The sequence below is a fragment of the Thalia democratica genome, chromosome 9 (genome assembly GCF_965202585.1).
Source record: "Thalia democratica chromosome 9, ktThaDemo2.hap1.1, whole genome shotgun sequence".
Classification (NCBI taxonomy): Eukaryota; Metazoa; Chordata; class Thaliacea; order Salpida; family Salpidae; genus Thalia; species Thalia democratica.
The window spans coordinates 27,074,916-27,147,004 of record NC_139173.1 but is presented as its reverse complement, the minus strand read 5'-3'; the positions used below and the strand labels follow the sequence as shown (position 1 = coordinate 27,147,004).

Below are 72,089 nucleotides of genomic sequence, written 5' to 3'. Positions count from 1 at the left end.
TTTACGTGATTGTACATTTTAGTTTCCACATCTCTATTCAGTTTTATCTGATTTAACTTCAAAACTACAACTAGTTTGTTGACTTCATCAGGGAAATTACCTAGAAAAAAAAGTTTTTTTTAAAGTTATTGGTTGTACTTTATAAACTACTCAAAATACTAAACACATTACACTAAAAGATGATGTATAAAACATTATTGAAGAATTGAAAATAAGGATGCATTTGAGTGTTAAATCAAAAAAACTTAAGTAAAAACTGTAAAAGTAGTGTTTTATACTTTCAGTTTATCATCAAATAATAAATATTAAGTTTAACATTAAAGCTTGAAAAATAATTTAAAAGCTTAGTAATAAATTTAATAGAATTACTTGCAAAATGTATACGTTGATGAAAAATAGCATCAATTTATGTATTAAATTGATTTTATGTTTCTTAGCGCCACCTAAAAACCTTTAAAAACAAATCATTTGCATTTGTTTTGTCCTTCATAGACAAAGTAGCTTACAGTAATAAAAAAAATCAATGCTTAATATTTCATAAAAGTATTAAGTTTAAAGTAAAAAACTGTGCATGGGCACAATGTAGGTTAATTAGTATTGTGTGAAGTTTTTTTTTTATATAATATTTATTGATATATATACCATTTATTGATATATATACCATTTTACTCTGAAAACAGTAAACTGACGATTCCTTAAAAAAAATATTTTTGTAAAAATCGTACATAAAGAATTAGCAGAATGTTATTTTGTACCTGTAAAAAAATACCAAGTAAAAACTATTTGTTTATCGTCAGATTTTTCAAAAAAAAAAACTGAAGAAATAGCCATAATGCACCACTTTTTCTATGGGCTGTAGCATCATTCATACTAACCCAATATAAAAAAAAATGATAGTATGGAAACTAAATACTCTAAGCTGAATGATTATGTATAAAGGGTTTTTGTAAAAAATAAAATAAAGATGAGAGTTAGCGTGAAAATTAAAGAACTTTGGTAGAAATCGTAAAAGTTAGACCGTAAATAGAGTTACGCTCGTCTAAAAAATATCATTTCTATTTGTTTGAAACGTTTAAATTTATCTAAAACGAAACAGTAGATTGTACAGTATTTTAATCTTTATACACGAGAAATCTGAAAAAGAAAACGGAGTTTTTGAGGTTGTGATATAGGTAAACGAGCGTGAAAACTAAAAACAAGATCAAACTTTGACAAACCAAAATCAAACAAACCAATTTTGCTTCAAAGATTATTTTATAAAAGTTGTTTTGAAAAATTTAAATGTTTTGTTTGTAGTATTTTGAAATTAGCACGTAATTAGAATTTCAAATTTTTTAAGTTTCAACTTATAGTAATTCTACAGCTAGCACTAAAGCGCGAGGTCTGCGATCTTGCTTTTAGCTACTTAATATTCATTTAACAAATAAAACAACAACTAAGAAAGCTCTTTATTGTAATTCATTTTCCTTTTCATTAATTAGGTAATTTTGTTTTATGCTTAATTTAAAAGCAGTTTTCAAGAAAAAAATATAGTAATTGGAATTTAGCACTAAGTATAGAATTTGAAAGTTTCTAAATTTTTTAATGTTTTCATTTAAACATTATTCATTTGCTTTCTTCATCTGATACTGCAGCACGTTTTTCGCGCGGTGTGATCTTGCTTTTAGTTATCTAACACAAACGAAGGCAGCGTAACTAAACAAAGGTAACATAAATGAAAATAAAACAAATGGAAAACTAATAAAAAGTAAAATTGAAATAACTGTTTGGTGATCATAACTGCGCAGTAGAAAAAAAACTAAAAATAATAACTTAAATGTTAGCTAGTATATACCAAGTTTTGCTTTTAAATAATATCAAAAGGTAAAAATGTATAACTTTTATTTATTATAAGCTTTGTGCACTTTGGCTCAGAATAGATTTTGTTTTATTGTTTAATTATTCTGGTTTAATAAAAGAATATTCAAAGTTTATTCTAACAAAGCTTTACTTAAATCTACTTTTAATTGAGTAACATGTTAAGTTTTCTAAAAGTATAAACAAAGCAAAACTTTTAAAAATGAAACAAGAGTAGAAATATAAACAATTTGATCAAACCAACATGTTAGTATTGAAACATGTTTATTATTGTTTAATGTTTTACATTATTTATTTGCTTTCTCCATATAGCACTAGAGCGCGCATTGCGAGCAATGTACGACTATTCTCTTAGCTTTTTAACATAATTAATTTTCAAATTAATATTGTATTAATTTGTTCTATAGTTTATTGAACAGATATACTTAACTTAAGGTTGTATAAACACCTACAAGAATTAACTATAAAGATATAAAATACCTTAACTTATTGGTTAATGTATTTATTAGAATCGTATGAATTGACTTATTTCTCAAAAAATAAACTGAAATTTGCTGCATGTCACAAATTTAAAGTTATTGGTTGTACTTTGTATACTATTTAAAAAAAATTTAGCTTTTTACTATGTGTTTAAAACAGACTAATTTCATTAGAAAAAAAGTGTTTTAAACAGAAAGTATTAAAAACAACAACGAATAAAAAAATACACTAAAAAATATACAGATTTGCTGCAGTAACGAATTTAAAAACTTTTTTTTATATAGTCATGCGAAACGAGTGAAAACTAAAAAAATTTACCATGTTGCGCAACTTGATTGAAAGTTTTCAAATCATCATCTTGAAGGTTTTTAGAAGCATCATTTTGACAAAAATCCAAGATAGTCTTTTTAATAGTGCAAGCCACATGCAAAGTGTTTAGTTTAACTGGAAACTTTTCATTTTTTCTCCCACTTTTGCTTTCATAGAACTTATGCATTGCAGTTTTTTTGAATGTTTTTTTACTTGTTAAATTAAAACCTAAAGTCAGTAATCAGAAATTTAGATTGTATAAAAAAACACATGAGCTTGTTATTTTTTTTTTTAATTTATTTTAAAGTGTACTTGTTTTGAATCATCTTAAAAATATAGAATCCTTTATTTTCTTTTAAAAAGATTCTTTATTATGACTTTTTAAATTGAGAACTTCAATCTAGTTAATGTTTTTTAAACATAGTAGAATATATCATTTAAACTAAAGTAATAAATGAATGTCATATGTTAGTTACAAACTGTAAAAAAAGCGGTTCAACATCAAAGTTGGTTTAAAGAGTAAAATAGAAACGTTTTTAAACTGTTTTGATTAAATAAACATTATTAAAGTAGTTAGTTAGTTATTGCTAATATTACTTAAGAAAACAACGCAACTAGAATTTTTTTTCATATTGTCATTGTATCTGGATAAGTTTAATGAAAAAAAAAGTTATTAAATTTAACCTATACAGTTAGTAATAGATGGATCTCAAAAACATAAACCTAGTCTAAGAGAAATCAAAAAGTCAATACCTTCCAATAATTTACACAATAAACCAGTAATTAAAATCTGCCTTAATTACAAAAAAAATTGTATGCTTTAGTACAGGGCTTTCCGAACTTTTTTTTAAAAAGCTCTTAAAAAGAGAATAAAAAAGCTATGGACTATCTAACAAGATTTCTCATTACAACAGTTTAAGACCTTTTCTTTTGCTCTTCATCTACAACTCAAAAATATTTTTTAAAGTTAAAATTTATGAGTTCATACTCCCTAAATTTCTTTAATGGCCTCCAAGGGGACCCTTTGACCCAGTTTGGGAAACCCTGATCTAGCAAGTCATGGTTTACTACAGAGCACAACATTTTGTTAGTTAGTGGCAATTAATAGAAGAATCGATAGTAAAGCAGTAAAAAAGAAAAAAAAAAGAATAGTAAAAGTAGTAAGGGTAACACAAGTCCTTTTGGGCGACAACTAGTAGATGACAGCATCTAATTCACACTAATTATTTTATAAACTACTTGTTTAAAATTTAAGCCATAATTTCTTGTTATTTCAGCCTTATAAGTATAAAAAACTAGACGTAATAAAAATCATCTAAGCCATATCAGTGATAAAAAAGCTAATTTTGTTTTTTGAAAGTTAACGTTTATTTTTGTTTACATGATTACCACTTTACATGGAAACCTGGAATTTGACAATTTAAGCAAAAAAAACTTGGAAAAACCTGGAACTTTGAACAATTTTAACATTTTAAGTCGTAAAGTTTCGATTTGGCACAGAAAATCTATCATATTTATAAAAAAAACTGTCATCATAAATTTTCTATTTATTAAAAAACACATTCTACGTAGCTGAATAATATCTTTTTGTTGTTTTTATACTGTTTATCACAGTTTCTTACCTTAAAACAGGGGCGTGTTTTGACTGGTTTTCTGTTTCTTGTGAACCGCCTTAAAAAAGAAATTAAAAAAAAAAGATTCTTAGAACATTACTAAAAACATTGTTTATTGACTTTGTTTTTGTTATTTGATAAACTTTGAATAGTGAAAGTTGAACTTATAACACTGAAAAATTACAAGTTTCCGTTACAAAAAATGCTTGTTTTTGCCCAGCTGAAATAGAATTCAAATAAAACTTTGATTGAGACGTGACGTGTAATAGGTAAAAGTTTTAAAGTAGCATTTTTTTCTAGGAAACTTTTTACTAAGATACTCTTACTTCCCATAATAAACTGTTACTTAGTGTAAATAACTTTTGATTAAGTATTGTTTTTCAACTAGTAAGTACAATTTTACTTGAAAATTTTCAAATATAATCACTAAAGTTTTATTTTACTTATTTGATTGTATATAATAATGTTGTGTGAAGCTTTTAAACCTTGAAAAGTTCAATTCAGCGAGCTTATAAAATCATCTTTAGACCACTACACCACCGGGAAATTTATTTTTTATCATTTAATGATATTTTAACATTTTTATTTAGGATATAATTTTTGTATAATTGTTGTCCAAAATGTTAAATTTTAATTCTTTTAAATTTTCAACTCAGAGAGATTTCAAAACCATCATTTGAATCCCTGCAATATCAGGCTAACATCTAATTATAACTTAAAGATATTTTAATTTAATTGTATAAGTATGAACGTCTTTTAAGTTAAATTTTAATTTTCATTTAAGTTGTTTATTTTTGTATATGTGTTGGCTACAATAATTCTTTATTTTTTGAATTTTTTAACTCAGAGAGATTTCAAAACCATCATTAGAATCCCTACACCATTAGGCAAACATTTAATTATAGTTTAAAGATTTTTTAATTTAATTGTATAAGTATAAACATTTTTTTAGTGAAATTTCAATTTATATAGATTAAATTACTTGAAAATTTTCTTTAATTATAAATAAACATAAATATTTTAAAATTTAAAAGAAAAAATTGTAAGAACTCCATCTATACTAAAATTTAAATCACAATTTGTAAGTTAATAACTTTTTTCAGGTTCTTTTTGTTTTAGTTTATCTAAATTCAATACAGTATAATATATAAAAAATTAGTATTTTTCTATTACTACTTATATGTTTTTTTATACTTTTAAGCAGAAAAAGCATTTTAAACAAAGAGTTTTTCGGCTAAATATTGTGTACTTAACTAGCAGTGCATACCTAAGAAATTCGTAATTAAGCGGCAAATTAAGAACAAAAAAAAAGTTGTGAACCCCTTTTGAAAAAAGTCTACACACGCTCCTGCCTTAAACTTAATATTAATCTAAAAATATCCCCGAAAATTTCTACTTTTAAAAACCTGGAGGAAATTTGAAAAACCTGGAAAAATTTTTGAAAAAACGAGTGGCAACTCTGTGTTTAACAAATGTTTGAAACGCTACTAGAGGTTTTGGACTATTTTTTTACAGGATTTTCAAATTTTTTCTATTTTTTAAAAGTAAGTTTTTAGTCTATTTTAGTATAAGATAAAATTTATAATATAGAAAAGTATTAAAAAAGTGTTTCTTTAAATTTATTCTATAAAATGATAATACTTTAATAAAAAAAATTTTGTATAATAATTTATTTTTTATCTAGAATATGTTTTATTATTTTACATGTTAAAATTAATTAAATAAAAGGTTTTTTAAAGTTTTTAAGTGGATTATGTTGAAAATTCAAAGTTTTTAATGTTTTTTTTCAAAATTTCTAAAGTTCTAGATTAATTTTGCCTAAACTGGAAAATTCCTAAATTTAAATTTTTTTCTAGGTTTCCAGGTGTTTTTGCAACCCAGTTACTAGAGCAAAATTTATATTGAACTGTAAGTAAATTTACACATTCATAAAAGTATAACTAATAAAAAAAACTATCTGAATAGTAAAGCTAACTAAAACATTTAACATAAAAGGAAAACAAAAATTGAGCACATATTTAAAAAATTTGAAGAAAAATCAATCCAAGTACAAATATGTTAATGTACTTAAGGTCTAAATAACTAATATGATGATTATAAACTTTATTTAATTAAACCAATATATATAATAAACAATAAATAATAATGTTTCTATACATAAATAACTATTATTGTACCTTTTTAAAAACAATAAAAAAACAACACAAATATAAACTAAATTTATTGAGCAAAAGTTTACAACATTTATGTAGTTAAAATAAAGAAACATGACTAGTTTAATAATCAAAATGCTGACTAAGTTACTTGCAAATAAAATTCTTATAATCTTCAATTTGGAATTTTATGAATCAAACATATGTGTTCTAATTTTTTGGACATTTTCTGAACTATTGATTTCACTGGAGCTTTTCACTTAAAATTTTATAGACATTCAGTATTAAAAAATATTTTGCTAAAATTAACAGAACTAGTGTTAAAAGTTGTTTATATCATCAAACTAGTTTTTTATTAGTTTTTAGTTTATTATTTTTTTAAACGAAAAAAAACGCTCAAAATATTTGGTCCTAGGACCTGATGCACGAAAAAGCCTTTCAGTTATCGAGTCGCACACTATGGGTAGCTTTTAACGTCTTGTCCAGAACATTTTAAATACTCTCTGTTTACACATTAAAAAATTTTAACATTAATTGCCTACATTAAATAAAAAATTTAAAATTAGTTAAAGTCTGAATATTTTAAAATAAATCGTATATTTAATATACTTTATAAAAATATTCGTATACTGGCTTAAATACAATATTTAAAGCAGATGAGTTTATTATTAGAATAATAGAAAATATTTTAAAATTCTAAAGTTAAATGATATTGTTTTATTAAGTATGTTGTACTACTTTTTTATGAAGTCTGAGTTATATGCTGTATGAAAAAAATTCTTTTTAATTTATTAAATGACATGGTTGCCAGATTTCTGTCAGCAAGTAGCCACATAATCACTCACGCGTTATAACTTAAATGAAATCAAATAGCAATCAAAGTCATTTAGTTGTTGAATTTTGATAACTATGATGAAGGGTTCAAATTTTTATACACCGTACTTTTTATTGATTCAATTAGGTTATACTCATGTTATAAGCTTTAAAACAAATGTTTATAAGTGAAATACTATACAACATTTTGATCGATTTAAAACTAAACAGCTGTCTTTATAGAATTGATTGATTTACTCTCTTCTTTGTACAATTTTCACTTCTTAAAAATTGTACCTAACCTTACTTAATGAGATTGTTTTTACTTAAAGAAAAGTTGTTATAGTTTGTTTAAAGTTTGTGATGGATTTTTTTAATAACTGAATTATTAAAACACAAACAAGAAAACAAAGTTTAAGATTAATTTTTATGAAGAATTTTTTTCTTTTTTGTTTAACATTCAAATATACATTTCTTTGACTATTTCAGTACATTATAATATTGATATAAACTCATCAACTACTCAATACACACTGAGCACTCTTGAATAAATGTAGTTTATATGTATAAAAATGAGTTTCTTGGAAACAAGATTATTTTACAACAAAATTTGAAGGAACATTTTAAGATTATTTTCTGTCATTCCTTATTTTCGGGAAAGATATTAACACTACTACTTAGTTTTGATATTATAACTATAGTGAAAAAATATTTTTGGTAGTTGATTGGATGCATTAAATAATAGAAAGTAATTAATTTAAATCAAATGTCAAAGGCATTTAAAAAAAATAATATTTAGAACAAAGTAGTACAATTAATACAAAATTAAACTTAAAGGTACTATGAAAAATATATGTTAAAAATACTTTTTAGTACAATGTAATTCAACAGAACAGACGTTTTTATTTAGTACTTGCTTTTTTGAAGACTAACAATATATTAGCCTTTCAGCTGAAAAGAACCAAGAAAAAATAATATTGAATTTGATCCAAAGTTTTATTTTATATTGCAAAAAAGATTATAAATTAAAAGTGTTTATATATCAGCCTAAATCGTTCTCTTACTAAAAATGTATTAAAATTGAAACTTAATTTTACCATGCAAACCATATGATTTAGCGGATATTTTAGGACAAAAAAGTTGTATTAGTGTTTGGTTTAATACGTTTATTACAACAAACAAAAATAAAAAACTTTAAAGTTAGTCAAGTGTTTATTGTTTTTAACAGTAGACGTCTCAGTAACTAAAATTTGTGCACACCAAACTAGAAACAGGAAGCTTTGTGCACTCAAAACTTCCAAAAAGAAAGCCTTTTTATTTTTGTTTCCTTGTTTTATATCATAAAATCGAGAAAGTCTGTACAACTTTAAAATGAATTTCGTCAGATAAAAACTTTCGTGTACTCCAAATAAATTTTGTATACACCAGTGTGCAGTGCAATCATATTAGTGTGCATATTAGTGTGCATGGATGTGTACGCTATTAATTCCCACTCAACTTTTTCAATTTATTTAAAGTTCTAAAATTATTTTATTGCCATTTTTTACTAAAATCGTATCTATTGTTCTAAAATGTTTTTCTAAATGATATAAGTTCGTCTTTTTCGGTTTTTCTGAGTCAGCACAGACTCAAGGTAGCTAGTCTAGAACTGATCATAGTTTATAGTACCTTACCTAGTATTTTAACTTTCACAATAGTACAGACAACGATGATCCGATATTAATTATTTTTTATGTGTAATAAACAACCTTCTTGTGTAAGTAATATTATTTCAGTGACTTTGTTATTTTATACAGGCAGTTCGAAATAGCTTAATAATGATAACAAACTCTTTAAGGAGCAAGTCAGTTTTTTTGAGTAATTCAAACTAATTTCAAAATAAAAATGGTCAGCAACAAGCAATATGATCTTTCAAAAGAATTTCTAAGTGTTTATTTATTAGGACCAGATATAGAAATAACGTTCTTTGCACATTTTTGCATGGAAATCACCATAGAACTAATTTTGAGAAAGAACCCAGTCGTAAAGGTTTGCAATAAAATCATTCTTCAATTTTAAGTAAAGTTTTCTCAGATGGTTTGAAAAAGTTTTCTGTAATTTGTTGTAGTTTCTAAGAAAACAATCAAAACTATTCTTTTTAGTTTTTTTCATGTAACTTTTTTCCAATCTTTTAGTAAAGTTGAGTTTGAAAAACTAAAAGTTGCTTATTGCTTCCATTTTTAATAATTTAATATTTCTTAACAATTAAATTCATTAGTTGAAATTTTTGAAACTAGCTTCGACTAATAACAGAGTTCTTGCTAATTACAGTGTAAACAATTGGTTTTGTACAATTCATTTCTTAGTTTACTATAAATATGACATTGAAATTTGGTTATAATGAATTCAAACGACAAAAGTAGCATAAAAATTTAAAATTATACGCACGACATCAGTTTATTATCTAACTTATTTTATTGTTTCTAAATGTTACAGTCTGTACTATAAAATATAACTGAAAAATACGATTGTGAAGTTGGCTTGGTAACGTTTTTCAAAACAAATTTCTAAATGTCTGATGTATTTTGCTGACTCGGCAAATATTACGGGAAACACCTTAACGTTTTAAAAAGACTTCATACTGTTAAGGTAAGCACGATCTCTTTTTAATTAACTATACTACATAAAAACTTTATTAAGTAATTTATTTTTACATATTTAATTAAAACAGAGCTAACAGACACCATTTAAAAGCAGGTTTGATAGCACATAGTTTGTTAATACAAATATTCTTTTTTTTTGTTTGATTTAAAAAGGATTGGTTAAATATTTAGTATATCTGTTTAAACTTAATATATACATACATGCATTTGCTAAAACTTAGATACAAACAAAATAATTTTTTGCATTCTATGTTAAGAAAAAACTGTAAATATTGGGAATTAGTGTAAAATATCATGAGAAAAAGCTACATTAGGCAATAAAATTAATGTGTTTTTATAGATAAAACAATTTCATATACAATTATTTATTAATTTCTTTAATCAACCAATATAATTCAAGGAGGAATACTAACTTGGCTTTTACTTTTGGAAGTCATCTGTTATAAAGATCTTAGTTCTGTTACTTATTGTTAATATTTTTCTGAGCTTTAATTTTGTTATTTATAAAAGAATTAGACTATTCTGTTCCTGACGATGTTAACACCTTTAACACTTTTCTATTTTAAGAAACACCAAACTTTTAGTGGAAATAAAAATATCTCTGGTTTTAAATCTTTCCTATTTTTGTACCATATTCGTTAAATTCTCAAATCTGTTTACAGCAAGTAAAAGTATACACAGTAATATTATGATGCAAAATCAAATAAAATAAACTAACAGGGATCTAAAACTAGAGTCTTACGATATCTCAAATTACATAAATTTTTTGAAATGTCCTGAATACATGTCACGTTTGCTTTTATGTTCTCTAAATTGTAGATTATGGAAGCTCATTAATATTTTATATTATAAAATTGGATTTTTCATTGGTATGTTGAAATTCTTCAAAATTATTTAAATGAAAATTTAAAAAAATATTATATCTATAAATTTAGTAATTTAAAATTTTTTAAGTTTTATAAATATGAGTCCTTTTAAATGGTATTTTTTGACAAAAAATAGTTAAAAATTGTTTTTTCTACTAAAATAGTTGTCTCCTTGTCCTGGACATGACATTAAAAGGTATCCATGGTGTGCGACTCAATAACCAAAAGGTTCTTTGTGCACCAGGACCTAGGACCAAATATTTTGAGGGTCAACAATAGATTCCTTATGGAAGGTGCAAACTAAAACGGATAATAGCTAGAAATCACTAAAAATCTATCTTCTTCTACGTTTTTGAGATAACTACCTCAAATTTTCAGGAAATGTTCCTTGCAGTGTAGAAAATTCTGTTAGAACAAAATTAAAAAAATAAATATTTTATAACAAAAAAACAAAATAAAAAGTTTTTTTTATGTTTATTTAATATATAAAATTTTTGTTTTTTATTTTTTTTTAAATTTTTCCTACAGAATTTTCTAAATAGATCAAGGAACACTTCCTAAAATTTTGGGGGATCTATCTTGAAAAATGTAGAAGGTAGATTTTTAGTGAAATAGTCTATTTTTGTTGTTTTAGTTTGTGCCTCTCATAAGGAACCTATTGTTGCCTCTGACTTTGACAGGCTATATCTCAAAAATAATTTTGAATTTTAAAAATCTGTAAAAATCATCTTGTAACTTAGTAAAGACTTTATAAAATAAGATCAAATTGAAAAAAAAGTGTTTTAACCCCCCTATCCTCTTAATCAAGTAAGTTGCATCATGTGCAGATCTAAAAGCTACAATAAAAACAAAACAGACTGATAATTGTTTTAAAGCATCACAGTATCATTTCAGTAGTTTTAAACTACTTAAACTTAATTTTCTTGTAAAAGGTACAAAAAAAACATTTAATAAAAAAAGAAAAAATTAGAAGAAATTACTAGAAACCAGTGGCCATCCTGTATGTATCAGGTCTGGGTTATTATCTTACAACCTACAACTTTTCAGTTTTTGTGTCATTAGGACATGGCTGTCTTCTTTTGCAAATTTCAGAAGTAAACTACAGAATAACTTTCAAAATTATGACATCTTAGTGTACACTTCTTATAGGAAAACAGTTAGAGTACATAGCTGAATAAGAACCTTGTTTTTTTCATAGTTATTGCACATATAGTTAAAAAATTAATAATAGACTCTTGAAGACCTGCACTTATATTCAACTGTTTTACATTTCATGTTGATCCATCCAGTAATTGTGATGTCTTATCAATTTTTTTAGTTAAGAAGCTTATTGTTTTCAAAGTTACTGCATATACAGTTGTAAAAGCTTGTATATATTTTATAAAAACTCATATTTCTACTATTTTAGTTTTAAAGTTAATATATAAAAAATGCAAATGTAAAATCTTAATTGTTTTTTATGGTGGTACATTTACTGAATGAATTACCTGATTAAAAGTAGCACAACAGTCTTCAATAGTACATACATGTACTAGTTTTTATTGTTTTTGTACAGCAGCTTTGAAATAAAAAGGTTTTTCAACATAACTAGCCTCCAGTAAGAAATGTATATTATTTAAAACGAAAACCTGTGTTTTAATTACAGTCCAACAATTTTCTTTCAATTACAAGTAATAGCTTTACATAGCAACTAAAAGTTATATTTTTTAGATTCTTTTAAAATTTTCAGTTAAACATAAATAAAGAAGTAACTTATAAGTATTTATATAATTTTGATATTATAACTAAAACAACATAATAAAACTTTAAAAAGGTGACTTTTTAGAATTATAATTAAAAAAAAAGTTTTTACATTTAGCAGTATAACATATGTACTTTAGAGTATGACTACAAAAGAGCTGCATTTGAAAACTATATATTAGATTTTACAGTTATCTCTCACAAATCTCTCTTGTTTGGTTACCAATTTTAGAATTTTCAAAAAATACAAAAAACAAGCAATTTAAAAAGTCTTTAATATTGTATGTTTTACTAATTGTTATATTGAAATAACAATTTTTTTTTAAAACTTGTTATATATATATATATATATATATTAATCAACTGTCACATGCAAAAGTTTATTTTATGTGTTGCTAAACTTAAATATATATAATTTTAAACTTTTTGCTACCTCTTAATTAATTACGTTTGCTTTTTTAATTACTAAATTCAATCAAACTAAGTTTTACTGTGCTTTTTTTTGGATAATCAGACTAACTAGGCTAGTTTAAACATTTTCATGTTTTTAAGGGCATAGGGGTGTAAACACCTTTTTTTGAAATTTGATCTTTTTTTTTGACAGTTTTTTTTTTGTGTTTTTTGTTACAAAACTTTTATTTTTTAATTTTTTTAAAAATTCATTCTTACAGAATCTTCTAAATAAATCATGAAACATTTCCTGAAAGTTTGAGGTAGTTATCTCAAAAAACGTAGGAGGAGATAGATTTTTAAAGAAAAAGTCTATTTTTGCTGTTTTAGTTTGTGCCTCTTATAAAAATCTTATTGTTGGCTCCAAATTTGACCGGCTATATCTCAAAATTTATTTTGAATTTTTATAATCTGTAAAAAGAATTTTGTAGCTTGGTAAAAAATATATAAAATAATATCAAATTTCAAAAAAGGTGTTAACCCATTCTATGCCCTTAAATAACTCGTCTGACTCATGGCTGTATTTTTTGCCAAACCTTAGCTTATTTGCATAAGCAAACTGCTGACAAAATTTTGAAATTTGTATTGTCTACAACTCTACAGACCCACTTTTTAAAAATTTAAAATTTACAACTTTTATAGCAAGGTATATAAATTAAGAACAAAATAAGCAAAAGGTTTCCTAGTAAGTGCTCATTAGTAGTTAAATATTTTAAACTATTTTTATAAACTTGTAAAAGTATTATTTTTTAGTTACAAGAAAACTAGATAAAAGGTGATCTAGTAAAGCACTAACAAGCAATTATATTTATTAAAATATTAATTTTTTTTTTTTACTTTTGAACTTTTTGTAATTACAAATTAAAAAATATAGTTTTTAAGATCTTTTATTAACTTCTAATTTGCACAAAATTAGCAGTATGTTGTAAATTGATTTGTTTTAGTAAATTGTTTTGATGTAAAAAAAACGCAGTAAGTACAGTAAGCAGGTAGCTATAAGTTCTTTGTTTTAGGTAAAACTTATTAAAAACAAGATCAATGTCTACATAAACAGAAAAAATAGTAAATCAGTAAATTAAAAGCTCTTTATATCCAACTTGTACAAAGCTTATGTTTTAGTATTTATACTCAAAACATCTAAAATGTCATCTAGCTGCTCTTAAAATGGTTTTTAAAAATTATCTTGTGTATGATTTATAGTTTCACATACTCATCTAATTATGTAAAATCTTATAAAAAGTTTATCATAGTTTTTTCAGCATTACTAATTTATTTTTGCTAACGAGTTATAATCAAAGTTACGCAATTATAAAAAAATAAAAGTTTTAAAACTAGTTATATTGAAAAAAAAAAATTTGTTATAATTTATCTAGTTTTACGTTTTAATTTTTATTTATTCCTGTATTAACCTTAATATAATCTTATATTGATATTTTAGTTTCTTGGTTGTACTAAATTTTGTTTAAAATTTTATACAAATTTAGTTTGTGATTGAGTTTCTAATCTTGGTTTAGTTTTAAGTTAGTATTGTTTTACTCATGTAATTTTTTTACTTAGTTGCATTTAGTTTAATTTCTTGAGTAACTTTTTTTTGTGCATTTTCGTTTTGTGTTCAGTAAACTTTTTTTTTTTTCATAATTTAAGTTTATTATTAATTTTTTTTAATTTTAACAATTATTTATATTTTTCCTGTTAGGTTTTAACATACACTTCATATTTTAATAATACTTGTCTTGTCTTTAATCTTTTTACTAAAGTCTTTACCTGTAAAAAGGAAACTTTTATATGTTTTTCTATATTTTTCCAATAAAATTTTGCACAGTGATGAATTTTGATTGATTGTTGCATTTTTTTTTACAAAGTTCAGCAGAGTTATTTTTGTAAAATAATTAAACAGTATACATCTTAATTATATTTTACTTTTAAAAATAATTTACTATCAGCTGGGTATAATGTTTTTTAATAATAAATAAGTGTCTCCAAAATACAAAGTAAATTTTATTTAAAACCTTTTAAATTAAAAAAATAGTAAATAAAATAGTTTACATAAGTTATATATATGAATATATTAAGAAACATAACATTTTAAGTTTAAATAACTTTTAGTAAATACCATAAGGTAAATAATTTAATAATATTTTTAACTTGTTTACAAAAATTTGAAAGCTTAAGTCTAAACTAAATAAATAAAATGTTAGTAGTATAAGTTTCAACACATGTTGCTTTGTAAATTACTCTTCGATTAATGTAGTATAAGTTTAGTTAACCTGTGCATGTAAAAGATCTAATTTAAAGCAGAACATTTGTTTTATTTCAAAGTTTGAAAACTAGGAGAAAAGACAAGTAGTAACAATTAATAAAAACCATTTAAGGCCATAGGGGGGGTAGGCCATGTTTTTTACAAGTTGATCTTATTTTATAGAGTTTTTACTAAGCTTCAAGTTGCTTTTTACCGTTTTTAAAAATTCGAGTTAGTTTTTGAGATATGACCGGCCAAAGTCGGGCCACATAACAGGTTCCTTATGGGGAAGGAAAAACTAAAACGGCAAAAAAAGACTAATGCATTCAAAATCTATCTCCTCCTTCATTTTTTAAGCAATCTTCTTCAAACTTTCACAGTCTATTCTTTATACAATAACAAAAAAACGTTATTTGTGACTTCGAAAATTTTAAGTAAAAATATCTTTTTTTTGAAATAAAAAAATTTTTTTTGATAAAAAATCCCTTTTTTTTTTTTTTTGTCATAAAATTTTTATTTTTTAAAATTATTAAAATTCACAAATAACGTTTTTTTCTCATAATGTAAGGAACATTTCCTGAAAATTTGAAGAAGATTGCTTAAAAAATGAAGGAGAAGATAGATTTTAAAGCCCGTTTTTAAAAACTCGAGAAAAACGGCTTTAAAATTACCCTTTATATACCCTTTATAAAGACAACCCTTTATATAACCGGTCATAAAAAAAAAGTTACTTAATATTTTTAATATCTAAAAAAAGCATCTGAAAGATTATGAAATTTACTATAATATAAGTCTATATGTTATTTTTGGTCAAAAAATGGCTTCTACCCCCCCCTATGGCCTTAAGTTTATATACAGTAGTTGGATATTTCTAAGAGCATTTATTTTAATACAAATTAAATAAGTTTACCCAGAACCTTATGTTTTACAGTTGTTGTAACTTTCTAATTTAAAATATTCATTTTGTAGAAATCGCTCTGTAAATAAACAAACTAACATTAGTAGAAAAGCACTTGTAAGCAAATATTCAGAATGACTGTTCTACATGAGAACATGAGGGTATGTTGAAATTATTCTTAATAAATTAAAAGAACTGAAGTTGTAGTAATTATTTTGTTATGTTTTTTTTTGAATCTTAAAAAGATTCATTTTAATAAGAATAACAAGGTTTATAAAATTGTGGTTGATAAAATGTTTAAAACATGTTATACTTTTTTAATGATTTTGTTTTAAATTTTAAAATATACTTCAAGTAAAACTATATTTATAACTTAAACTAATATTTTTGTATATAATTCATGTTTAATCTTTTTTATAAAGTAAAATTTTTCTAAAAAATGATAATTTTTAATCTTAAGTGTAGAAGAATGTACTAATGTATTTATAATTTTACTTTGAGTATTTTTAAAAGTTTTTTTTTTAAGTTGTCTAAATTAAATTGATTTTAAAGGAGCAAGCTTGGAACTTTGTGCACGACAAGTTGTACGCGGATGCATTTTTCATTGCTGAAATACTGCATAAGGAGGGTAAGTCAACTAGAATGTTCACTTATACTATAACATCTTAGTAGGTTTTTTGAGTACTTGAAATAATTTATAAATGTTTAAATTAATATCCTTTGACCAGCAGTTTCAGTAAAAATAAATTTTTGATGAATCATCCTTTACAGTATTTTAGTTTTGGTTGCAAAACACAGTAAAATAGTCAATTTTATTAGTTTAAAATTTTATATTATATTATAACTCAAAATTAGTTAAAAAAATAACTTCTTTTAACTGCAAAACACAGTGTGAGATGTTTTTACCAAACACTACAAGCGTTTTAAAATAACTTTAATTTAAAACCTTTAACTTCAGATCCTTCAGAGGAAACGCACTTTCTGATACTGTCAGTGTACTTCCATCAAAACAAATTCAAGGCAGTGAAAGACTTATACGAAAAAGAAGATAAGTTTCGTTCTTCAAAAACCAGCTTGTTGTACGCAAGATCCTGCATCAAACTTAACAAGTGAGTTTGGAAAATAAAGCTATATAGTCAAGTTTATATAATGCTTAATTATATTCTAGTATATTAAGAGTTTACAAAAATATCTGGGTTAGAAGTTTAATAAACTAATCAGATTTGTTTTTGATAGTATGAGCAATGTAACTTACGAGAATTGAATATCTTAATGCATAAAAATGTACATAGTTAATTAAAACATTTCAGACTACATTTAATGTCAGTCTACTAACATTAGCATTCATACAACTATTATAAATTTGTTGCTCACCACAGATACTCCGAAGCGGAAAAAACTTTGACGAAAACCGGGTCGAAGAGCAGCAGCATGACGTGCATAATCGCCCACGTCAAGAAGAACTTCAAGGAGCAGTCGTGGCTGGCATTCTCCGAGCTGTCCAAGTGCTACGTGAAGAGCGACCACGTGTCCAAGGCCGAGAAGTGCCTGACCGAGGCGCTCCACTTGAACCCGCTGCTGCTCTCGGCGTACAACACCCTCTGCCAGATATGTGAGTTTTGTTTTAAGTTTTGCTTGTTGTCTTAAAAAATATTTTAAAGTTTTATTTTTATTACTTTATATAAACTCAACATCGGAGTTTAAACTTAGATACTACTTTGTTTAATGTGAGTAAAAATTGTTTTTTTTACTCTAGTCTCTATCAGATATGTGAGTTTTAATTGTAATACTTTAAAAAAAATTCAAAGCTGTGTTTAGTATCATACAGTTTTTTTTAGTAAACTTAATAATTTTTTTTTAAATTGGGTACCTTTACAATTTTATTGCTTTATTTAAAATTTCTGTGTATTTACACAAAAAAAAGTTCCAAGTATGTTAGTCAAAATTATGTAATTATACATCTTAAATAAATTTAAAAGCAGTTTCTGAAAACATTTTTTTGTAAACTCAAGTTAAATTTTCAGTTAAAGCTGTATTTGCTTTGAAAGTGTTTATTTTAAAAATTTTATAAAACACGTATATGAGCTAAAATAGTTTTGTGTTTATAATTAAAAAATATAATTAGGACATTAAATTTTTGTTTTACACTATTGTTTGTTATGTATCAACATAGTTACTATGGTTTTAAAAACCAAAAAAAAAAAAAATCCAACATTTTGGGCACATTTAAAAAAACACTAATTTAAAAATTTGACTGAAATTTTATTTATAAATTGTTGAAAATGTAGTGTCGATTGAAACAAATGTACTCTATTTTGTTACAATTTATAAGAATATAGTTCTGTTTTTTCTTAATGAGAAATAGAGAAAATCGAATCAATAGTAAAAACATGATATATATATATATATATATATTGTTAATTACCTAAATAATTTTCTTTTTTATTTTTTAAATGTTAAAAGGTTTAAAATTTAAACATCCTTAAATTTTTTTTTAATTGGTTTAGTTTGTTTCTGTTTAAAACCTAAGTTCATAAATACTGTAATAAATAGAGTTATAATTAGCATTAAAGCATGCAAACTATTTATTGTAGAAGCTTTTGTTTTAATCAAGTAGTGCTGATAAGTGTTTACATAATTGCAAGGTTTTCACAGTTCTTAAATTGTTTACATTGTTACATATATCCATAAGTAAAGAACAAGTTACGATACGAATTAAGTTTTAAAACCTAAAATGAACTCGTTATATTATTTTGTATTTCAGTTTTCAGTATAAAATTAAAAGAAGCTCTGTTTTAGTTTACTGTTTTCATTAAAGTTTTGAATTTTTTTATTTTTAAGATAAACTTTGTGATAGTCCAATTAAATTTTTATCAGTTTATCAGTTTTGTAAATTTTATAAATTGCTGCTTTGTTAAGTATTGCAATACTGCGTAAATTATTAATTAAATAAACGTTCATATTTTATTTTTTAATAAAAGTATTTCTAGATTATTTTTTATTTAGATAAAGTGTTGTTATAATTATAATATTTGTAATCGTTGTGTTTCTCACAGTAAACCAGTCTATTGTAGTAAACTTACCTAGTAAATACTTTAAAACTTAACAAAATTGTTTTTTTTATTAAAGTGTTTGCTTGAAATGATAATTTGTATAGTTTTTATTTATCGAATTTGCACAGGTTTACATGAACTGAAACATATTTAAAAAATAAAATTTACTCGTACGACATATAGTAAAGGTCATATACATATCGCACATATAGTATATATAGCAAAAATGTATGGATGAGTTATTTGCAGCGTTTTAATATTTTAAGCTATTTAATCGATAGGAATAGTGTGGACTTGTATTTTTAACAAGTAATAAATTATCAAAATTGATTTTTAAGTTATTATTTTTTATATATTAATACTTATTTTGTTACTTATCTCAAATAGAGTAAAAAAAAAACAAGACTTGTTTGCCTATTTGTATTTTGACATTTAAATGTTTGTGAGTTAACCTCAAAAAAAGATAACTTATGGGGTGTAACTTTTTCTAGTATTAGACTATTTATTTAGATAAGTTTATTACTTGAATTTAATTGTAATTTGCAAAACAAAGTATTTGTATTGAAAGCTTGTGACGAAAAATTTAAAATAGACATTAAACGTTTTTGTCTTTAAATTAATTTTAACAAAAGATGGAATATTATAAATTTAAACAACAATTATTAATCATATTTCAGCTCCGCGTAATCACAAACCCAACCCTGAAGACTTTTACAACAACACTTCCTTTTACAATTTAGAAAACGAAAATATCCAAAGTAAGTGTTGAATATTATTTTTTAATATTTTGAATATTTTTTTAAAGATGTGTTTTAACTTTGTTGACAATGTTATGTTACCATGTATTTTATGAACACATTGAATTGATAAATCAAAAAACAAATAAACATATTTTTAGTTTAAGAACTTTCATGTTTAGAGGTCTAAATTTAAATATTCTTTGATTGTCTATAACTAGTGATAACCTAAAAATTAATAATTTTTAAATTCTATAAAAGAACTATAATTATCAGTATTTAAACTTTTACGAATTTTTTAAAGGCCAACTGCCGATGGCACAGGGTTTTTTAGTTTCACTTAAAAATATTTCATCATATTATTCAAATTTACAAAAGAAACATAAATATCAACATTTAAACTTATATATTCATTAAAGCATTCTGCCAACTGATGATATTATCTTAATACATTTTAAGCGCGTCCATTGGCACTAAATCTTCGCTTTTCTATTAATTTCATAAAGTTTTAGTTTGATTCAATAAGATTCACATAAGCAACAATTGAATTCAATCTTTATTTATTTTTATATTTACCATATAAATGTTCCACAGTGAAACCGTCCACGCAGCAGGTGCACAACACGAGCAAGGACCACAAGCTGAAGGTGTTGAGCCAAGTGGAGCTGAACAACGACTCACTGGACGTCACCAACCACAGTTTGGATTACATCAATGTCGGTTTCAAAAATTTAGTTTTGCTTTAAAATATTGTTTTAATATATAGATTATAATTGTAACCACAGTTTGGATTATATTAATGTTAGCCTCGCAAAAATCTTGTTTTAGATTTTTTTAAAATTGTTATTGCGATTTATGTAAAGTTTTTGTTTAATATATTTAAGCACTTTATTTTGCTTACTTAAACTAACTTGGATTTCATTAATGCCGGTATCATAAATTTGTTTTGGTCTATAATAAGTTTTCAACATTGTTAAGTGTATATATTTTTTATTTTAATCACTAATAAAGTTATTTTGCACACAACAATCTATAGTACTTTAGTTTGTGTCTGTAGTTGTACCATACTTAAATCACGTATTTAATATATTATAGTTGTTTGTATTTTAATTTTAAACTTAATACAAATATATTTTACTTTAATTTTTTGTTTTAAATTGTTATTTCTATGTATTTTATCTTTGTTTGATGGTTTTAAGCACTTTTTTCGCTTACTTTTTTAGTATTTGTAACTGATTTGTAATACAGCTGAGTTAGGTACCCAATCTATAATGTTTGTTTTTTTTTTCTTTTTTGATTTATACTCTGCAAAAGTGCAGTTTTATTTTTGATTTAAAAAAATTTAGTTTAGCACAACAACAAAGCCCTCTTAACATTTTAGCTACAGTTTAAACCGTTTTATACAACTATAACTTTATGTTGAACTTTTTTAATTTTTTACTTGTGTGTTCAATTAAAAGTAAAAATTGATAATTTCAATAAAAAAAAATTGAAAAAAATCTTGAGCTTCAATAATTTTTTTTTTATAATTGTGATTTATGTTCAAATTTTATTAGGGTTTATATAATTAAAATTAAATAAAAATAATAATTTTAGTCTTCAAGAACGCGAGAAAGCTACGGTCATCACACACCTTCACTTTCTTTCTCAAAACTCGGTTTGTTTTTTGTATTTATCAATTATTTGTTATTTATTAATTTGAAAATAAAACTAATGCTCGTTTATACATGACTTAAGTTGATGCCCATAGAATGTTTTTTAATTTAAAGTCTTCAAATGTCTTCTAATTCAAAAACATGCTTCAAGTAGGTGTTTTGAAAATTAAGGCTGCTGTTTATTTTTAGCTTTTGTACAGATAAGGCCGTATAAATTGTAAGGTTAATCTGATTTAGTGAATTTTAAATCTTACTGTTGAAAAAGGGAGGAAAAAGTTCTTTATGTGGTGATATCTAAAATTAAATTATTTAGTATTAGTTTTATGATTTTTTTTTGATCCTTAATACATGCATTGTATTAGCAGGAAATGAAAACCTAGGTTTTTATCAATTAAAATAAATTTCACAAAAAAAAAACTTACTGTCAACGTAAGGTCGTAAATTTGTGCCACAGTAGATGCAGTACTTTATTGATTTACGGTTAAATACTGATAAAAGGTTAAAAAAAAAACAGTTTATAAAAGTTTGTGGAGACTCAGGGCTTCAAAGAGTATCTACCGAGCATGATTAAATTAGACATTATTGAATAAATTACATTACAAAGAAAAAAAAAAGAATTATAAGTGAAATATATAAAATAAAGTAGGTTCAATGATTAAGTACTCTGGTTTACCATTTGATGGCTTATTATAGATTTTTAACTATAATTTTTTTAACTAATAAGGTGCTTCATAGAAAATAAAATAAATTATTTTTTATAACAAATTTAAGATATTTTGTTGTCGAACAACTTATAATTTTTTAAGTTAATGTGCTTGTTTTTGTTAAAAGCTAATCAGCGTTTTATTTTGCAGATACGAGCAGTTTGATGTCGGAAAGCAAATTTAAAATATTCAAGGTAAGTTCAACAACTCGCCATATATAAATCAATTATTTATGCGTCTCGTGCCTTTAGTGACAGTAATTTCTGGAATATCCACGCGGTTGATTTGTTAAACACTTTTTGAAAACAAAGTGATATAACACGTACAATGAGAAGTCCTAATTGCTATAAAATATAAACTTTTTTACTTATCTGTAAACTTCATTTTTTGTGTAGTCAACTTGATAATAATGTTGCTGCAAATTATTTAATTAGAATAAAATTAAATGTTTTATTCACTGCCAGGTTTTGGTGCAAAAAAGTTACGACATTGTCAAGTGTAAACAGGTAGTAAGCTGGTAGTGAATAAAACATTTATTTTGCACTATTATTATTATTAAAATAAGCTCGTTACATTACAGTAAATTGAGTACTTTATTTTATTCAAGACAAATGACTGTAGTATAATGATTGGAAATAAATATATTTTGACCATTGTAGAAACTATCAAGTTAATCATATTAATGTTTGAATGACTTTATCAATCTTTTAAGCAAACCTATCAAAGTTTTAAGTTGAAAATAAATATATTAAGTGAAACTTATAACTTCATTATAACTATGAATCAACAGTCAAAAATCAATATCAATATTTATAGTTTGTCCACTGCTAAAAATTAAGTTATTATTAAAAATAACCGTTTTCATTTACACGCAAATTATATATGACAGAATTGATAAATTATTCAGTAGAATGACAAATTGCTTGTTTTGCACGTGATTTACATTCAAGCCGGTAGAAAATTTTCTTTTGCTAATTGTTCATTATTAATTAATTAACTTATTAATGTTTACTAAAGCGTTTTTATAAATAACAAACAAAATAATCAATAGCTGACTTAGTTTTTTTGGTACTATAGTTTTTTTTACATTTATGTCATAATTTTTTGTGAAGCTAAACGAGAAGAAAAAGTTTTGAAATTTTAAGGAAAATTTCACTCTCTAAATTATATTAGTTAATTAGAGCATGACCAAGTTAAACAGTTCAAAATTCAAAGTGTGCTTTTGCTAACGGACGCATGCGTTGGAACAGGGTTTCCAAGTAATAATTTAAAAAAACTTTGATCAGTTTAAACAACTTACCACTGTCAAGTAAAAGTTGATACGATTATCAGTTTAAAATTTTTGAAGCGTTGTGCCGACGGACACTCTTTTCTTTTAAAACATGTCAAAATGAACGCGTCCTACGGCACTGGGTTAAAAAACAAAGGAAACATTTAACGACTCCGAGTAAACACAAAACAAACATTATTATCAACGTTTAAAGTTTAATAAACATTCAACAACCTTCTCAAAAGCCACCGTCTTTTAATTGTAACTAACTTGTAAAGAGCAACACTAGATATCTGTAATTTTATTTCTGCAATCATTGCATCGCGTGAAACTATTTTTAAGTGATTTTTCAAAAGTGATTTCTAATTGATTCAAAAGTGCATTTTCATAAATTTTAATACAACAAACAGAAGCCACCGTCCTCTCAGTGGGAGACGACGGTTGAGGAGGATTCCTCGTTCGCGTTCGAATCCACCCGATCCCACGTGAAGAAGAGGACGAAGACGCAGAGCAAGATCAGCAGCAGCTTGCTATCCTCATCAGAAGCTCCCTTCATTGCCAAGTTTGTTTTTTAAAATATATAAATTATCTTAGATTGATTCTTTTGGTGTTTGGTATTTAGGATACAATTTATAAAAAGTTGTCTAAGAATGGAAACCTTAATAATGTAGCTTTGTAAGATGCTTATTTTAAGATACAATAATTTTTCATCAAAAATGTTGTCACCATCAGAGTCTTCCTTCATCGCCAAGTTTGTACAGTTGATATAATATAGATTTTCTTGTTGTTTAAGGTAAAGTTTTATGTAAAATATTCTGGAAAATGTTTCATGCCAGTTTGGGTTTTAAAAAGTCATTATTATTGTCGTTTTTTTTTGTTTTATGTTTTAGTTTATTTGCTGTCCTCCTCCGAAGCTTCCTTCATTGCTAAGTTGTTTTCTTTAATATAAGGTTTTTTTTACTAAATAACTTAACTTTATTTCTGTTTCATTTATTTTTTATTATTAGTAAAATAAAAATGCTTATGTCGATTAGACATGTTTACGAATATTATAAATAATAATAAATTAGCTTTGTGTCCTCATCCAAAGCTCTCTTCGCCAAGTTTGTTTTTTATACTTATTTTTCAATATGAGATAAATTTGTTTCTGCTTTTGTTCTTTGGAGTTTTGTATCAAATGATTCCGGAAAATGTTTTATTACTCTTCTGGTTTTTTGTTAGTCATTATGTAGTAGTGTTATTGTTTTTTTATTTAAGCTCCTTTCATCCCCAAGTTTGTTTTGTAAATTTTTATTATATACTGTTTTTTTTTTTAGTCTTGGCATTTTAGGTTTAGTTTGGAATTGTTTCGAACTATATCTCATTGATTAGCTGGTTAAAAAAACAATTGTTAAAATCATTGATTTTAGTTTTTTATTTAATTAGCTTAATTGCACTCACGTTGTTTAGTTTAGGTGTAACACTTAAATAAATAGTCACGTTTGTTAGTAAAATTTGTTTCACAATTTTTTTTTTTGGATATTGCAAGGTGAGTTAATAACTGTTGCGTTTGTAAAAAAAAAAACAAAAAAAATCCATCACTAACTTATATTTTTTTTACTTTAGTTTTCAAAAAAAAAAAAAAAAAACTTAAAAGGTCAAAAGTTGTGTTTGGGTTAACAATTGCTTTGTCGATACATTTAACTGAATGGCTTTCCTTATTTTTGATGAATAGCTAGAAAATAATGATACATTTTTTCGTTTAGTAAAACTAATTAGCAATTTTTTTTCCATAACTTGAGTAAAAACTACAGGGAAAGTATATATAAATAAGTGTTTAAAGTTTTCACTTCTTTTATAGTAATCTATAAGCTCGAAGTCATAACTAAACAATATTATTATGTTTATAATCAGAAGTACTTAAAATTAAGTACTAAACAAAATGACCTAAACATTGAAATTAACCAGTGTAAGGCATAAAAAAACAAAAAAAAAAACAAACACCGTTAAAAAAAGTTGTAAAACTTTTATAATTTAAAAGCAGTGAACTCTTAAGACACTTTAAGTAGAGTTTAAGAACGTGGGTAAATGTTATTGTTTGAAAGAAAAATATGAAAAGTTATTGTTAGGGAAAAGTTCAGCGTTTATAGTTTATCAAGCATTTGTATTTTCATAATAACAAATAAAAATTATTTATTTTACTTGATTGTAACAGAAAAAGTTCTGGTGTATTAAGGTAGCCATAAACTAATAGCATGAACCAGAAATTTTGAAGACCTTATTGAAAAGCTGCTAATTAAAGTATTTAAAGGTCCTTATTCAAGTGCTAAAATGAATTAAATTTGATATTTTATGAGTTTTGTTTAAAAAAAATTTAAATAAGTTTTTAGACATTATGCTATCATTTTTTTAATTTCTGAAAACAATTTAGTAATAAAAAATTAAAACACAGTAAACAGTGAAAACAAAAGTGTTATTAAAACATATAATGTATTTAAGTATTTTGTGATTGATTTATTAAAGAGTTTTTGGCTACCAAGTCATGTTTTAAGTTTTACTTTTATAAACACTAAAAAAGTAAAAGTAATGACTGCTCCTTTTTCTACACCATACCAAAAAACCACCATGTCATTATAATATTGTTAAGTTTTGAATAGTTTCTCATAATCAATATTTTTCCTAAATTTTTCAAAACTTACAAACTCTTCAGTTCTAATTTTTTTTTGTAATATAAACCTTTGATAAAAAAAAACTAGTGCTATAATATTTTAATATTTTTATATATTTTAGAATCTAGTTTTAATTTTTTCGATTTAAAACCGTTTATGTCAATACTCTAGACTTATACCGGTATAACGTATTATTGTTTATAAAATGATTGTACTAAATAAATGAAGTTAAGTTTCGAAAAAACTTGAAGTGATTCTTGAAAGTTTTTTAGCCCTGGCTAAAAAATCTTTGACATTATTAATTCTTCTGTTTAGGTACGAAAAACTTTATTCACTTTTTTTTTTAAATCATAGTTTTTCAATAAAAAGTATAATAGATATATTAATAATAATATAATAGTTACTAAAAAACTAATCAATTTAATTTTCAACTTACCTCAGTTTACATCATGTAATTGCCTTAGACTACTTTAAAACATAAAAAAAAGCTTTAGTGAATTGACTTAAGTACGAAACTTAATTTTTCAAATTGTGTAAGTTGATAATTAGATAAAGTATAAACGTGTGCTTAATTGTTAAACACTTTGATTTATGAATGAGTGTGAAAGAAATTGGTGAAGTTAACTAATTTCAATAACATAGTTTTTTTTTTCTACCAGAAGAACACTTCAAATTAAAAACCTTGCAGAACCTACATATTTAATATTTAAATGTGATTTAAAGTATATTTGTTTTTCACTTTCATATTTGACGTTTAAGTCTTATTAAATGTAATAATATTACATACTAACTTTTTAGATTTGCTACATAAATTTTAATTTTATGAAAATATTAAGTTTAAATTTTTACAGAATTCTAACGTAATTTTAATTTTATTAGGAATACCAATAGTATAAAATATTTTTTTAATAAGTTAAGTTATATTGCTGAGCTTAGCTGTTGTTGTGCTAGAATTTTATGTACTATATTTGAATACATTTTAAATAATTTCACTAATAATTAGTCTTTTGCTAATATGGATAAAAGTTGTTGATATCAAAATTATGCTAGCTTTTTGTTTTTTACTGATTCAATTTATCCTTTTATGTACTATGAAGACATTATAAAGTATTATTATAAAGTTTAAAAATTTTTCTGTAATATTTAATTTCAACACTTTCATTTTTGTATAAAAAGTAATAATTTAAAAACTTTAAAAATTATATTTTTTTATAGTTGTATTTTGTTTAAATTAGAAAATTTAATGTTTTACATAGTGAAAACAGTTAGTATATTTTTATCATATTTACTATCATATTTACCAAAAGTTTCAGAATTATCTAATAGCAAATAAGCTTTTCAATTTTTGATAGTAAAATTTTCAAAACATGAACAATTCTCATAGTAGGGGAATATTTTAAAACATGATGACAATACTTCAGCATGACAAACAATAACAAACTGTTCTTTATAAGCTCAATGGCGCTATATAGCGGAAATAATAAATAAACAGTTGCGATTTTGAAATAAGTTTGAATTTGCATAAGGAACAACCTCAAGGACAAAGTAGAAATCTTTACAACTGAGAATAAAAAAGAGAATTTGTTAACTTTTATTTGTATTTGAGTCATTAAAAAATTAATAACCTACAAATTAATTGTAGAATAGTACAAATTTAAAAATCGAAATCTGTTTTTGTATGAATAATTGATTGTGCAAGCAAATTTAGTATCTATTTAAAGTTGAAAACCAAGTTGCAGTGTTTTATAAACTTAAAGTTATATATTTTAATTTTCTTTTACAACAATTAGTTTATAGAAGGCATAAATTTACTATGATTAACTTAGTTTACTATTCTGCTGAAATGTTTTAACAAGTTGATTTTTAGTATCTCTTGGAATGTGATAAGAAATATTAAAAGTTGTTTTAGTTTGTGCAATTACAAATAAAAGTAAACAGTGCAGCAAATTTTACAAAAAATTTCCAATAGTCAAACATATAGTAGTAACGATAGCTTTATAGATAAAAATAAAAAGTTAAACAAAACTGTTGCAAGCATAAAGCAGGGTGCCTAAAAAATCTTGAAACCTGGAAAAACCTGGAATTTGACAATTAAGGCTAAAGAAAACTAGAAAAACCTGTAATTTGAGAAATTTTAAAAATAACCTGAAATTTTGAACAAAAATCATTGAAAAACCTGGAATTTTAAACAATTTTTACATGTTAAGTAGTAAAATTTTTATTTGACAGAAAAAATTTGTTATATAGATTTTTTTTTCATTATCAAAGTTTTTATTAAAAACACATTTAGACTGCTTTATAGTATCTTTTCAATGTTGTTATATAATTTGATACAGTATTTTACCTTAAACTTTATTTTAAAATAAAAAAGACCAAAAAAATTGTACTTTTAAAAACATATAATAAATTCAGAAATGTTGGAAAATTTTTTTCAAATACATTTGGCCACCTTGATAAGAATTAAAATCCATGTGTTGTAGAAACTTTACTAATTATAATTAAAATACATATGTTAGTTATTATAACTTTTTTGCATGCATAAATATTTTATAATTATTTTATCCAGCATCAGCGGTGTGTCTCCGTTGCCACAAACGCCTGCCTCCTCCACTATCCACCAAATATCCGGGATCGGCCACTTGAAGACGCCAGAGGTCCACGTCACCCCGGAAGTAAACGCCCCATCGCAAATAAACCCGCCCAAAATGCTCTACAAGAAAGTTCGTTGATTTTTTCATGTTGTATTACTTTTATGATAAAATTAAAATTTAGTTTAAAGTTTATTTAAGTTTGTTGTCTTGTTGTGTAAAAATTAGTTTGTAACAGTTTTTGATATAAGTACAACTAACTTTGTGTAACATTAGATTATTTTTTTAACTATTTTAATTTTGTACTACTACTAAAGTATCTAAACAAGAATTAGCCAAGTTTAAATAAAAAAAGAAGTAAAAGTTTAATACTAGTAAAGGTGAAAATAATAAAAGTTAATTGAGTAGTTAAAAAAGATTTGTTTAGTTATTAAAATTTTCTAAATAACCTCATCTTTAAGAAGCTTCCACGAAGCTATCAAAAAATACAAAGAATATTTTTAACAATCGTTCACAGAACCCTCAAGTGCCGACGAGGCAGTCGAAGCGGGTGATGGAGAGATCGAAGCACTCGGTTCCGGGGAAACCCAACATTTATCAGTCCACGCCCAACGAGAGCATCGACCTCAGGAGGAGCAAGAGAATATCCGCAGCTGCCAGCCACAAAGTTTGTTTTTTAATAAAGTTGTTAATTTTTAGTTAAATTTATAATATAATTGCTGTGGTATTTAATAATAAAAGTTTGTGGGTTTTTTAATATGATAAAATAGATAAGAAGCTACAAAGTTTGTTTTTTAAACTTAAGTTTGATTAATTTAAAATATTTATATTTAAATATTAGAACTATTTAAACTAAAACGTTTCGAAACTTGTCTGTGAATATAACAGCTCATTATTAATTTTGCAATTTCGAATTATTATTTTTTTATTAAGTATTTAATTTAGTTGCAGTAATTATAACTTTTCAAGTTTTTTTTTCATTTCTCATGATGATAAAAAGCCACAAAATTTAATTATTGTACTCAAATTTAAGAAATACTCAACTATCAAAATTTAATGTTAATATTATGATCATATTAGTGTTAAAAAGTCTATAAATTGGTCTGTTGAGTGTAACAGCTTGTTACTAAAAATAATTTGTGGCATAAATGTGTTGAATTATTGTTTTAGCTTACAGAATATTTTTAGACGGTTACAAACTTGAATAGGTTGTCTCTGAATTTATATGATAAATTAAAAAATATCTTATAGTAAAGACTTTATTACAAATTTACAGTGAACTTTGATTCTAAAATTCAAAAACTATTTAAAACGGCATTTTTAAGAAACTTCTATTTATGTATTTGGCAAACCAGTTATAAACAAATAGTATCATTAAAAAATCCTTTTTTTAAATAGAAACTCGATATAAACTTTTAGAAGTTATATTGATTCATGTTGTGAACTAAGCTCATTTGGTAGCTTATTTTACAAAGACATTATTTTATAGGAAAACTCCAAAAATAGTCGAAGCAAAAATCCAATAGCACTGAGAGGTAGTCGGAATTTACGTACAAAAACAGGTTAGTTATTGTTTTATGTTTTTTAGTATTAATACTAGTTAATTTCTGATTCTAGCTAGATAGTTAGAAATTTTACTGTAGTTGTTTAAATGATGTAATGTTAAAATTAAATTCAGTTTTAAACAACACAAATTGAATAGAACTTAATTTCAAAAATTTACTATGAAAGTTTTGTCTTGACTGTTTTTGTTAATCATCTGTAGAGGAAATAAAATTAAAAAATTAACATTTTAATAGTTACAATAAAAATTTCCTTGTTTACAAGTACTTAATATTTGTTATTTAATAATTTTTCTTACATTTTTTCGTTTATAATTGGATGCAGTTTTTATGTTTGAAAATTAATTTAATTTTAATTTCAAAGTTAACAAAATAGTATAAACTCGTTTATTTATTTTTGTCTATACCACATTGTGGTTTCTTAAGTATATATATAAAATTTTAAACCTTCGTAGTATTAATAAAACTTATTTTTAATTAAATAAAATGCTTTAAATTTTTTCAGGGTTGCCACTTACTCAGACTACTTTTAAAAACTCACATTTAAAAAATTCAGAATAACTCTAGGTAGTTAATTTTTTTGAATTTAAGTCTGACGCTTACTTTTATGTTGTTACTTACAATTGAAATAAAAACAATTGAATCATTCTAAAATTTTTAGTTTTCTAAATAAATAAATTTTTCAACTTCAACAAGTTTAGTATCTGTAGACATTTTTACTGAGTCGAATACTCTCATGTTTTCTTTTAAAAGCTCAACAACAGTAATTTGTCAGAATAGTATTTCTTTATGAATTCAGGCTGATTCAGGCTATACTTTGTTTACGTAGTGGCAACCCTTACTTTAAAGCTAAATACGCTCAATGTGGAAAACTGCAGCTGAAGCCTGCTTATTGTTATTTCTTACAACGTCAGCAAACATTGTTGACTTGTTAAGATGGATACATTTTATGGTAACTTATTAGGATTTAAAAAAATATATATTCTTGATTAGGTTGCCTAATAGGTCTTATTTTTTTGTAAATAAATATTTTTGGGTGTCGTTTTTTTTTTCTTTCAACCTTAACTGATTCTGACTGCCACACGCGAATATTTTCTCCAGGAGTGCAATTTAGTAAGGTGCTGTTTACCATCAGAAGCAAAAAGCGAAAACTAGGTTGGTACGCCCCGTGGAAACGGCCTTGAAATATTTATTTTGTTTAATAATTAATGTAGGGAGCCCATGTTTGGTGGAGTTTTCTGATTTTTAGTTCAAGTTGATTAGAAGCATGACTATATTGCTTGTAAAAAAGTTAATTTTAAGCAAAATTAATTTTTCTTCTTTATTTAAATTTTTAACGCTTTAACAGATTAATTTTTTTCCAAAAGTTTCTTTAATAAAAAACTAACGGTCAAGCTGTGAAATTACCATCAAATTAAAAAAAATCATAAAATTTTTAATTTTGTTAATTTTTTTTATTCCAAGGAATTAAATATTTTTTTCTATATTTAGATTGCTAAATTAAAAAGAATACTGTTTTTTCAGTCGATACTGACCTCGACTCGAAATCAAGCACTGAATCCGGAACCTCTTGCAAAAAACCTTGTTTAGGTGAGTTTATTCCAAACATAGTATAATTGATTAATGATAAAAAATTATTCTTTTTTAAACAATTTACTTTTTTCTTTGTAATTCTGTACTTGATGTTTTTCACTAAAAATAAAATAGAGTTTTTATAAACCATCGCTTCTTAAATAGTTGGTAAAATTAATTTTGCTTTGCAAGAGTGCGTGTTCAAAATAGATGAAAGAAGTAGTTCTATTTAAAAAAAAAAGTTTATAAACTATCATTTTTCTTAAAATGTGGGTAAAAGTGTTTTTCTACACAAAAGTACTCAACAAAGAATTAATGTATTAGTTTGCACAAAAAATTTCTTCTGTGATCAAATGTGCTCAGTTTCTCTGATATCGAGCGGCTGTTTTCAAACAATTTTTATTTGCATTTTATTCTATTCTCAAACCAAACAGACTCGATGATGCTGATAATGCGGCAGATAGCGCACTTAATTAATAATCAAAGTTGTGTTTTGCTTAAAAAAAATTATTTTCTACGGTGGTCAACTGTGAACAGTTTCTTGGAAGTTATTTTTGATTTTTTTACGTTTTTTTATGTTTATTATTTAATCAAACAGACTCGATGATGCTGATAAATATATTCTTGGTGGTCAACTGTAAACAGTTTCTTGGAAGTTATTTTTTATTTTTTGTACTTAATTATTACATTGTTTACAGACTCGATGATGCTGATAATGCGGCAGATAGCGCACGCCACCCGCGCCATGTCCCGCTTCGAGTGCAAGAAGGTGCTGGACTACCTGCAGGACATACCTGACAAGTACCAGGACCACTATTACGTCATACTGCTCAAAGCCACCGCCTACTTCGAAATCAACAGCTTCGCCAAGGTGAGAATGAATAAAATGCAAGCAAGCTTGGTATTTGATAGGTTTTTAATAAGTAAGAGCTTTGCCAAGGCAAACAATTTACTTTTACGGGCTTTAAAGTCTGGTTTTTTTCGTTTGCTTTAAGGTTCAGTTTAAGAAAATGTTTACATGTATTAAACTAACTGGGCTTTTTTTACTCATTGTCTTATAAATTGTTATACCGTTAAGTTCTTGTTATTGGATTTTAAAGAACGGCTTATCTTACACTGCCGTTCTTATAAATTTTAAAAAAACACAATAGTTGTTTATAAAGGTGTTTAAAAATCAAAAACTTGTAGAATATTCACAAAGAAATGATTTTTTTACAATTTAAAAAAACATTGTAGTTTTTATAATTTTTAATTTAAAACTAAATATAAGTTTACAAAAAAATTTACACAAACAGTTATAGATACTGAAGGTCAAAATAGTAAATGCAGGCTTTTTTAATGGTCAAAAAAGGTTTTAACTTTCATGTTTTTTTGGAAAGTATTAGTATTTATAGTAAAGAAAAATCATACAAATTAAGTTACAATATTTCCCATTTTAAGTCTTTTAACTGTATAACATTCAAAAACTTTTCTATAGGTGTTACCAAAAATACAAGTTATTGTTTAAATTGTACTTTTGTTTTAAGGTTTATTTAACCACAAAGAATCTATATTACTATTTATTTAAATTTTTTATCTGTGTTAAAAGTAATGAAATAATATTATTAAGAATTTTAAAATATTAAAACTGTATTTTTGTATACACTTCTGCTTCCCAGTTGGTTTAAATTTAACCACAAAGAATCTATATTACTATTTATTTAAATTTTTTATCTGTGTTAAAAGTAATGAAATAATATTATAGGTTTTATGATATTATTAAGAATTTTAAAATATTAAAACTGTATTTTTGTATACACTTCTGCTTCCCAGTTGGTTTAAATTTGAAGTCATTTCCACAAGCAATGTATTTTAATCTAATTGAAGTTTCAAGTAGTTTAATTTAGTAGTTGGTATTTTAAAAGACTTTTTAATTGAATGAAAAGTTGTTTGGTAAACTTCATGAAAAATAAAGTTTATCTAGATAAGTATAAACTACCAAAAATGCACTTTAAATGAACTTAAGTAGGTAAACCATCAGAGAATCAAATATTTTATGATTTATTTTAATTGAATACCTCGTTTTCAAAAATCGGATAATTTGAAATTATAGGCAATGAAGACATTTTATTAATAAGCTTGTTTCAATCTCTATCACTTGTTTCTGAGTTGTATGTAAAGTATTGTGTATCACAAGAATTGTGTAGGATCTTAAATTGTTTGAAGTTATTTGTTTTGTTTATAAAGTAGTTTTACATATCTTAAACAGTTTAAAAATCTGAAAAAATCAAGTTACATTGAAAAATTTAGATTGTGTCATTTCAAAAATTTTACTCCTAAACTTTCTTTGCTAATATTAAAGATAATCGAAAAAAATTAATTTGATAAAGCAATTAACTAAACTATGTCTAAGTTTTGAAATGTATATTTATATATGAGTATTATCGAAATAGGGTTATTTTTATTTTGTCTATATTACATAAAAATTTTAATTTTAAGGACCAAATAACTAAACGCACATACTTTCATCTTAAATGTCAACATAATATAATATAATATTCAACATAATATTTTACAGTAGTTTGTACAAAATGAGCTTTTGAAAAGTTTATTTTATCTCTTTAAATTATCTCTTAAACGTATTTGATCAGATTGAAATTGTATACCTGAGATATTATTATGTAGTATTTAATTTTTGACTGGTGTTTTGTTTTACCTTTATATGATATTTTTTCTTAAAAAACTTCATGAAATTAAGAACCTTACGTCTTTAGTTAATAAATTTTGAGTAATTAATCAACAATAAAGTTGCTTTATTAAAAAACTATGTTTTTCAAACTAGTTTTTCACTGCAAACTTATGTACTATACAAAAAAAGTTCAATATTTTTTTGATATATTTATTTTTTTTTTCATGAAGTATATTTCAAAATAAGTTAGAGTAAAATAGTTTATTAGTATTGAGTATGTTTTTAAGGTGTATTATTTTAATGCAGTTTTAAATTATTTATAAATACCAAAATAAACAAGCGTTTAAAATAAAACTTTTCATTTAAAAACGTATTTTGTAAACCTTCAAGACAAACTGTTTAATTTCATCAAAATTACACGGTTGTAAAGAATCTGACAGTTTATATTGTTTTCACAAGTGTTGATAAAACTGAGATATTTTGAGGATAAAAATAGCTTTTGAAAAATAACCAGTAATTTTTTATTAGTCATGAAATTTTAAACATTAAACAAGTAATGAACTAAAATACATGTAAAATTTTTACTTGAATAAAGTTAATAGTAAAAAGAAACTATAAAAATTTTTTTTTGTGTTTTATTTTTGTTTTACACAGTAATTTGCCAACAGTGGTTAATTTAATACATCAAAAAACAATTAAATAAAACAAGCAAGTATAATTAGCCTGCCTTTCTAGCTATTTTTATTTTGTAAAGACTGTAGAAAAAATTTAATCAGTTGCACACAATCAGCAATTTATTATTAATAAATTAAATATATACAAAAAAAAACTAACATAAACAAACAAATACAAACATAGTCTAAGAAGCACTTTGAAGAGCTGAAAAAACAAACAGATATAAAAAGTCGAACCTTTTTGATTAGTTTTATGTAAAGGTTGTGTACAACAGATTATGAGTTGTAGAAAATCAGCAATTTTATAATAAAAAAAGTGTTAAACAACTAACAAAAAAACAATTAATTTAAACAAACAAATATAATTAGCCGAGTCTTTCTAGCTATTTTTTTTTGTAAAGACTGTAGACAAAAGTTAATCAATTGTATAAAATCAATAATTTTATAATAAAAAAATATTAAACAGCTTAAAAAAAAAACTATTAATTCAAACAAACAAAACAGTCAAAGAAGCACTTTGTAGAGCTGAGGAGCAAAATATTTTTTTGTTAAATATTTCAAACAAAAACTTAACAAATTAAAAAAATAGATTAAATAACTGTAAATAACAATTACGAATGATTAAATATAAACAGTCGAAGAAGCACTTTGAAGAGCTGAGGAGCAAGCATCCGTACCACTTGGAGGGGATGGCGGTCTACAGTTCCTGCTTGTGGCAGTTGAACGAACAGTACGCGCTGTCCACTCTCGCCACTCAGCTCCACGATACCGACCCGCACTCCGCTGAGGTATTATTTGCTTATAAAATTATTTTCATATCTGGTTTATTTTTTATATATGTCTGTTTAGTTTTTTAATGTTTTAGAATAGTAAAATGTTTGCAATAATTAACTCTGCCGAGGTATTTTGTTAATTGTTGAACTATAATAGTTCTCATATTTTCAATAAGACTGATAAAAAAGTTTTCAGTAGTAATTCAAGTTTTATTTTGCTCATCAGCTTACTTGATTACTACTTTCCTGATCTTCACTTGGTATTGTTAGTTGGTTTAAAATAATTCTCATTTTAAGTTTTTAGTTGTTACTTAAATTTAATTAACAAATATATTTCATTAATTTTTTAATTTAAACATTATTTGATAAGTTTTTAAGGTTAATAAAAATAACTACATTACTGTAGTTTTTTGAATTTTACTTTATGGGCCAGAGACTTTTTATTATAGATAAATATATTTTTAGCTCATTTATTATTTAAATGTGTTTCGAAAAAAATATCAGATGCGATTTCTTATGTTAAACACTCAACAACAACCGCTAGATTTAACATTTATTCAAAAACAGACGTGGTGCGTCATCGGCAACTGCTTTTCATTACAAAGGGAAAACCCCACCGCCATAAAGTTCCTGAAGAGGGCGGTGCAATTGGACCCGCACCACACGTACGCGTACACCCTACTGGGCCACGAGTACCGCGTGGTTGAGGACCACGACCGCGCCATGGCCGCCTTCGAGACCGCCAGCAGGGTGGACACCAACAACTACAAGGCCTGGTGAGGATTGTTTTGTTTTTATTATAAGTTTAGTGGTACTTCAAAGGGCTGCTAACAAACCTGGAAAACCGAGAGTTAGGCAATTCCGGCAAAAAAAAGCCTTGAAAAACCTTAAATTTGAAGAAATACAAATAAATCAAAAGCTGGAAAAAACTGAAATTTTGAACATAAATCACCTAAACAACTACAAAACATGGTGAAGCTTGTTTTTTTTTGAAAGTTAAAATTAGTAATACTTCTAGGGGTGCTAAAAATCCTGGAACAACCTGGAATTTGACATTTTAGGCAGAAATAACCTTGAAGAACATGGAATTTGAGAAATCTTGAAAAAATCTGAGGAAAACAGGAATTTTGAACAAAAATCACTTTAACAACTACAAGGCCTGGTGAGGGTTGTTTGTTTATAAGTTCAAAAAATTTGAAGGGGTGCCAAAAAACCGTTAACTATCGAAATTTTCTAGTTTTGTGCCATATTTACAATATTTGGAAGCTGGAATGGTATTTTGTGCGAAAAGTGTAAGGTGTATTTGTAGTAAAAATTACAACTATTAAGCCTAGTAAGGGTTTTAGTTTCGGTTTACTATGTATTAGTTTAGTAATACTTCAAAGCTGAACTTTTTACTAGTTTAATGTACATGTTAAAAACAAGTATGATATTATTTAATCAAAAACTACTGTAATAATAAGTAAATCTTTAAAATGCTTTTTCATGTCAAAATTACATTTACAAACTCTACTATTTTTAATAAAAGTGGTCTAAAATATGCTTCTGATTTTAAAATAACTTTTTAGATAATTTTTCAAAACTGACTTAATAATATAATTATTATTAATTATGATTCTACACAAAATTAAATTAACAATTATAATTCTAACACCGTAGGTACGGAATGAGCGTGATCCACACGAAATCAGAAGATTTCAGCAAAGCAGAACAGTTTCTGGACAAGGCTCTCGACATACACGGTAGCAGTCCTACTCTCATGTGCCATAAAGGTTTGTTTTTTATTTGTTTTGGTTTTTCAAAATTTAAGATAAGTTGAACCATAGTTTCTAAATTAAAAGTCGGTGTTTCCTTTCAATTGTTCGTACAAAAGGTTAAAATTATGTATGATGAGTTTTTAAAACTTTCAGTTTTGTCTTCTTCTGTATGGCATGAAAATGAAAAAGGCTATACATGTATTTTCCTTATACTCTCTACTTATCTAGTGTTTTTTCAGAAGTGTATAATACTAACGACTTTGTAGTAAAGCTGTATTAAACACTAAGTAATAAAAGTATTCAATCATTCGTTCATAAAACTATTTTTGAAAATATTTTATAACGGTTGATGACAATTTAAAGATAATCTTCTTTTATAAGGAACATGTATTAAATACTTAGTAAATCATCATGCATGGTGTATGTTTTATGGGTCAAGGTGAAAAGGTGTTGGTAATTGTCAGAAATTAGGTTTGTAGTTGTGTTCTAATGTTTTTCGACTAGAGTTTATATGTAAGACTTTTCTTAATATTTCTACAACATACTGTAAATATTCAACTTTACAAAAACAGAATTTATTCTATTAGTAATTCAAATCATATTTGGTTGTCGTTTCCGCACAATAACTCTTGCATACAGTATTATAATGAATTGTTATGTTTAAAAATGCAGAAGTTTGAAACACAAAATGTAATGCCTTGTTTTTGCAAAACCTCTTTTACATGTTAAAATTTTTTGACTGATGTGATAATTTTTAATGGTATGATTAATAATGTGTTATTGTAGCTAATACTGATAATAAAAGGTAGTTTAAACTTTAGTTACTCTCAAGTGAAAACTTCACACAGAAAAGAAAAAGAATTACTCACGAGTTTTGATTTTGATTCATATGCAATATTTGTCAACAAAGCTCTTTGATTAAAATTTGTAAATGAATTTTTTTTCTATAAACTTTTGTAATGCTTTAATAGATTTGACTAAAACTTCATAAGTTTTTTATTATAATTTAAAAAGTAGTATTATGAAATGCTTTTTTCATAACTTTTACAGAATCAAAATTGATTACTAAAAAAACATTTATAAGCAAAAATCAAACTGATTATATGTTTGTTATTTGATACCTTAAGTTATAAAGAATTTTAATAATTAGTTAAATTTCTATAAAATTTAGTTTTTGTTTATTACCATTTTTTATTTTATTACAATTAAAGAATTTTCTTATTTCGAGTAAAGTTTAGCCAAAAGCACAATTGTTCTTTGTTTAATTTGTAATGTATATGTTTTTGTGATGTAAATAAATTTGTTTTTAGAAGTTTCAATAGATTTTAAATCGAATTTTTTGAACAAAAAAGTTTTTCTATTAATGCAAACAAAAAATCTTATTTTACTACAAGTTTATTATACTTAACTTGTAGTTGAGCAAACTTTAAATAATATTTTCCTTGTCAATTTTATTTTAACTTATGTAAAACCTTTACATAACTAGTTGTGTGTTTTTTTTTTTGTAAAATGCTGGTTATAAGTATACAAAGTATACAATTTTTTTATGTATCTTTATGATATTATGATAAAAGTTTTACCAACTTATACAGTTTTTACAGGTAGATTTTAAAACACTTTTCATTCCAGAATAAGTTAATTTTAAATTTAAAAATAGATCTTTTTAATGAACATGTATTTTGAAATTTTTTCTATCACTTTAAACAAGAAGTCTGTTTTTTTTTTTGCATAAAGAATAAGTTTAAGAAATTAATCTTATGATAAAGAGCTCTTGCTCAAATGTTAATTTTATTTATTCAAAGCATATATTTTATAATAATAAATTTCTTTATTATTTTTTTTAACCAAACTTTTAGTGTTTTTTAATAATATGAATAATTTTAAAATTCATTGTTACTTGAAAAAAAAAAAATTTTTTAATTAAATTTTATACTGTGATAAAAATAATAATGCAAAATTTAAGTATTTTGTTTTACCTTTTAAAAACTGTAAAATTTGTTTATAATTTTAATTAGCTATTTTTTAAATAGCAATTAGGCAATATTTTTATTAGCTCTCTTAGATTAAAATTTTTTTGTCCAAAATTGTACAGAATTTTTTTTCATGGCTTTAATTTATTTTCTTTTAAGAACCATACTGTTAACTGTATTTAGGTAGAACCTTAAGTAATTGAGAAATAAATTTCTGACAAGAAACATAAATCGTTCATATATATACATATAACTGTTATACGGTTGTATGTTGTAAAAATTTACCTTTATATATATTTTTTCAAATTCCAACTTGTTTCCTGATTGCGAAATAGAAAGTGTTACATTTCAAACACATATGCGGTTTTATTTTGTTTTAAATGTTTTAAATTCGTTTTTATTTTCTCTGGGGCACTTTTACTAAAGTCGTGCACAGAAAACTTTTGTTTTTCTTATAATGCTTTGTGCAAAAAGTTACACATTTTTTCACAACAAAATATAAAACGACAATAATCAAAGATTACTTAAGCAAATAATATTGTTATTTTTAATTATTTTGTGTTTTTATTATTTTTCTCTCTGCTTATTAGTATTATTTAACCGTGAAATTAGTTTTGTTTGTTTAAATAACAGAATAACTTGTTGATTTTATCAGAAGCTGTTTTAAACTTTGTAACTAACGATAATTAAATGTTTTATGGAAAATACGTGCAACTCATACATATAATGTGTAGTTTTTAAACTTTAATTGTCATTTTCTCCAGATCTAACGTGTTTCTATTAACAGTTTCAGTATGTTACTAGCAATTTAGCAATTCACAAACCTCTAATTAAGATAGAAATTTCACCAATTTATTGTTGCGGTCTGCACAACAGTACTTGTAAGCTTTTGGAATTTTTATTCACATTCGGTTGCATAAATGTGCAATTTTATTCTGTATTTAGTTGCATTAAAGAAAAGTGTTTTACTTGAATGACAGTTTTGTTTTAAAGCTGTTATACTTTATATATATTACACTAATAGTAAACTTGTGATAATTTTTTTCCCAAAAAAAATCAGATTAATAAAGTACTTTTAAAATTCCTAAGAGTAGATAATTATTGTTTTAATATAGCTAGAGCAAAGTTTTTATATTTAATAAAACTACATTAAAATGACCTTTTTAGCTAAAGGGCATGTAGATATAATAAATTGCAATTTTTATAAAAAAATGTTGTAAGTTGTTCGGAGAAATTTGCTTTTAAAAGATCTGCCTTTTGAAATAATTAAATTAGAATATTTCCTAGTTTTATACAGGGTTGCCACTTTACCTGGAAACCTGGCAAAACCTGGAATTTTAAACAAAAATCACTAAAAAAACCTAGAATTTTGACATTTTTCACATATTTAGTAGCAAAATTTCGATTTGACTCAAAATATCTATCATATAAATAATAAAAATTTGTTATCATCAAAATGTTTTTTTTATTAAAAAATAAATATAAAGTAGCTTTACAGTACTTAAAAGTATTTTTTCAATTTTTTTTTTTACAGTTTTAACACAGTTTCACCTTTAACTTAACTTTAAAATATAAATATACCCAAAAAAGTATACTTTTAAAAACCTGGAAGAAATTTGGAAAACCTGGAAATTTTTTTTTTGTAAAATGAGTGGCAACCCTGTTTATAGTTACATTCTTTTATAGTTTTATAAGAAAACGTTTCTTGAAATCACATCATTTTAGCTTTTACTAAACTATGAACTTTTTAAACTATGAATAGATTTTTCCAAATTAATTTTATATGCTTTACTTAACTTTCAAAGTTCACAGTCCAATTAATTTAAATTTTAAACTTTTTACTTTTATTTTTGTCTTGTACTCAAATTTATTTAAATTACAATAAACTGTCACACTTTTTTAGTTGATTTGTAGTAGTTTTTTTCAAATACTATTAAACAAACTCTAAAACTATTTTTTTTAACAGTGATAGCCAGAAGTATAATTTTACTGTTTTATTTAACAACAACATACAAATAATCTTAACATAGTTCTACATGTAATGATAATTAAAACTTTTAGATACTTTTTCAAGTATTTTTACAGGTAATAATAATTCATCCATTTTTTTACTTTGGTAGGCAGAAAGTTTTTATCCTTACCGTGACAATTTAGAAGTGATATTTTAATTGTGTCAATAAAGTTCTACAAGTCCAGCTATTGTTATTAGATTTCTCATCAGACCGTTTTAAAATTGTTCTTTCATTTTATTTTTCAACACGTTGTGATTTACAACCTACCCTGAGCCCAGCTTATTTTGTATTAATCTACAACTAAAATATTGTAGCTACCTGTTTCGATTATGATGAATTAAATTAAAAATTGTATAGGTTCATAGTTATGTCTTCATTAACGACCTTCCAACTCACAGCTGTGACATACCAAAACAGAACAAATTGAAATTTAAATTTAATCATGTTTTAAATAAATAATACTAGTTATTAGTTAATAACTTGTGGTCATCGTTTGCAAACGTGAAGCATTTGTCAAGTAATAAACTCAATAACAGTTTGTTTTTAATTTCGTTACAATTTTATCCTAAATTCTTCTCAACAGCGGTGGCATACCAGAACCAGAACAAATTAAAATTTAAATCTAATCCTTTTAAATTAAATAATACTAGTTATTAGTTAATAACTTGTGATCATCGTGCAAACGTGAAACATTTGTCGAGTAACAAACTCTGTAACAGTTTATGTTAATTTCATTACAACTTCATTCAAATTTCTTGTCAACAGCGGTGGCCTATCAGAACCAGAACAAGTTGGAACTCGCGTTGGAATTATTGGACGTGGCGATGCGGGTGGAGCCGAAGAACGCGCTGTGCAAGTTCACCAAGTCCACCATTCTGTACGCGCTGAACAACTTCGAGGGCGCCTTGAACGAGCTCAAGCAACTGATCAACATCGCCCCCACCGAGAGCACCGTCCATTTCTTACTAGGAAAGGTGAGTTGTTGTATAAATGGTTTGTTTTTAAGTTTCAAATAGTTTTTGGAACTAAGTTTAAGTGTTCAACTGATCTGCACTTTTTTTTACTAGGATCTGCATTTTATCATAGGTTTAGTAAATTTTAAATACATGTAATAAGTTAATTTAACAATAGTATTTAACAAAAAAATAGATATTTATAATCAATATGTATATTCTTTTTATAATAACTGTTTAATATTAATTTAAAAAAAGACTTAAAAAGTAGGAAAAACATTGCTTAATACCTGTAGAGGAGATAGTTTAACTAAACATTTTTTTGCCTCTTTCGTTTGCTTTTTAAATTTAAAGCTTTAAATATTTCAACAATATCTATAATTTGTATGCCATTTTTGCTTGTAATCTGAGCTTGATATTCCAACAACCTGTACAAAAAAATATATTCTCTCGCACAGGTTTATTTAAAAATAGGACAGAACGGTCTGGCGACGAACAGTTTCTCGAAAGCGCTCGACCTCGACCCCAGCGGTTCCAACAATTTCCTGAAGAAGGCGATAGAGAACGCGCACCAGACCACTCACGCTTGAAACTGCATATCTGCCATCCGCTGAGTGGCGCCACCGAGCTCTCTCTCTTATTTAGTTCTCTCGTATTTGATTGTTTGAGTTCTCTCGCGTCTCTCGTATTTGAGGGTAGCTTGAAAAACCTGCAAACATTTTGCATATTTGCTGAGTCAATAATTTTTCATAAAACTCTTTAAATTATTTTTTTATCTGTACATTTATCTCTAACCCACCTAACCTTAATATAACATATAAATCAAGTAAAAAAGTGTTCATTGAATTAAAAAACAACTTGAAAAGAATAAAAAAAGCTGACTCATCAAATATGCAAACTTTTGCAGGTTTTTCAAGCCACCCATATTTAAGTGCGAGCCCGAATGCAAATAAAACTTAATATTTTTCAATTTTTTTGTGATTTTTATATAACGAGGCATGATGTTGTTGACGCATCTAAAAATAAATTCGCTTTTAAGTTTTTCGTTTTTACAATTATAATTATAACATAAATAGCTTTTTGTTTCAATTACCTGAAAAGTCATTTGTTTTCGCGTCTTTCAGTCGAAAACCCGAAACTGAATTCTTTATTATTTTTTGTTTGAATTTGCCGTTAACGTGTATCTCTTTATTTTTTTGTGATATCTGAATGTCTCAGCCGTGCAAATTTTTAATTTATATTCAAAACTTTTCATTTTTTGCAAACTGTACGGTTACTACCCTTACTCTGTTTTTATCAGTAAAAATTTTTCTGTTTAATGAATGAAATTATAAATTAAACAACTTCTTTATACATTTTTTGCTGTTTTATTTTGTAATTGTTATTGTCACTCTTCGTAACTATTTATATACACTTTGAACGGTGGTTTATGACAAATAAAACATTATATATTTCAACCTGTAATTGTACGAATTAGTTTATACATTTTTGATATTTTATTGTCAAGTCTTTCTAGCAAGTCATCATTAATAATTAATTTTAAAAAGTATAAAATACTTCTTAGCTACAATTTTTTATATTTAAAAATGACTAAAAGCTTTAAGAATTGTTTTGATGTATAAAATTCTGTTTTAAAACTAGGACATTTTGAATCATTCTAAAATAGTAAATTTTTAGGTATAACTTACTAGCTCTTTCAAATTAAACAAGTGCTGTAATGTGTATACGAAACTTTTTTAATTAAAGGTATATTAATAAGATAATAAAAATTTGATAACTGAAAAAATGGTTTAGTTTTACTTATTGTATATGTTTTAAATAAAAAGATTTAAATAAAATATAAGTTAAAATATCGGATGTACAGTCAGCTCTCGCGAAAATACGCTTTTGTTTTAGTTACGCTTTTTAGAATTCTTAAAAATTAAAATAGTCTTGGAATATTTTTAGATTTTACAGGGTTACAGGTTTTTTGGCAACAATGAAAGGAACATTTTAATAAAATTTAGTGTAAATAACTTGAAAATAAAATCTTTCGAGTTTGTGCCTTCCGTAAAGAACCTATTAAATCCAAAGATTTGCTCTTCATATTTTAGGTCTCATAGTCACCTTTATACCTTTAAATCAAACAAAGTACAATGCTTAATTCCGCACAATATTTGTGGCATAAAAGCTTTATTAAAACTTATTAAATCTTACAACTTATTTATTTATTGCCATTCAAGATTGAATTTGTCTTGCATGGTATTAGAGAATGATCTTTCTCTAATTCCATGCAAGACAAGTTTAATCTTAGATGGGCATTATTTGAACGATGGTATAAAAGTATAACACAATAAGTTAACTTTTCAAATGTTGCATTATAAGCCTTATTTTAATCGTAAGCAACAAGGTAAACAGCTTGTACAATTTTAATTGCTAAAATATTATTGATAAGTTATCAAATTTTGTAAAACAGATTTACGGACTTAAATTCTGGATGAAAAGTATACTAAAAAAATAATAATAAGCATATAAACGATTAGTATGTAGCTTTTCGATGTTTAATTGTCGTAGACATGACGTTAAAAGATATCTAAGTGGTGTATGACTTGATAACCGAAAAGTTTTTTCGTGCACTAGGTCTTAGAACCAAATACTTTGAGCGCTCATTTTTTATTGTTCTACAAACAATAAGTATATAAATTAAGACTAACCATTTTTAAATTTGTTTTATTGTATAACGAATTTAATAACTTAGAACAAAATAAACAAAGCAATAAATAAGAAAATAGGCTTTCATGCAAACGTAACGACACAGAAAAATCTATAAACTATATAAAAACTCACAAATGCACTCAACAATTAGATAAACAGTCAAAAATAAAGCTTCATTCATCAGATTTGTAGTAGAACAAAATGTAGGCGTCGTGATCTCCGTGAGGCTTCTCAACTCGAGAGCTTTCAATTTCATTCACCTTTTCATCATCGAACAAATACCAGCGACCTTCAACTTTACAGCTCGCCACGTAACGTCCTTCCTTCGACACCGGCCCGACATGGTATAAGACAGCGTACAAATTGTATTTCTCCACGTCGAGTACGTCCGTTCTCTTCCAATAAAGGCAGAGCGGGAACTTGACATCCCTGGAATCTTTTACACGATGTTTATACTTTTGATCAAACCGTTCCAGCTCGATGGTCAGCACTGGCGGAAGGCTCGTAATGCATCTTTGCACGACCACATTTCGTGAGTTTTCGTGATGGTAAGCTTCCTTGCAAGCGGCGCATCGTTTTAAAAACTTTTTTGGCACTTGATATCTTTGGACCATGTCTGCAAGTGTGCTATTTTCAGTCAAAGGTAGTGATAGCTTTCGAAACAACTGTATACTTGGTACACTCAGACATGGTTCTGTTGTCAGACAGTCCCTTGTAATACGGAATTTTCCCGAAAAATATTTGTTTAGTTTTTTAGCATTTTCATCGCGTTCCTTGTCCAAGTGTTTGTCCAATCCAACCAGAAAGCAATTGAGCCAGAATTTCATTTTAACTTTAAGCTGTTTATTACTACCAAGAAACATTTTTTCCACATTTATTACCCAATTCAAAAAAACGTCAGGCTTCAAACTACGACCGTTACTTAAGCTCTTGACATCTTTCAACAATTGCGAACAACATTCCGCGAAGTTATTTTCATAAGCGATTTTTCTGTTTAGATAATTTTCTGGTTGTTTCTGTAACTTTATGTTGTTGAAGTAACCTTTCAGCTGCTCTTTGCTGAACATGCATTTAAGCAGAGAGTTCATGAAGGAAAAGTTCATAAATTTTTCCAACTTCTCCAAACCGCATAAGCCTTTCCCAGAAGTTTCACTGACGGGACTTTTTTCGCGACCAGAATCTGGTGCCGGTTCGGCGCTCATCAGAATTTCTTCGATGGCGCGAGCAACGTCATCATTTCCGTTCGACTGAGCGAACACGACCAGCTTGCGATTTGCAGTGCACGCTTGCTCGTAACTTTCTTCTTCTGAAAACCTCGCCTCCAGCCTCCGCATGTTCTTGCTCCTGTCAATGAAGTTGTACTTGTGTTTCAAGCCTTCACCCTTGCGTAGAAGATCTTCCACTGTGGCAAAGAAGCTTCCGTGTTTTTTACGAAAATCATTGAACTTTTCAACGACTTGTTTCGGAGCGAAGCCGTACTCAAACGCGTACGGTTCATCATCGTAGTGGATCAAAGTCCTTATCTTTTTCATTAAAGCATTTTGTTGAAGGAGGTCTGCTTCGTTTGATGCTTTCCCTCTTCTGACCGAAACCATCTCGATTACTTATCGCACACAAATACCTGTTAGTAAGTAAAGTGATTTAATAATAATTTAACTTGTTAGTAACAATTTAACTTTAACTTGATTCCACTGAATGTGTGCCAAGTACCCTTTTTGATACTAACTTCCTATCAAAAATGGGCTAAATTCTTAGTAATTTAACATACAATCTTACAGTTACATTTATTTGCAATTAAGTATTTTCATACATATATTTTTTTTAACCAAAGTGCTAACTTAAATTGAATTATTAAAGTATTTCAAAAGTTTTTAAATTTTTTAAATTCAGATCCAACTGATACAGTTATTTATATACTACATAAACATATTTTTACAACAAAGTTGAAATTAAAAAAAGATACCAGTTTATTTAAAAATATTGATTTAAGAATATAAATAAAACTTAAGTATTTCAAATTTTAGTATCCATTAAAATTATTAAATTTGTAAAGTAGGAAACAAGTAAGCTATACTTTTACTGATAGTTTTTAAGGTACAGAATATATTATTAATCTCATTTAGTACATACTCTAAGTTACCACTCTTAAGCAAATGTATTTATCAGCAAAATTGAAAATATTTTTAATAAACGAAAGATCTCTTTCTAAGTGTTTTCTTAATTTATAAAATTAAGACAGTTAATTAAAATGATCTTTTAACCGATTTTTTATTTGTTTATTTACTTAAACCTGTCTCATTCCAATCTAAAAAACAGACTACCTGCAAACCATTCATCCTAAATCTTATTTAAAGATTTAAAATATACTTGAAAATTTTTTTAATAAGTATTTATTTCTAGAATTTGGTGTTTTTTATTCCATTTAATACTGCTATTATTGAGTTTATAAAGTAAAATTTCAAAAGCTAATTAAGTATTTTATAGTCAAGATATTATTTCACTAAACTTTAAATAGAGAACTTTTAGTGTTACTACGATAAACTACCATTGCAGAGTTAATTTTTGTGCCTAACGTTTTTTTATAAATAAAGTTCACTACTTCTACCTTTTTTAAGTAAAATGCTTAGCTTTATTGCTTCAACTAAATTCTTTCTTTAAAGTAAAACACAGAAGTAAGGAAAAAAAAAAACATTGTGTCACAATCAACTAAAACTACTTTTTTAAACTTCTGGTATTAGCATAAATGTAAGGAGCTATCAAATTCCAGTAAACATGACAATTTTATTACTATTTTTAAAGTAGTAACAAATTAAATATCATAAATGAATGGGTTAGCAATTTATATAGCTGTTTTTAATTTCTCTAAAAATGAAAGTAACCGTTAAATTCCAAATTTTATTTAGTAAGGTTTTTAAAGCTTTGATGATTTAGAATAAGCAATTACTAATTATATGTTTTTCATTTAAGGAAGTTAGCAACATTTAGAAAATAAATGTAAAAAAAGTCTAAGTTACTGCTTAAAAATTGCTTGGTCATTTTATGATTACTTATCATAAAAACTTTTATGTATGAATAGTATGCTGGTAATCTACCAATCTTTTAATTTAAAGATTTCAGAAATTTTAATTAGTAAGAAAATATACTGTTTTTAAAGTAAATAGAACCACATAATTTAAAATTATTTTGTAGTTTATCAGGTTGATCATTTTAAAAGTTAGTCGGGTACACAACTCAAACACAAGTTGTTTAAAAACTACTGGACTAAAAACTAAAATAAGTTTCAGTTATACAAAGCTTTAAATCAACTTATGCAAATGGGCAGATGATTTTGCTTATGGTAAAACTAGTACAATAAAATGTACTACGTTTGGTATAATAAAAATAGGATATGATAAAGTTTGCGGTACAAGATATGACAATAACACGAGAGTAGTATTAATTTACTATGCCGAGTACAGAAAAAGATTTACTTTACATTTTTCTTCTGTAGTTTGTTCAATTAAGATAAAGTTTGTTAATAGTTTAGTGGTCATTTCATTGTAATTTAGCATTTACGAGTTTTGCAGAGTATTTAATTTTATAGTGCAATTTTTCAAAGTTACGCAGGTTTGAAAAAATGTTTTAAAAGTTTGGCATGAGTTTTTCTAATAAATCCGGCCCGCCGACCAAAAAAATTGCTCCTCGCTATTTTAGGATTGTATTATTCATTGATATAAAATGATAGAACTAAAAACAGTTTATATTGTTATAAAACAGCTATAAACTGCTAGCCCTTACTTTTTTGTCTGAACTTACTGGCTAAACAATGATAAACTATTCTGTCATTTATAATAGAAGTCATTATCATATTTCTATTTTATATGTAATATTCGTTTGTTCTAATTTATGTTTAGTTTATTAAAAAAATATTAATAAAAATCTGTATTACTATGATCAATGAGACAAATTAGAAATGAAAGTTTATTTTTTAATGCTTTTTTTTATGCGTTTATGCATAGACCAGAAATTAATAGACATGAAACACACTGTCAAGTAATAAACTGAACTTAGAATTGTCTCATCAATGTTCATTTGCTACTTTTTAGTTTTTAATATTTTCATAGATTGATAACTTATCTTAAAGTTATTAGTTTAATCTGAATACTTGAATAAAAATACAAAAATGTTTTTCATTTATCATAAAATACGACGTTAGTCTTTTTTTTTAATTAAGTACGTATAAAATAAACTTTTGTAAACTTGTTTAAACATGCAAGTTAATTTAAAGTTATAATAATTAATTCCTTAAATCGTCCCAGTATGTCATTAATACCAAAACTAATAGAAAAAATCTAAGCCAAAAGTTCGTCGATTTTTTTAATTTTTAACTAAAAAAGTTAAACTGTAATTAACAGATTTTTACGTAGTTACAGTTACTATGTATATAAGTATTGTATACAAGTGCAAAAAAAAAGTATATCAAAAGTACAAGTATTGTTTTTACTAAGTTTAAAATACCAAAGCAAGCAAAGCTTTCGTCTAAATAATTGAAGTTTGTTTTAAAATGTCGAAGCAGAAAGAAAGATTTGATATAATAAGAAGGCCTACAAAAACACCGAGAGAGGTGCTAAAATGGTTGCAAGCATTGGAGCTGAGCAAACCAATAAAAAACATAAAAAGGTTTGTAAATTGCAAAATGTTGAAATGAACTTGAGAAAATAAAGCTTGTAGTCTAAAATAAGCAGAGTATAATTGAAAATGAATTTTAGATACAAATTAAAATCATAAATTTTTAATTGCAGTTGTAAAGAAAACCCCATAATATTACTTTAAAACCTGGTTCGGTGATTTTTATAACAACACTTTTAAGCTAATTGTTATGATAATAAAAAAAAATCTAAGTTTTTTTTTGTAGGAAGTTTAAAACTATTTGAAGTCAAACAAAAACTGTAATCAAAATAAATCATCCAAAACGATTAAAGTTTAAAACATAAGCACTTGAAAAATTCAATTTATTTCTTTCGCAGAGAATTTTGCAGTGGCCTGATAGTTTCTGAAATTTTCAATCGCTACCACCCCAAAGCCTTCCCCAGCTACATTTTCCCAGGGTGCCTGGTAGACAGCACCAGCTCCAAGGCCATTTTCTACAACTGGGTTTCGCTCTTCGAGGTGAATAATTGTTTTAAATTGAAGTAATCAAAGTATGTTGCTTAAATTTGTAGTTTCTTTCAAGAATATACCACTGCTGTACTATCAAAATCCACCCGCGTTCAAAATCCACCAGATCAAAATCCACCCGATCAAAATCCACCCGATCAAAATCCACCCGCGTTCAAAATCCACCCGATCAAAATCCATCTGCGCTCAAAATCCACCCGATTTTTTTAAAATTTTTATTATTTACTAATTTATTTCATACATTTTTAAATTTATTTATTATTATTTTTTCACTATCACTGTTACCCTTAACCCTTACCCTCGATTGGTAAGCGGTTCTCAAATTTGGCTGGGTGGATTTTGATCGGGTGGATTTTGAACGCGGGTGGATTTTGAATGTGTCCCATACCACTACATGTGTTCAGCTATTTTGGATGAATTTTTTGTTATTTTAGTATAAACTTATTTATATCAAGATTTAGCCTACTTTGTTGTTTTTATACAAGAATTATTTAAACTTTTTAGTTGCTTTTTTGGCTAAACTTAAAATTAAAACTCAGATTATTTAAGCCTTTGTTTTTCGCATCTAAATACAAAATATTTAACAACTTTTTTTTCTACTGTTTTTTTTAGTACGAATTATAGTGTCTATATAAATAAAAGAACGATCTCTTTGAAAGAATATAAATTATAAATGTATGATAGTATTTATTTTTTTCATAATAATAACTGCTTTATTTTAGTATTTCAGTAGTTAGTAAAACTATAAACGATTAAGTTTTTCCATAATGATGTCTTAGCTGAAGTTTACTTGAAAAAGTTTATTTCAAAACTTTTTTACAATAAATCTGTTTAACACTTTTTTCAATGCTTAGATTATTTAAGGGCAGCTTTAAAATAATACAATCAAATACAAATCTATTTTCATGTAATCTCTTCAGTAGTGTATTAAACTTGTCAAATGCATAAAAATGAAGCATAACACTCATACTATAACAAAGTGATAGCTTTCAATAAAAATTTTTTAATGTTAGAACAGTTCGTTTATGGCATTGCTCATTTATACTTCACTAACACCATTCATCACGTTTTATTTTGTTAATTTGCACAACAAATAGCTAGGTTTTTTCGTGCACCAAGTCTTAGAACAAAATATTTTGAGCGCTTTTTTTTGTCGTTCAATAAACAATATATATATTCTTAACTTATGCAACAACTCGCAGGTGATAGCGAAGGAGAAGATGAAGCTGCCGTGGTGCCTGGTGAGGGGGACGATGTATCAGAGGGACGGGGCAGCAGAATTGCTCGTTTGCAAGCTCTACACAATGTTCACCAAGCGAAAGTGAGAAAAATGACTGTGATTTTGTTTCTATTGTTTTGACTGAAATTTATATTAGTATTTTTAATTTATATTTATATAAAGCTGTTTACTAAGGAAAGTGAGAAAAAAAAAGTTTTTTGGTTTCTACTGTTTTGATTGAAATTAATGAAAGTACTTAAATTAAAAACAAAAGTCTCCATAGCTTCAAAGTAAGAAGTAGTTTACTAAAGAAAGTGAGAAATAAATAACTGTGACTTTGTTTCTACATTTTTGATTGAAATTTATATTAAAAATAAAAGTCTCCATAGCTTCTAAGTTAGAAAATAGAAGAAACTAAGTATTTGTACAGTAAGTAAGCTGAAGTATAATTTGTACAGTTTTTATGTAAAATATTAACAGTACTTGAATTAAGCTTTATAAAATTTCATATCTTTAAAGTGTACAGTAGGTCGAGATAAACTCAAAATATGTACTTTTTTGGAAATAAGGTAACCGGTTTTCAACTGTTTTTCTAATAAGCTGTAAAAGATTTTTATTTATAAAAAATTAAAACTAAAAAATTTTGCATTTGATAACTATTAGAAATAGCTCAATAAAAAAAAATTTGGAAGACGTAGAAAAGTAACTAATCTTGTATAATATTGATACCAATATGGTTTATACGATCTTAAGAATATAGACGTAGGTGTTAAATTTTAAAAAGTTTTTAGTTATTATCCGTGTAAAAATGCTTAAGTTTTTTTTATAACAGTATAGTGCCTTTCTTTAGGATAAAAAACTTTTTTTTCTTTACACACAACTACAGAGTTTCATAAAGAAAGTTAAATGTATTATAACAAAAATGTTTAAACAAATAATCTGAAACCAACATAGAACTTTCCAGACGAAGTGATAACTCTAAATTAAAAAAATTAAACAGTAGGGTTAACTGTATCATGTATTTCTAATAAACTTATTTTCATTTATTTTCAAATGTTTTGAAAAAACTAATTTACTAAAAAAATAGCCACTTAAAAATTATTAGATACTTAAGTGTTTAGTATACAAAAACATTTGCTCAATTCATCTAGTAATTGTATCAGATTTTTACAGAATTTATTTTCACAGATTGGAATTTCTTGAAAAAATGGATCTAGACAACATTGAATTTTCAGACAAGGACTATCAGGTAAAAAGAAGAAAATAATCAAATTTTTTTTATGGATATTAACATTTGAAAAGTTTTTTTTATCTAACTATAAAAAAATTTGCAAGCTTAAAAAAACAATTTAATAATAATAGTTAGAAATAATTTTCAGTAATTAAGTTTTAACTTTTTTTGCTTTGATTATCAAATTAAAAAAAAAACATTTGGCTATCAAGCTCACCGCCAGTGTGTTTAAAAAACTAACTCTCATTTTGAAAAATAAAAAGTTAAACTTATATAATCAAGGATCAACTGCCGCTGTATTGCAAAACCACTGGAGTTTGCTCCATCATCAGGAATATCAGTCTGAAAGAAATGTGGCTGCAAACTCACGACCAGAACGTTGAACAGGTTTATTTTTTACATATTTACCCTTTTTAACGTTCTTAAAACCAGTTAAAAATAATTAGCTGGTTTTTAGTTTGGTTTAGATTTAAAAAAAATCATTATTACTCATGTGTAAATTAAAAACAAGAGTTAAACTTTCTGCTAAATACAGTTATAACCAATGATTTAATCAAACTTTAAGCATAATTTATTTGATAATTATCACCTAAATGCTTTAACTGTTTTTCGTCTAAAAGTTCAAACAACTTTTTTTTTAAATCCTTAAACCCCAAAAAATTTCAGATCCAGAAGATCCTGAGGAACCACTACGAAAACCTGAAGGAGGACCGCCTCCTGCACCCCAAGCGCTACAACGTCCGGCCAACGGTGGGCGAGCTGACTGTAAGGAAGGTGCCCGGGAACGAGTACAGGGAGAGGAGCAGTCAGGACAAGGACACGATCGATCTTCTGAAGACCCCGACCTTCAAGACGCAGCTACCTGGTAAGGGAAATCCTTGTTGGTTTTTTTTTTGGTGGTAAAAAAGTATCAGTACCAAGTTGCTTGCAACGATAAAATTTACGACTAGGAAATTACTTTATGTGAAATTTTATCTACTTCTAACGTAAATTGCCCCATTTTCAAAATTCAGCTACCTGGTAAGGGGTCCTTGTTGTTTTTAATGGAAAATGGGATCAGTTTTTGCAACAATTCACGTTTTTAGGCTCAAAATACTTCCTTTATATCGTTTTTAGGAGCAAGCGAGAATGTTATATCACGTTTAATTTTATTTATCCCTTAAAATTTAGTTTAAAAAAAGTACTATTTGTTTTCAATAATGTGAAGCTATTTTAGATAAATAACAAAACTTTAAGACCCAGCTCCCATGCTAGATCCTTGTGATGTTTTTCTAATGGCTAATCGGACCAGTTTTTGCAAAAATTTACGTTTTCAGGGTCAGGAATTTTACGTTGTGTGCAATTTCAAATAGCTATTTTTAACGTCCTGTACAAGTAAAACTATCTATTTTGAACTAGTAACTATGGACTAGTTAAAAGGTATCCGTGGTGTGCGAATCGATAACCAAAAGGTTCTTCGTGCACCAAGTCCTAGGTGAAATAGTTCGAGCGCTTTTTTTTGTCGTTCAATAAAGTATACCTATTAAGTTTCACAAAATGTTTGTTTTTTTTTTTAAATTGTAACCTTTTAAAGACCTAGCTTCTTAGGTGAAATTTTAGTTAATTTTTGATGATAGACAAAGATAGCTTCAAACTAATTATAACTTCTGATTTATATATTTTTTCCAAGTAAAGCTAGTATGGAACTGGTGTGTAACTTTACTTGACCTTTTGGTTACTTAGAGAAAAAGTCTGAATTGTTTTTTCAGAAGTGGTTAGCTATTTTAGAAAAATATCAAGCTTTGTTTTAACAACACAAACAGTAATTTAGCATTAGTTTAAAACAATTTTTTTTCTACAGTACCTTCGATGGGTGGCAAGTCTAAGCACGTGCAAGAAAACTCGATCAACTACATAGAAATTCATCAGGAGCAGAAAAATTCGATTGATGGTGGAAAAAAATCAAAAATACACGAAATACAAGCAAAATTACACGCAAAAATAAGAAGCCTTCAGCTGAAATAAAAAATAAATCATAATAGAAAAGTATATATATAATTTTTGATTATATTAACTTTTAAAATCATACAAATAACTTTAATATTTTTTAAGTGTGTAGTTTAAGTAATTTAAGTTTATTTTTTAAGTTAACAATTTTAAAGTTTTACTATCAAAAATGTAAAGTATATGGTAAGTTTTATGAAATGGTATTGCAGATCAGTTTTGAAGTAGTACAAATATACATTCATATTTGAACTGTATTAAACCAAGCTTCAGTTTATAAAAAAAGTTTAAAATTTTGTGGGTTAGTTATTTCATTATCATAATAAATAAATACTTTTGGATAATATGATCAAGTCTGTTCAGGTATCTTGTCAATTATTTTTTATAAAGTTTTTAATTTACTCTAGGTTAAAAAAGCACGTTAAAGTAGAATTCTAATCTAGTATCGAAATACATTTAAATTTTTTTAGTGATGTTTTTATATTGGTGATATTTAAAATGAGCATAAATCTTACATTTTTTTGTGCCTTATAACAAAAATAAGTTAATTGTGTATAGTTAACTTTTGTAAGTTGTTTTAATAGCTGATATCGTCAAAAATGAACTGATTATAATTTATTGAAATACCACAAATGAAATTACTGTTCATAAATATAAAGATACAATTTATACTTGTACAAGAAACAACAACTTATGTATCATATAGATCTTCTGTATAAATAATGTTTTTTTTAATAATTAAGCAAAATTATCACAGGTAATAAAACTAGTTTAAAGCATATTCATAACCTAAATATTAAACTAACAACTTTAATGACGACCATCAAAAACTCACTATCAAAATCCATAAAAAATTAGATTAAAGAAATAGGATATCTAAAATGTAATTTCAATCTTGAATTATAACATAATAAAAACTGTTTGGTTGTGATTTTTTTACCACAGTAGTAGAAAAAAGTTTTAAATTATTGTTAATGTTTAAAAATAAAATTACTCATTTAGTTCTAATGGCTCATTAACTCAAATATTAATTAAGAAAAGAAGATTAATGTAGTGATTGTTAAAATAAATTACTGAAAAAAATAGTTCGGTGCACACTAATTATATATACATAGATAGTGCTATAACTAGTATAAGTACAAATTTATCATTTTTAGTTGTGGATAGTTTAGAACACAACTAAAACTAGCTTTTGAAATCCAGATACATTACACACTTGTTTTCGAGATATTGTACAGGGTTGCCACTGGGTTTTAAGATATTTCTTCCAAGTTTTTGAAGGTACAGATTTTTGGGTTTACTTTTAGTTTAAAGTTAAGTAGTATAATACAATTGAAAAGATACTCGAAAGCTACTTTACATGAGTTTTTTAATCATAAAAATTTTAATGATGACAAAAACTTCTTATTTGTGTAATAGATGTTTCATGTCAAATCAAAATTTTACTACCAACATGAAAAATTGTTAAAAATTCTAGATTTTTCCAGTTTTTTTTTAATTTATCGAATTTCAGGTTTTTCCAGGATTCTAGGTTTTGTGGCAACCCTGTATGGTAACTAATCGTATTAACTTCTTTGCTCAGTAAATTAAATCCTTCATACAACACTACGGCGGTGCATAAGTTAAGAAAAACTGGCACTGTTTCTGAGCAGCTTGAAAATCATGCAAACCATTTGAATTTTTGCCGAGTCAGCAAAATACCTATATAGCATTTATTTGTTTATATATTTATACCCTTATCTCTAACCCACTTTACACAAACATAAAAAAAATAAATCAAAAAATAAAAACTTATTATCTAAAATCAATAATAGTATGAGAAAAAAAAATGCTGATTCAGCAAATATGCAAATGATTGCATGATTTCCAAGCTACTAAAAAAAGTAGTGGAAATCTGATGCAACCCAAAAAAAGAACTGGTGTTATAACTCCAAAGTTACCTGATTGAAAATCAATAAAAATTGAAAACTATTTCTTTACTAAAAACGATGGATTATAGGGCTTACTTTTTAAAAAAAGAAAACAAGAGACTAGTAGAACAGATTTATAAAAATAAACTTGAATTAATAAGTATGTAAAAATATGTTGCATTTTCATTGTAATTCTATTTATTAAGCAAAAAGACGAAAAATCACAGTGAAGATAAAAAGATTGTTAAAAGCAACCAAAAAGTACATAAACAACTAGTATTCATCAATCATAATAAGGAAAAAGTATTTCAGATATTTCAAACCATTTACTACAAATTAAAACTTTCCAATAGATTCAAAACTTAAAAAAAAGCCATAATTTCTTTATTTTATGAATCAAGTTTTGGAAACATTTGTTAATATGGACCTCAGGTTGACAAACAAGAACTGCTGGTCATTACTGCAATTTCTGTACTTTTCCTGGATTATATCAGTGATTGAAAACGAATCGAAGAATCTCTTGTTGCTCCTGAAATCGAATCGAAAAGTTATCATAGAAATTAAAAATATACAAATCTTTTTAACTTTTATCTAAGAAGTGCTTGTTCAAAGCAAAATAACTTAACATATGAAATAAACTGACATAAATTAAGTATTTAAAGATATAAAAATTAATTTCAACATTTTCTCCATATCATTCAATCCATATCATTCAAAAGTAAGTGGTATAATATTTTTACTTTCTAACCATACTACAACTTAAACAGTATCTTTACAGACAAAAGTATACTGTAGAATTAAGTTGTAATTTCAGTTTCAAGTTTCATAACACCAAGCCATACAAAGTTTAGTCAATTTTCATTAACACTTTTTAAAATAAAACCAAATCTTAAACATGGGTCAATTCTAAATCTATATTTCTTAGAACAAACTTTTTCTTGTGTCTGAAGAGCTTTTTTTCAGCAAAACTACACAAACAAAGTCAATTAAAACGGTCGTAACTCTAAACACAAACGAACTTTATTTTGGACAGCTTCTGAAGAACGACTGCAATTTTTTCAAAAGTTTCATCAGAAAGGTGTTGGGAGTGCAGGATGAGCGAGAACTGTTTGAAGAACTTCTCGTTCGAACACTGCTTTAAAAACTCATCCACAACACCTGTGTTTCAATCAAGTTATAAATTGCATAATAGTATTATAGTTATAGTGTTTTATAAATAGATACAGAAAAACCACTGTCAAAAAAAAGAGTGGTTTGAGTTAATGGGTAAAGTTTTTGTTAAATATTTAAGCGAGAAGTTGCTAGATATAATTGTTGGTTGTTATCTAAATAACACAACATCATAAAAAAAGCGTTTGTATTTAATTATTTTATTTTAATACAACTTAAACGTTTAGATCAGGGTAATTAACATAAACGAAAAAAGTACCCAGAGTTTATTGGTAGAGTTAGAAATATTTTGAGGCTGTTATAGCGGAAAAATGCTATATTTAGTTGTGATTTATATAATATAAAATCCTTAAAAAGCGTAGTTTTCATTGAAAGAGGTTAATTAATTAGAAGACATTGTTACAGCCTCATTATGGTCAACCCTATTTGTTTACTTGTAATTTTATGAAAATATTCAAAGAAGTAATAAGTTTTTTTTTTATAAATTAAAGCTATTACAGACTAAATGCTGCCAAATGATATGGTGAAAACCATGTTTACTAGATTTTAATTAATTGTAATAATTAAGAGCTACAAATTAAATAAAACTAATAATATTGCATATATAAATTCAAATACTCAAACTAATGTTTGTGCTTTTTTGTTTCTTTGCAAAGTAAAAAGTACAAAATGTTTTTTTTTTGCTTTAAAAAAGTTGTTAACGTTTACTGACTAAGTAATACAGTGTTGCCATAGGATTTAAATTTAAAATGCCCGGCTTTTCTTTAGTTTATTGTCAAACTCAAGGTTTTGTGGGAAACTCTATTTTTTTTTTTAATGAAATAGTATAGACCAGTTTTCTGGTTATAAATTATAGGCCGAAAAGAGCTACAAACTACATTTATTGATAATAGGTGTATTTTTAAACTTGAATTAGTAAACCAGTGTTTGTGGTTTTATTATCTGTTTGCAAAGTAACAAGCTCAAAATGTTTTTTTTTTCTTAAAAAAATTTGTTAAAATTTACTGTATTATACATCCTTTTAATTTAACGCTACTTATTCGCATACATAGTATTTTAAATAAAAAAATTAAGTAGAAAGACACAAAGTAGAGCATTAGTTTGAATTAAATGAATATTTTTGGTATACATACTAGGTAAAAAAAAAATTAAAACCAGTTTTCAGTCACAAAAAAAACTTCAGCCTATTAGTTAACATAAACAAATTTTAGTAAGTTTATTAACTGAGTGAAAAAAAAACTGAAATAATATTGAACAAAGTTATAAAACTAGAACAGTAATAAAAGTTTAATCTTACAATAAAATGTTGAACAAAAAACAATGAAAAGGGATAACTTAGTTGGGGTCACAGTTTTAAAACAACTAAAATAAAAATTAATATAAAATTTACATAAGTTTTTCGAAACAATCTAATTTGTAATAAAATAAAAAGTAGCCAACGTACCAACAAAACAATAATCAAAAAAAAAAAAAACTCATCAATTTTTTTTTACTACTGTGAACATATAAACAACATTAAAAGTTTATATAAATGATTAGTTAAATACACACTTAAACTATTTAATTTATCGTATTTTTTTAATACTCTGTGCAATAGAGACACTTGTAAAAAAATAATAGTAAAAGTAAAAAAAAATAATCAGTTTTGCTTCAAAACTAAACAAAAAGTAAATAAAAAACCTCAATTAAAAAAGAAGTAGACTAAACTTGATTAAAACAAAATTAAGTTTTATATATGCCAAGAGGAATTCAAACTAGACTTATGAGTGGAACCTTATATATCAATCAGTGTTTGTTGTCCGTACATATATATTACTGCAAAAGTTGGCAAATTTTTTATTAAAATAAACTTAATTGCTATATGACTGCGACTAAATTTTACCTTTAAATAAATAAGTCTGACCAGATTTGCCGGTTTAAAATATTATCATCTGGTTTTAAACTAATAATGGAGAGATTTGGCAAAAACTTTTAAATGTGAGCTAGTTTAGCAAATCTTGAGCTTGTAAGTTTTTTAAATGAAATAGCACATACCAGATCGGCTGGATTTAAATTACAGGACACAAGTTCGACTACATATACTGAATAAAAGGTGCAATTATAACTTTAAATAAGTAAGCTAGTGTTTGTGGCAGTGTTTTGCAAAGTAACAAGCTCAGAATGTTTTTTTTTCTTAAAAAAAGTTTGTTAACATTGACTAATTTTATATATCCTTTTTAATTTTACACTACTGGTCAGCACATATAGTACTTTAAAATAAAAATGTTTAGTAGAAATACAAAAAGTAGAACATTAACTTGAATTAAATAAATATTTTTTGTATACATACTGAGTAAAAAATTAATTGCAAAAAATAAACTAGTTTCATTTACAAAAAAAAAAAGCTTATTATTTAAGATAATGAAGTATTAGTAAAATTAATAATTAAATATAAGCATATTTTGAAAGAATATTGAACAAAGGTGAAAAATTAGAATGGTAATAAAATTTCAACATACAAAAAAGTTATACTTAAAATAATTAGAAGAGATGTTACAGTTAGATTCACAGCTTCAAAAACACTAAAACAAAACTTATAGGAAAAGTTTCCAAGATAATATGATTTAAATAAAATTTAAAGTATCCAGTGTACCAACCAAACAAGAAATACGAAAAAAAAAAAAAAATAAAATCATTTCAACTTATTTATACCACTGTGAACATAAAAACAACATTGAAAGTTTGTATTAATAAATAGTTATATACTTAAAAAAAGTATTTAGTTTATCGCATTTTCTTAACACCCTGTGCAATATATACACTTGTAAAAAAATAGTTTTAAAGAAAGGTAAAAAAATAATTCAAAGTTACAAGAAAATAATAGAGTTTGAAAGTTCAAACGAGTTCAAACGATAAATTACAACTTTAGTCAAAGTTTTATAAAAGTAAAAAGGAAAAAAATTAGATGGTGACGAACTATAAAAGGAATTTATTTAATTTAACGAACTTAAATAAGTAAACTAAATTAGTGATTTTATGAAGTTTTTCGAGCAAAACTGTTCAACTGTTATAACATTTTTAATTACAGTAACCTGCCGCTTGATTAAACTTTTTGAATACGGCGCAAATAAGCGTACTAAATTAGCAGTGCGTACTTAAGTGATCCCTGTCTTTTTCACCTACAACTAAACCAAAAAATACTAAAAGAAGAATGTTTTTCATTTCGTAGAGGATCTGTTGGTGTTCGTTATTTTGTTTCAAAATATTTTTGTTATTATTTACTGACTTAATTTTTTTACACCACCGAATCGTTGCATCTAGTCTATTAAAACAAAAATATCAACTGAAAAACTAATTTATATTTGAAGATATTTTCGGCATTCAAATAGAAAGTTAATTTTTGAAGTAAAAATAAAAAAGCTCAAGTTTGAAAATTTAACTTTAGCATGGTTGTGATAGATAAGAACTAATTTTACTATTATAGAGTAAAATAAAGCATTATTTGGAAAAAATAGGTAAAAAGTTCAAACATAAAAAAGATCGGTTTGAAAAAATGAAATAAGATACTACATTTCTAGTCAACATCGCACAAATTGTTATTATTTGCTGACTTAATTTTTTTACACCACAGAATCGTTGCATATAGTCTATTAAAACAAAAATATCAAGTAAAAACTAATTTATATTTGAAGATATTTTCGGCATTCGAATAGAAAGTTAGTTTTTAATAATAAAAAAGCTCAACTTTGAAAATTTAACTTTAGCATGGTTGTGATAGATGAGTACTAATTAAACTATTATAAAGTAAAATAAAGCATTATTTGGAAAAAAATATTGTACTAAAAAGTTCAAAAAACAATCGATTTAAAAAAATCAAATAAGACACTACATTTCAAGTCAATATTTCACAAAAATCAAAAAAAAACTTATCTTAGTTTTACAAAAAAAGTTTGATTTTTAATAAAAATACAAGGTAGACTAAGTTACAGTCCAACGATAACTGATTTGGTTAAAATGCATAAAATGTAAGTAAATAGGTTTTAAGTTTTTTTTCAGATATTGTGCACATAAAAACTATATTAAAAATTGTTTCAAATTTATAATTATCCTTTAAAACACCAGAATTACTTGTACCATCGTATATTTTTAAAATTAGTTTATGTATATATAACTTTAAAAATCACAAACAGAAAACTGGTAAAGTTATTTTTTAGTTATGATTTAAATACTATCATAAAAGCAAAATATAGATAAAATTACTTTGACTTAAAACGCATTTAAAATTCATCAAATTAAAAGTAAGTTAATACGCCCTATGATTGGCAAACGTACGTCAATTAGTGTTTGTTGTTTTTAAAAATTTCTATGAAGTTGGTATAAAGATTGTAAACATTTTTTTTCGACTTTTATCAAAATAAGAACGAATTTAAAAATGATTAGTTTGTATAGAATGATACATGTCTGTCCAAATTTACTTGACTACAATTATTGCTATTGTTTAGTTTTACTGCCTGGCCGAAGTTGATTTGTTTGAAAAGATAAAAAAGTAAACTAGTGTTTGTGATATTTTTGTTTTATTTTTTCGTTAAGAAGCAAATTCAGAATGCTTTAAAAAATAATTTTAGAAACATTTTTGTCAACATTCACTGAAATTAGTATTCAGTTATTCTATATCATTAACTTGGTGTTCAAATAGTTTGTTTTAATAAATATTTTGGCAATAAATATTATTTAGATTTATAGAGTATACACAGATTTCGATAACAGTATCACCACTACTTAAAAAAAATCTGAGTAACAAACCTAGCTTGAGCTCATTAAAAATGCTAAATAAATACTATTAATTAATTTAAAAAAAAAACCTTTTATAGAAAATAAATATTTTGAATAAAAGTGAAAAATTAATTTGATAAAAAACAGTTCAACGGTACAATAGAAATTTAAATTAAATAGTCAAAACCTATTCTATAAAACCTTTAAATCTTAATAAAATATAAAATCAAAACTAATCTGAGTTAAAAAAAATCTAACAAAACTGAGATTTCTTTAAGTTACGAGGCAGTTTAAGTGGCAACTCAACAATAATTAATAAAAGCAACTATAAAGTATTTATTAAAAAACAAACATTATATAAACGACAATGATCATATCCACATTTATAATTATAAAATAAGCATTAAAAAATAAAAATAATGTTTTTAGAAAAGATTTTAAGTTTACCAAAAAGTTTACAAACAAGCTTTATTAATTATAACTCTATTATCATCCAGTGTTTGTGGTCTTTACTTTAATTCGTTAAGGTAGTTTTATAAAACAAATATATAAAACAATTAGCATAAAAAAGATACTGAACGAAATAAATGTGCAGACCAGACATACTGGTTTTAAATTAGAAACCTTGAACGATTTTATAAGTGTTTAATAATAGTTTAAATTATAAAGCTAAATTAGTAAACTACTGTTTGTGATTTTTCATTTCTCAGCAAAGTAACAAACTCAGAATGCTTTATAATATTATTTTTGGTAATATTTACTGACTTTAGTAATCAATTATTTTTTGTAATTATATCGATAATAATAATTCAAATAGTCTGTTTAAAAAAATATTTTGACAATTAAGTTCATTTAGATTTAAAGAACATATACAAATTTCGATAACAAACATAACCAGAATTAAAACTACCAAGAGATTATTTTAAATGCTAAAAAAACTAATAACTTTTTTTAGTAAATTAAAGTATATTTCTTAGGAAAATGTAACGAACAAAAGTTAAAAATTCAATTGGTAAAAGCAATTAATTTAACCATAAAAATTTAAACATAAAATTAACAAAAATTTTGTCTATAACTTAAGTCAATTTATTAAAAAAAATCCGGAAAAGTTCAAACTAAACTGAGTACTTATAAAGTGGAACTTTAAATTTAAGTGTAAACACAACAATAATTATTAAAAACGAGCACAACTTATAACATACAAACATACATTGTTCTGCTAAAATTTAAATACATTTTTACAGGTAATCAAGATAGAAAACTTTTACTTTGCTTGAGTACTGTTTAAGTATCAAAATAAATAACTGTAAAAGATATAATGCAGAATCAAAAAGTGTATATAATAAAGTATTAAGTTTACCAACATAAACCAAATCAGCCTTTTTATTTGTAACCCTATTTGTTATGTAGTGTTTGTGATTTAAATATATTTTTACAATGTTATTAAAAATAGTTATAAATAAAAATATACTATTTAATGTTACATAACGTAGAAACGTAAGGCTAGTTTTGTGCTGGTTGAACTGCTATGCAAACCAATTATGTTGGTTCTAAAATTGACACTGGAACAATATTAGAAAAGGTAAACGTTTTCCGTTTAAAATATATAAACTTCAAAAAGTAAACAAGTGTTTGTAATTTTTGGTTTCTTTGCAAAGTAACAAGTTCAGAATGATTTTTTAGATTTTTGCTTTCAAATGTTATTGCTTGCATTTACTGAGTTTAGTACTCTCTTTTTTTTATCACACACTAGTTATTCAATAAACGCACTGAATGTTAAAGTAGTTTTGAATAAAAAAAAAAGTTACCACTCTTAGAAACAAAAAAAAATTAGCTTGAGCTTAAAAAAAGTATAAATACATTATTTATTATTAATTAAATTTTCTATCAATAAAAGCATTTCAATAGTTTTGGAAACAGCATAGAAAAAAGTTGAAAAACCGATTGATAAAAAAAGTTTAATTAAAAAATAAAAATTTATAGTAATCAACTTTTTTAGAACAACTTAGGTCAAATTGAAAACTGAATCAATTTTATAAAGTCACAAAGAAGTTTAAATAGAAACTCATTATAATTAATAAAAAACGAATATAATGCACAAAATACAAACATACATTGTTCTAATTAATTTTTTGATTTTTCTACGGACAATCAAGATAGAAAACTCTTTACTGTATACGTATCAACATTAACAATTATAAAATACATCATTATAATAAAAGTTATCAGATATTTTTAACATAAAAAATTAACCTTTAAGTTAACAACAAAATTGCTGACCAGCGTTGCTATTTATAACCTACTTTTCATCTAGTCTTCGTTGTATTGAAACATTTCTGCATTCTTTGTAAAGTGAGTTATAAAAATATATTTAAGTTCCATAAAAGTTGAAACGTAACAACAGAAGTTTAGTTCTGTGTGGAGTTAAATAGCTATGCAAACCCAGGTGTACTGGTTTTAAATTATAAACAATGTAATTTAATTTGAATAAAATTAATCTGGTCTAACTTGTTAAAAATATAATGTTGAATTAGTAAACCAGTATTTGTGGTTTTTTCTCTCTGTAAAGTCACAAGCTCAGAATGTTTATTTTTAGTATTTGCTTTTTAATGTTATTGCTTAAATTTACTGATTATCGTATTAAATGTTTTATCACCAACGAGTCAACAAATATACATTTCAAATAAATCCACTGACTTTTAAAGTTGTTTTTATTGAAAAAAAGCATACTAACTAACTTTAAGAATTACAACGAAGTTACCACTCTTAAAAACAAGAACACTAGCTTCAGCTTATTTGAAAACATCATAAATGATATAAATTACATTAATATTAAGTAAAGTATTTTTTCTTCGGAAATTTTTTTAATAAAAGTGGAAAATTGACTTTTACTTTAAGTTCGGTTACAAAAAAAAAAGTGTTATAATTTAAATAGTATTTAAAACACATATCAAATTAGTCAAATATTTATAAAACTTAACAGAAAACTTACCTGAGTTTTAAAATATTATTATAAAATAAATATTGTAAATAAGAACAATTAGATTAGAAGTGGACAACGTTCGGCCCGCGGCCCGAATCCGGCCAGCCAGTATTTTTAGTGGAATCCGGCCCAAAATGTAAGTTTGCGGCCCGTGAGCATGTTAGTCTAGTCCGATAAAAATAATTTGAAACTGCTATTAGATATTCTGGGATATCAAACTTAAAAAATGTGTTAGGTAAAATTTAGGGGGATTTAATTCTTAAATTAGTTTTTATCTACATAGAATTAGTATCTTGTCGAAATGGCTTGGATAAATGCGTATATAAAATTATAAACCAGTTTAAGAGGAAACTCAACAATAATTATAAAAAACGAATATAATGTTTAAAATACAAACATACACTGTTCTGCTTAAGTTTAAATACATTTTAACAGGGAATCGAGATGGAAAACTTTTACTTTGCTTTGGTACAAGTTTCAAAATAAACAACTAAAAAGATATAGTGCAGAATAAGTTAAAAAGTGTACATAATTAAATATAAAGTTTACCATTAAACCTAATCTGCCTTATAATTTGTAACCATATTTATCATAAAGTGTTTGTGGTTTTAATACATTTTAAGAATGTTCGTAAGGTTAGTTAAATATAAATTTACAATTTATTGTTTCCAAAACATATGATTAATGTTGTGCTGGTTGAAATTGCTATGCAAACCAAATGTGTTGGTTGTAAAAATTGCCACCTATGCATGTTTCATTAAAGTCTATTAATTGAGTATGTAAGACGTATATAAACTTCAATGAGTAAACCAGTGTTTGTGATTTTTGGTTTCTTTGCAAAGTAACAAGCTCAAAATGCTATTTTATATTTTTGCTTTCAAATGATTTTGTTTACATTTACTGATCTTAGCACTAACTTCTTTCTATCACATACTAGTTATTCCATTAGTCTTATTAAATAAACGTTCTGACTGTTAAAGTAGTTTTGATAAAAGAAAAAAAATTAACACTCTTAGAAACAAAAATCTAGCATGAGCTTAACCAAAAAAAAAAGCATAAATATTATAAGTTGCATTATTTAGTTTAAAAAAAAGTTTTTCATTGGAAAATTTTTTATAGAAAAGTTAAAAAAATGATTTGTAGTTGAAGATCAGTTACAACAAAAAAAATCTAAAATAGTAAAAAACTTAAATATAAATTTAGTCAAACTTTTGAAAAACTTAAAAGAAAACTAACTTGAGTTTAAAGAACATACATAAATTTCAATAACAGGATTACCACTATACCTGAGTGACAAATCTAGATTTGAAACGTTATAAATTGCTGAATAAACAATATTAATTAAATTTTCTACCAATAAAAGCATTTCAATAATTTTGGAAACTACATAGGAAAAAGTTGAAAAACCGTTTGGTAAAAAAAGTTCAACTAAGAAATAAAAATTTACTTTTAAAGCTATCAACTTTTTTTCAATAATTCAAGTCAAAAAAAAAACAAATTGAAAACTGTACTGGTTTTATAACATCACAATGAAGTTTAAATGGAAACTTCATTATAGTTAATAGAAAAACGAGTATAATGTAAAAAATACAAACATACATTGTTCTAGATAGTTTTCAACATTCTTTTACAGACGATCAAGATAGAAATCTCTTTACTGTATACGTATCAACATTAACATTAATAAAATGATAAAATATATCATTAAAAAAAAAGTTATCAGATATTCATTACAACAATAAATTAAGCTTTAAGTTAACAACAAAACTCCTAACCAGCATTGTTATGTATAACCTACTTTTCATCTACTCTTTGTTGTTTTAAAACACTTTTGCATTCTATGTAAAGTGAGTTATAAAAATATAATTTAATGTCGTAAAAGTTGAAACGTAACAACAGAAGACTAGCTCTGTGTGGAGTTAAATAGCTATGCAAACCCAGGTGTACTGGTTTTAAATTATAACCTTTTTGTCAGCAACGAAGCATAACCGCGTGTTAAAAAATATAAATTCAAATAAGTAAACTAGTGCTTTTTTTTTCTTTCTTTTTGCTAAGTTACAAGCTAATAATGTTTCTTTTCATTTTTTGAGTTCTAATACTATTGGTTAAATTTACTAAGCTCAGCAATAACTGTTTTCTATCACCATCTAGTCAACAAATACTCATTTTAAATTAATGCACTGACTTTTAGAATTGTTTTGGTTGATAAAAAAAATATTAACTATGAAATGAATAACAAAGTTACCACTCTTAGAAACAAAAATAATAGCTTAGCTTAAAAAAAAATCATAAGTATTTAAATTACATTATTTTATTAAGAAAAGAACTTTTTCATCGGAATCTTTTTTAAAGAAAAGTGAAAAATTGACTTTTAGTTGAAGTTCGGTTAACACAAGTTATAAGTGTTATAATTTGAAATAGTATTTAAAACACAAATCAAATGAATCAAATATTTATAAAACTTAAAAGAAAACTTAGCTGAGTTTGAAAATACTATTATAAAATAAATTTTGTAAATAAGAACAATTAGATTAGAAGTGGACAACGTTCGGCCCGAATCCAGTCAGCCAATATTTACAAAATTCAAGTTGAACCCGGCCCGCAAAATATAAATTTGCGGGCCGCAAGTTTATTAGTCTGCCCCGATAAACAAATTTTTGAAAATGACATTAGATATTCTGGGATATAAAATAAAAAATGGGTTAGATAAAATTTAGGGGGGATTTAGTTCTTAAATTAGTTTATATTAGTAGAAAAAGGTCACATAGAAGTAGTATCTTGTCGAAATGGATTGGATAAATGCGTATATAAAATTATAAATAGTTTAAGTGGAAACTCAACAATAATTATTAAAGACGAATATAATGAATAATATATAAATATACATTGTTTTGCTTTAGTTTAAATATAGTTTTACAGGTAATTTTTATATTGATTGGGTACTGTTTAAGTATCAAAATAAATAAATAAAGGAGATAAAATGCAGAAGCATTAATAAGAAAAACCAAACAGTGGTCATATATTAAGTTCATCAACAAACCTAACCAGCCTTATTATTTGTTACCCTATTTGTCATGTAGTTTTTGTAGGTGCGCAACTATTCAAATACCGATAATTCAAACTCTTAAAAAAAATTGAAAGGACCACAACTAAAAAAGCAATGTATATTTGTCAAATATAAAAAATTCATATGTGGGTCCTATTACTATCACAAGCCATTTTTTTCTTTTATCAAAACATTAAATAGTTTTTGAGACATGGCTTAAATAAAGTAAAAAAAAATTATAGTTATTTTTAGTAACTTTAAAATATCTTAAAACACATTTAAGACTTTACTCAAAATAAAAAGTGACTTGTATATTTTAATATAATCTACATAAGTATTTTTTATTAATTTCAAAATTATATCACTTATTGAGATTTAGTCTTTTAAATATTTTTTGTAGAATTTGAATTGTCAGAATTTGAGTTGTTCCAATTTGAACTGTCATGTAACCAGTGTTTGTGGTTTAAATATATTTTTAAAAGGTTTTTAAAAATCGTTATATATAAACATACAGTTTAATGTTACAAAACGTAACAACGTATGATTAACTTTGTGCTTAACAGGGTTGCCACATGTACAGCTGAAAAAATTTCCCGACGTTACTAAACCAAGTTCTTAATTAAAACCAGTTTAAAAATACATAACCAATTATTAGAAATTACGTTAAGTTTTCAATCTTATTTTTATATAGGTTAAAACAACAGTTCTTTCGCTGGATTTATCATAGTCCAAAAGTTCAATTACACCCTGAAAAACGAAGAGTTGCAAAAGCAAAATTCTTTATAAAATAACATTCGCAAAATGATTAGCAAGTTAGTAATAATAAAGTTTCGCATTAAGAGCATGTTTTTATCAAATTTATTGATTTTTTTTTTCGGAAAACCTCATTATATGTGACTTTTGTATTTTTTTGTATTCCTGACTCTGTGTTAACTCTAAATGAATGAAATATTTGTATAATCCTAACATATTAGGTCTAAAAATGTCACTCATGTGAGTATGTGTGAATAATTACTTATGTTATAAATTTCTTTCGATTCTAAGCTTCAATAAGTAAATCAATGTTTGTGATTTTTTTTGCTTCTTTGCAAAGTAACAAGTTCAGAATTCTATTTTAATTTTTGCTTTCAAATGTTATTATTTGCATTTACTGATGTTAGTACTAACTTTTTTCTATCATAAACTAGTTATTTAAACAGTTATTTTAAACAAATACACTGACAGTAAAGTTGTTTGGATTGAAAGAAAGTAAACAAAGCACAATAATAAAGACATGGGTACCAGAGTTACCATTTCTTGGAACAAAAATATCTCGAGTTTATCAGGAAAAAAATATATCATAAATCACAATAAATTTTTTTTTTTTTTCATTGGATAAAGTTTTAAAGAAGATTTAAAAAACTGATAGATGGGGTTCAACTACGAAAAAAAAGTGTATCATAAAATAATCAAAGTACAAATTTTAATTTTAGTAAAATCTAACCTGAAATAAAAACCAACTATTAGTTTGTAAAAATTACAAACTAGCTTAGTTTTAACAAAAATTACGAAGCAACGTGAGAGACTATTGGTTTGGTTAGAACGCATAAAAACAAATACATAAACATTCTATATAGATTTTTCAATGCTGCGTAAGTAGAGTATTACAAAAATTAATAATTACAACTTTACAAAGTAGTTACAATAAACAGTGTTTCAGTCACTGGACATTCTTAAAAAAAAAACTCCACAAAACAAATACATATCTCAAAATAAAAATTTACATTAATTAAAAATACTCTGACTAGAATATTAAGAGGTAGGTCTGCTTTTTTTTAGTGCACTTGGAATTTTTTTTTTTTTTTGAAGTTGTCATATAACCCTTAAAAACAAGATGTAACTAAACATAATAAAAGTTGTATTGCAATCAATTTGCTGATTACAAGTAATCTAATTAAGTTTGCAGAAAACAAGAAAACACAAATTTTAATATATAAGATAGTTTTGGTGATTTTTTGTACTACTTTGAAGTATTTAATATATTTAATAATAATAAAAAAAAAATAGTAAACACTGTCATTAAGTATCATACAGACCAAACATGCTGGTTTTAAATTGTATTTAACTATCATAATTTTCAGGTTGTGTATCATCAACCAGTTTAAAAATATAAACTAAGTTAGTAAACTATTGTTTGTGGTTTTTTGCTTCTTTGCAAACTAACAAGCCTAGAATGCTTTTTTTTTTGTGCTTTTAAATCTTCATATTAAGAAAATTAAATTTTCACTTTTTTCTATCATAGACTATAGTTATCGTAATAAGATAGTGATACTCAAATATATTAATTTTAATAAACACTCACATGATTGGATGGACAACTGGAGTATGACGTCAACGACTCTGTTCACGGTCGACCTGTGACGCGACGACAGTGCCACTAGGTGGTCTATGGTGCGGTAGCCTAGCAACAGCAGCTTGTTGCCATCGCAATCGGTGACGTCATCGCACAACTGGCCCAACACCTTCACCAGGATGTCAGCTGAAACAAAAAGATTTGTTTTATAAAAGTTGTAAATTGAAAAATATTTTCAAAAAAAAGTATTTTAGCAAATTACTAACCAAATAATTATAAGAATGAATTAATTATTGTTATAAAAGTATAAACAAGCGAATCGTTTTAACGTGTTATTATTCGTATAAATATAAATTAATAGTTCTATAAACTGCGTATGAATAAAATCCTTTTTAATTGTAATTCTGTATTAATGGATAAGTATTAAAAGCCTAAGTCAAATATGATGACTATATTTTTTATCAGAAAAAAATTGCAGCACAAGTTTTAAACTTAGTTAAAAAACACTATACTTTGTTTTTCATACATAAATTTAAAAGTAGATTCTAATCTAAAAATTGACTAATTCATGGTTGCCACTGATCAAGCTGAGAAAATATTCCTGACTTTTCTTGACTTTTTACAAAAGTTTTCCTGACTTTTCTAAATCAAACTCTTAAATTAAACTTACTCTAAAATACAGATCTAACACTTGAAACTATATAAAGCTTTAAATCTAATTTTAATACAGGTTAAAAACAACAGTTTTTTGCTGAATTCTATCATCAAACTTCCAGTACACCACTTAAACCATCTGTGTATGAATTTGTAATAAACAGCTCAATCAGCAAAATACTTGTATTATTACCTTACAAACAGAGTTTGTCTGAAAAAAGACACAATTTTTTAGCACTGCCTAGCATAAATGTATCTAAATAAACGAAACGACATATAAGGAATTTTTACAATTAAAACCT

At 25.5% G+C, this 72,089-nt stretch overlaps 2 protein-coding genes across 3 annotated transcripts; both read left to right on the top strand.

Moving 5' to 3' along the window:
- Nucleotides 1-16,111: 16,111 nt before the first annotated feature.
- LOC145843910 (cell division cycle protein 27 homolog) lies at nt 16,112-44,099 on the top strand. 2 transcript variants are annotated; one of them, XM_082951184.1, is made up of 20 exons: nt 16,112-16,221; nt 16,613-16,688; nt 17,019-17,169; nt 17,440-17,672; nt 19,791-19,871; nt 20,445-20,566; nt 21,447-21,507; nt 22,360-22,403; nt 23,890-24,041; nt 28,694-28,847; nt 29,233-29,382; nt 30,205-30,277; nt 31,379-31,432; nt 31,802-31,867; nt 32,548-32,720; nt 35,827-35,979; nt 36,532-36,740; nt 37,624-37,736; nt 42,469-42,677; nt 43,115-44,099. In XM_082951184.1, exons 1-20 carry the CDS (start codon nt 16,195-16,197, stop codon nt 43,244-43,246), a joined length of 2,433 nt encoding a protein of 810 aa, XP_082807310.1. In that variant the 5' UTR covers nt 16,112-16,194; the 3' UTR covers nt 43,247-44,099. The 2 variants fall into 2 exon arrangements, with proteins under 2 accessions (XP_082807310.1, XP_082807312.1); XM_082951186.1 differs by lacking the exon at nt 31,379-31,432.
- Nucleotides 44,100-49,893: 5,794 nt separating this feature from the next.
- On the top strand, nt 49,894-54,961 carry LOC145845138 (spermatogenesis-associated protein 4-like). Its single transcript, XM_082952560.1, has 7 exons — nt 49,894-50,009; nt 50,357-50,498; nt 51,710-51,828; nt 52,915-52,975; nt 53,240-53,344; nt 53,624-53,837; nt 54,798-54,961. Exons 1-7 carry the CDS (start codon nt 49,894-49,896, stop codon nt 54,959-54,961), a joined length of 921 nt encoding a protein of 306 aa, XP_082808686.1.
- The last annotated feature ends 17,128 nt before the right edge of the window (nt 54,962-72,089 follow it).

What these genes read in the sequence shown, in the direction of transcription:
- LOC145843910 (XM_082951184.1), top strand. Translation starts at nt 16,195, where the DNA reads ATGACTGTTCTACATGAGAACATGAGG. An exon ending in AGAAAACGAAAATATCCAAA is followed by an intron (nt 19,872 to 20,444) that starts GTAAGTGTTGAA and finishes AATGTTCCACAG; the next exon opens with TGAAACCGTCCACGCAGCAG. An exon ending in ACTTTCTTTCTCAAAACTCG is followed by an intron (nt 21,508 to 22,359) that starts GTTTGTTTTTTG and finishes TTTATTTTGCAG; the next exon opens with ATACGAGCAGTTTGATGTCG.
- LOC145845138 (XM_082952560.1), top strand. Translation starts at nt 49,894, where the DNA reads ATGTCGAAGCAGAAAGAAAGATTTGATATAATAAGAAGGCCTACAAAA. An exon ending in ACAATGTTCACCAAGCGAAA is followed by an intron (nt 51,829 to 52,914) that starts GTGAGAAAAATG and finishes TTATTTTCACAG; the next exon opens with ATTGGAATTTCTTGAAAAAA. An exon ending in ACGACCAGAACGTTGAACAG is followed by an intron (nt 53,345 to 53,623) that starts GTTTATTTTTTA and finishes AAAAAATTTCAG; the next exon opens with ATCCAGAAGATCCTGAGGAA.